Source organism: Gracilinanus agilis, chromosome 4 (genome assembly GCF_016433145.1).
Source record: "Gracilinanus agilis isolate LMUSP501 chromosome 4, AgileGrace, whole genome shotgun sequence".
NCBI lineage: Eukaryota > Metazoa > Chordata > Mammalia > Didelphimorphia > Didelphidae > Gracilinanus > Gracilinanus agilis.
The window spans coordinates 60,014,333-60,086,421 of NC_058133.1; the positions used below are offsets into that span (position 1 = coordinate 60,014,333).

A 72,089-nucleotide genomic window follows, 5' to 3' on the forward strand; every position below is an offset into this window, starting at 1 on the left:
AATAATGTAGGTCTTTGACCAAGGCAAGGGTATTATAATCTGAGGTTTACCACAACAATAGGGTGTTGCCATATGAAAATGCCCAAGAGGGACAGGGAGAGGACAAGTTTAAATACATTTCAACAGAAATGAGCCTCAAGGAAGGCACAGCCTAGAGAAGCAAATACATATGGTGTTGAGCATAACACCTGAAAGTTCATAGACAGGCTTGAGACATTTGGGAGTGGTCATATCTGGTCATTAAATCAGGCTTCAAGAATAATCAATTTTTTTTTCTTTCTTTCTCTTTTTAAACTGATTTTACTCTCAGGTAATTTTCAGAGCAAGACAATATCATAATCAGCTGAAATTACATTTATTTATTCTTCATAATTTTTTTCTGTAAGCAATTTATGAGTCCTTTCCATTGGTGACTTGTTTTCTATATTCATAAGTTCTTGGTAATTTTTTAATATTATTCTTTGGAGTATGATTTTGGGGTGTTTTTGAAATTTTAGTTCGTCATGTTTTTCTGCAAAACCTATGATCCTTAAGTTTCCTCTATATATGCTGGGTTTCGTGGTAAATATGTTTTGCTCATATGGTGATTACAAGTTATTTTAATATTGCTACTTCTGCTTCTCTTTCTCTGGACATACTTCCTTGTTTGAGACTTCCCAATCAGTTGTTCTCTCTTTTGCTTCTTTAGAAAGACTTGTTATTTTGGATGCAAGTTTTCCTATTCTGGAGTTACTTCTATTGTTTAAGCCATAAACTCTGCCATTTGTTCCCTTTTAACTTCTTAAAAGATTCTAATTTCTCTCTTTAACTCTTCAAGAATATTATACTGAGATTCTATGCTTTCTTGGGAACAGAGAGAGTTCTCTGCTTTATCTGGTGTTTCAAATTTTCTTTGTCATACAGTATTTATTTAGAGATACTTGAAGGCATTTAGATGTTTTAGTAGGCAGCTTCCCTTTCATTTTAATATCTTCCCTATACATTTCTCTGCTTGTGCTCTAAGTATTTTAATTTTATTTTCTTCCTTCTTTTTTTTCTTGGTAGCTTCTTTTCCCCCCTTTTCTTATTGTTCACTCTCTTGACTCCTTTTCCTTTGAAGACAATTTTACCTCTGGGGAATGGACCTTAAGAGTCTTAGTATCCTTCCACCATGAAGAACTCTTATTTTTTTTCTGCTCAATTTGGTCATTGTCCAAGGTGGCTCCTAGAAATGAGGAAGGGGACAAAACTAGATCCAGTTGTATAAAGCCCCTTTCCTTCAGGTTTGGTATACTGCCTTTCCCAAGTTCTCTTCACTCTACAGTTCTCTTGCTGACTGAGACTATACCAAGCAAAATCTGGTCCTCCCCTTTTATACATCCCCTCCTTTGTGAGTGACTGGCCAGAGTTGAGTTGACTACATGTTGCCATCGAATGATGAAATGAGGGCAGGGGCTAGATGTGTCGGAAGAAATTGCATCAGTTATAGGATTACTCAGTGAATTTTAATGCCCAAGTCAGTGGGTTGAGTTTTGTACCTTGCTAGATAAAACATAAAGGCTAGTGGGGGAAAGGGATGCTCTTTAAGGAGTAAGGGATTACTATTAAATGTAGCTAATTCATAGGACTGTTACCTTATTGACTTTCTAGTGTCTTGGCCTGTGCAGATAACTATAATTGCCATATCACTAGGATATAATTTTTCTTTCAAAGGAGTTTTAAAAATTATCAGGAACTGGAGAAAATGTCTATTCCTCTAGCTAGATGGTCATACAACCCAGAAGTCTATGAGTATTCTTATAACAACAACCACTGATGATAGAAAAATATTTGTTGTGAATGAGTTAGTTGTAACTCACAATATATACTCCATAAATCCTTAAGAAGGCTTCTATTAAACTTCAGAATTATGGGCCTTTTATAGCTATATCATTAGACTTCCAAAGATTTATATTTCAGTTACAGAAGTTTGAAAAATTCAGATTCTTTTCTGTATCCTACAAGATCAGTAATTCCTATCAGAAATTATTTAGAGACCTAGTTTTGTATAAATACCAGATTTCCATTAAAAGGGAGAAGAGGCAAAATATTTACATAAAAGGTTTTTATTCTTAGAATTTCTTTCCTTCTATAGTCTAAATTTCTGCCTGCTGTCTTATGATTTTCCATACTCTGTCATTTAAATCTATCATTTTTAAAAAAGGGGACCATAAACTTTTAAGATGTTGCTTTAATATTGTTTATGTCCTCTGAGTTTGTTTTGTTGCCTGCTTATACGAAGATTTCTTTTAAAGACAATTTTAGAGACCTTTCACCAAAAATAATCTTTCCTGGAATAAGTACGCATACACAGCTTACTCCAAGTAGGAAAGATATATGAAGAAAACAGCTGATTTGGTCATTTGAAAAAAAATGTTACTTTCAAGACAGCAAATAGAGACTCCAGCATTTTTCTCCTCCATTTCCATTTTATTCTGCTTTCCTAAGCCAACTAAAAGGATTTGGCTTTCAAGAACCTATGCATGCCAATTGATTATTATCATTATTAAAAAAAAGATTGCATACCCATAGCAGGGGTATTATGTAGAATATTCAATTAGACACAGTCTCTGACTAAAGAGCTCATGGCCATTTATTGAAACCAAGTTGAAAGAGTCATGGGGAGGGGTTGCATATTAACCATCTCTCCGCACTATTAGTATCCAGAAATTGTGGTGAGAAGGCTGTTTAGAAGCTGACTGAGACAGTGATAATCCACTTTCCTTCCCAGACTATCATTGAATCCAACATCTCTTCTTCCAGCAGCAGGTTGGTTTCATGACTTTATTTTTTTAAATGCCAAATGAATGGGAGGTGGAGTACTTTCTAATTTATTTTGTGAGCAGAGAATAGAATATCCCAAATAATGTTCTCATGATCCAAATTCATTTATCAAGATTGATAGATTAAATAATTAGTTTACTACATGTTTGATGAGATGTTAAACCCTGCAAGGAAACTTAAAGCAGAAAAGAAAAAAAGAAAAAAGACATCAGGGAGAAATAAGAAAGGGACTAAAAGCTTGGAACTTCTATGTAAAGGAGAACTGAAACTGTGGTTAGTTTACCAAATCTTTGTGTGGTTGAATTCTATGTTTCTATCAGAAGGTGATAATAATTCTTGGGAAAGGGACTACCTGTAGGCTTAAGTGAACATATGTCAAACTTGAAAGGGGAAAGTTTTTTAACCTTCCCAAAAGGTTGTCTACACATCTTAAACTACTGAAGATACAGTTGCTGCAGCTGATAAATGCGACTAGATTTCTTTTAAGATATCAATAGAAAATCTTTTTGTCAGAAAGGTAGGGATTTCCAGGGGCCATGAAACGAAGAAAGAAAAGAGTTAAAAAGCTAGTTTAAAATGAAGAGGAATTTTAATTTGAAAATAAAACTAGGACAAGAGAAAAGAATAGACTTCTCAGGGAGTCAGGCTAGAATCTCCAGCTGAGAAAGAACTGGGCTGAAGTCATTAACTGGAGACATCAGAGTTGTCTGAGTAAAGAAACATGAGCTGTCTCCATTAGATGAAGTCAAAATGGAACCTTTTTAGATACCATACCATGCCTTATTAATAATCTTGACCAACATCATCTTCACTGACTATGGTAAACTAAACTCATTACCATTTTGTTACATTGAATTTTTTTTAGAAATTAATATGAGTATATCCTGACATTCAAACAAATTTAGAACAAGGACACAAGAAGTTAGAAGTGTGATGAGCCCTACGAATCAATAAAAAGACATTATATTATTCCTTATATTTTAAAGATTACCCATTCCAATAGAATTGAGAACTCTTTAACAACCTCATTCTTCATTCTGTCAGTAGGTAATAAATGCATCATCATAACTTGAGACCTTTTCACCTCTGAAATTATATTAGAAGCTTTCTCAGGAATATCATTTTTCATGTATCTCATGTCTTTTTTTAATCCACAGTTTTAATAATTCTATTTTAAATAAATACTGGTTTTTTGGTTTCTTTATTTTGCCTATGTAATTATTATAGAGGTAAGCTCACATATATCTCATTTTAAGAGATTAATTAGCTATAATAGTTAATTTTTGTTATTTGAATTACTTTAATTTATGCAAGATAGATGCTTATGAAAAGCTACATGCAGATTCAATCATGTTAAATGTAGGGAAAGGGTTTTTAAAAGGAATTTTCAACTGAAATTTTTATAAAGGCAAATCCCCTTGCGTTATGAATTACCATTTAAAATTCACCTAATTTGTGTTATCTTTTTTCCCTTTTATAATCCAATGCCTAGCAAAAACTGTCTACATTTATCAATTCCTACTCACTTTTTCTCCTATCAAACATTCAATTCTCAACCCCTTTTACTCCAGCTTCTGTCCCTACCACTTGATTGAAACTCTTCCTCCAAGATCATTAATGATCCCTTTCCTCATCCACCCCTAAATCCAACTACCTTTTCCAACAAGTATTCAAACTTCTCAACTTCTTTTCAGAGTTTGATGCTCTCTATCTGGCCACTCACTTCTGAGGCTTTGAACACTGCTTTGCTCTGGTTTTCCTACCTGGGTACCTGAAATTTGTCAGTTTCCCCTGTGGCTGTGTTCCACATCAACTTTACCATTTTAAAACAATATAAGTAGGATGGAGGGCTGGCCTCCAAGTAAGGGAGCTTTAAAATGGTAATGGTTCAAGTCCCATTTCTGTTGAATACTGGCTGTTTGACAATGGGCAAGTCATTTAACTTTTGACATTCCAAGGGTAGCATTTTAAGACTCATAGAAGGTGCCAAAAGTTTCCCACCAGGATGTCCCAAGTACCTATGAAAGTGCAGAAAGATCCAAAGATAGACAGATAGACAGACTGAAAGATAGACAGATAGAGACATAAACATGGACACATAAACAGATAAAGAGATGGGGAGGAGAGAAAGAGGGGGAGAAGGGTGAGAGGAAAGAAGAGAGGGAGGGAGGGAGGAAGACAGTGACAGACAGATAGACAGATAGATAAAATAGTTAACAATTTATATAATATACAAAGTGCTTTCCTCACAACAATGCCATAAGGCAGATGGTGTACTCCAGGGTTCCATAGGATTCTTATTGTCTTTCTATATATACTATTTCCCCTAATGATATCATAAGCTCCAGGAATTTTATCTAATATCATTTCTATGCTGATAATTTTCAGATCTACCTTGAATTTTACTCCTGTATTACCAATTGACTCTTGAACAATTGTCTGTAGGTAACAGACCTCTCAAACTCAAACAAAAATATGATTCACTCTATTTGCCCCCAACCATTCTCTATTATTGGCAAGAATATCGCCACCTTTCCAGTAATCCAGACTTGTCAAATGGGTGTCATCCTCAACTCATCCCTCTCACGCCCATAAATCTAATCCATTAACAAATCTTTTCATTTCTACCTTCACTGCATCTTTTATATTAATCCCTTTCTCTCCATTCATACAGCTCGGGGCCTCATCTCTTCTTGCCTAGATTAAAGCAATTGACTTCTAATTGGATTCCCTTTTTCAAATCCCTCCCCAATTCCAATCCCTCCTCCACTCAACTGTATGCTCAGTGAACTCCCTACCATATCCAGGATCAAATAAATAAAATTCTTTGTTGCTTGAAACTCTCATAATTTGACCCCTCCTACTCTTCCAGTCTTCTTCTAGTCTTCCCCCATACCTGAATAAATTCTCTGATCCAGCTATCTCTATTCCCTTATACTAACTATCTCCTTGCCTGAAATATTGTCCTTGTTACCTCTGCTTTTGAGTTTCCCTAGTGTATTTCAAGATGGTTCAAAACTCATCTTCGGAAAATATTTTCCCCATCCCCTCTTCTGCTAGGAACTTCCTTTCAGATTACTTCAATCTAAGGAGAAGGAAATGCCAAACCACTCCAGTGTCTTTGCCAACAAAACCCCAAATAGGGTCACAAAGAGTCAGATTCAACTAAAAAATGATGAAACAAAAACAAAAAACCCTTCTTGAATTTTGACAATTAAATATTCTGTAAGAATTATTTAAAGTTGATATTGTGGCAAAACTTACAAATATTTGCCTCTGGATTAGCCCTAATAGTCAGACCTTTTTACTTCAACTATACATTTGCATCATTCTCGCTAGTCTAGGCAGATTCCAACCAGCTGCAAAAGCTGAAGACAATTCTATTCAAAAAACGAACCTTGTCCAGCCCAAGGCAAAATTGTGAAATAAGCAGAACCATAACATAGGCAAAATTATTCTTCCATAATTATTTCTCCATCCCGCCCATTCTCACCTTCCAAAGTAACCCCAAATACTTTCTCCTTAAAATACTCTATAACCTCATTGACTCTCTTTTTCACTTTATAAAATCTGCTTTGATAGTCTCCATTTATACTAAGATGTAAATGACTTAAAATCATTTAAAATATTTTTCTCTCATAAATATTTGCATTTTAAGAGGCAGCCAAGTTTAAAGTGAAAAAGAGGGAAGCCCTGAAGTGATATTCCAGACTTCATGTAGGGAGGCTAGATTCCCCAATCCAACTCCCCCAGTTTCAGAATAGGGAGTTGGGATGAGAAACCTGGATTTTTATACCCTACTTAAAATCATAAGATCCTAGATTTTGAGTTCCAAGAATCCTCAGAGGTCACCTATTCCAACAGTTGAATGTTACAAATGAAGAAACAAAAGCTAAAGGAGATTAAAGGACTTTGCCAAGGTCACACAGGTAAGCATCACAGGCTTATAGCCAACTTTTATATGACTTTAGAGACAGTGACTGTACTGCTCACTTTATCTCATGAGTCCCTATCACTTTGGTACTCACAACCAACCAACCAATAGACTCATTTACCTCTTAGAAAGTATATTTCTATTCAAATGGTATAGCAAGAAGAGTAGCTATAAAATGTATTGGGAGATATCCCCTAAGATAGCCTTGTCCTATACATGTCTTATAGATGTCTGCATACTTACCACCCTGAACTAGATGTAAAACTAAGGAGACATTTATAAATTGGTCTGACTTGAAAGAATTTCATTATATCAAGTCATTTTTCAGAATATCCATTCAAAATTGGTTCCTGTCATGTCTCCTCAGATAAAGCAACCTAGCTCTTAAGGTAATTACCTTAAAAATGTAAGTAATTCTTATTTATGACTGATTTTATCTAAGTAATGGAGTCAGAGGAAGATTTGGTGACTCATTTATAACATCTCTATGATTTGCCTTGACTACACTGGTTTTATGACCTTAGGCAAGTCATTTGAGCCCTATGAACCTTAGCTTTTTTATGCTTAAAAATGAGGATATAATATCTTACCCAGTATTGCCCAATTTCCAGATATGTTGTTAAAAAGAATATTCTCTGAACCTAAAAGCATTATATGAGCATAGGTTTTTATTGTGTTCTCATCTTTTCCAATGACATTTAGATGGAAATGGACTTTCTTTTATATTTCATGTTCTGTGTACTATTAGACAGGTGGATAAGATCATCACATTTTGTAATTGAATAAAATATTGGGATACAGCTCATCTTATATTAACTCACAAAAATATTTGATGTAACTGTTAATAGGATGGCATGGGAGATAGTTACTTCATCCTGATTCCGTGGTTTTGATTTCTTCTATCAGTTTTTCATCCCATGATGTTTAGTATGGTGATATTCATTAAAAACATTATGTTTAACTTTTTATGGATCAGTTATGCTTGAAGCACTCTCTATGGTAATTATCTGGTTCTACGTCAATTTATTGGGTAAGATCTTTAGGATAATTTTGGATTGGTATTTATAATACTGGGACTGATGGAAGGTTTATAAAAAGAAAATAAACTCATGAATAATCCTTGCTACCATGCTGTGTTTCATTTGTGCCATAGCTCCTCTAGTCTCATTCCATTGACTCATACTTGTATTGACATATTGGTTCTGCAAAGAGGAAAACACTACCCCAGGTTCTAAGATGGGTGTTTCTCATCAGTCCCCACCACTGTGGTTCTCAGTAACCATCAACCAGGAGACCCAATTGCTTCTTAGAAAAGATATTTATTCAAGTTGCATGACAAGATAAGGAGTTATAGAACATTGATCAAAAACTTGGGGTGTACTCTTCCTTAACAACATCTAGAATACATGAAATGGCGATGGAAAATGGGCACAAACTTTAAGTGCAAATGGAGGTAATGCATATATATAGGCAACACATATGGTCAAGGCAATTTACAACTTCAGAATTGCAGGGACTTATTGTTATTCTTCTCTTCAGAGATTTCATCAAGTTCACTGCTGGGCAGACTTTCAGTGTGTGATAGACAAATCATTCTGCTGCCAAGCTAGATTAGTTTCCCATAGGGCATGGTGTCTCTGCTGGATTAGGAGGATTACTTGGCTTCTGGCTTGGCATTATACTGGGTGAGGCATCTCTGCTGAGTAGGGCAATCTGCTGAACTCCCTAGGTTCACTTTTTGATGGGCAGCTGTGGTATCCACCCGCACAGTTAACTGGATTCTACTGTGCTTTTTCATAAAGGGCAGAAAACTTTGGCTGAGGATTTTCTGAAGCCTCTCAGTCTGCTCCCTCAGAGACTAAACTATGATGTGTCATCTCCCAAGCAAGAGATTAGAGATCATACCCAACAATTATTCCTAGTTCAAAGCTAGGATTCCTCTCTGAGAGACATACAGTTACATCTCCCTGTTTCTTTTGGGTTTATGAAAAATTGAATGGCTATGTACATCTCTATACATCTGTGTCATCTCATGCCTATCAGGTTTGCTAAAATGATAAAGGGAAAAATGAAATATGTTGGAGGTGACATGGAAAAATAGGGACACTGATACACTGTTGGTAGAATTGTGAACTGGTCCAATCATTTTGAAGAGCAATTTGGAATTATGCCCAAAGAGTTATAAAACTGTGTGTTCCTTTGAACCAGCAATATCAATATTAGGTTTGTTTCCTAAAGAGATCAAGGGAAAAGGAAAAGAACCCATATGTTCTAAAATATGCATAACAGTTCTTTTTGTGGTGATAAGGAACTGGAAATTGAATGGATGCCCTTCAATTGAGGAATGACTAAACAAGTTGTGGCATATGTTTGTGATGGAATACTCCTGCATTATAAAAAATAAATAGGTTAATTTTGGAAAAACTTAGAAAGACCTATATGAAATTATGAGTAGAACCAAAAAAAACAAAAAAAACATTATATACAGCAATAGAAATATTATTTGAAGAATTACTTATAGATACAGAGAAAGATCTAATAAATAGAAATGACATAGCTTTATATATGCATATATCTTTTGTCAAATGATGCCTTCTCGAATGGGAGAAGGGAAGGAGGAAGGGAAAAGAGGAGGAAGATAAGTGGACATTTTAATATAACAAACATATATATTTTTTAAAGATGGAGGCAGCTACATGGCCCAGTGGATTGAAAGCCAGGTCTAGAGATGGGAGGTCCTTGGTTCAAATCTGACTTCAAACACTTTCTAGCTATGTGACCCTGAGCAAGTTACTTAACCCCCATTGCTTAGCCCTCACTGCTCTTCTGTCTTGGAACCAATACACAGTATTGATTCTAAAATGGAAGGTACAGATTTTTAAAATAAAGATAGGGGCAGGGGAATGAGTAGCTAAATACCAAGATACTGAAGCTGTCTGTGTCCTGGGATAGAACTATTGTATCTGCTGGCCTTTACCAACTCAGTCAAGATATTCAAAGCCTGCTTCCAATGGGTAGTATGCCTCATTTACACCAGAAAGGACTTTGTTCTTATATTTCCTTGTTTCTTCCCCCTTACAACTTGGCTGAAGTTTAAATGGAGCATATTCTTAATAAATTTTGCTGCCTACAGTGATGTGTTACACAGTTTCTTCATTTCCTTGCATAATCTACATTAATCAGTGAGGTGGGACACCCTAAGTGTTACCTATCTATAATTTTCTAATATCTGTGATCTGGTTCTAAATTACCATCATAAATTTTTCTGTTTCTGTAAATAAATCTATTGAACTTAGTTGTTGATTCTCTCCACACCACCTCCATGGAAATTACTTTATATATACTTTGCATATATTTTCTAGAAAGGCAGGCTGGCATATTGAATAAAGTGCTGGCTACAGGCTAAGACATTGGCTATCCCATGTCAGGAGATAGATAGATAGATAGATAGATAGATAGATAGATAGATAGATAGATGGATGGATGGATGGAAGGAAAGAGAGAGGGAGGATACATAGATGGATGGATAGATAGATAGATAGATAGATAGTTGGATAGAAGGAAGGAAAGAGAGAGAGAGGATACATGGATGGATGGATGGATGATAGATAGATAGATAGATAGATAGATAGATAGATAGTTAGATAGTTGGATGGAAGGAAGGAAACAAGTGAACAAGTGATGCTGGGAAAGTTTCAATACCTTAGGTAATTTGCTAGTTGCAAAGTATTTTCCAATCTGCATCATTAGAGCAGTTCTTAACCTGGGGGTTGTGCCCAGATATCAGGGGACCATAAACATACATGGGAGAAAAGTTACATCTTTACTTTCTCCTAACCTCTAATTGAAATTTAGCATGTCCTGGGATTATTTTATTTTATTTTTAAGTTTGTTTACCTGGAATTATTTTAAAACATTAATTTGAGAAAAGGCCCCCAGGTTTCCACAGATTGCCAAAAGAGATATGCCACATTCATAGTTAAGAATTCTGGTTGTTCTGGTTGTATGTTATTAGTCCTCCCCATTCCCCCATTCGACTTATTTCACTCTCGATGCCAGAATTCCCAGTTAAGTTCTGCCCAGGATTTCTGGCCCCCATAGATTAGAGAATGGAACAGGCTCCGTAGCAACTTCCAGAAGTTGAGGATCCCCCTCTTTTAGCAAGTTAATTTAACAAAGTAGGTGGAAACATGTAGCATGCATTGGATTATGAAGTTGAAATGGAAAAATATATATGAAAGAGTTTAAGAATGATACATTTTTCAGTGTTGTCCCAACTGTCAAGAGAAAGAATATTTCACTGAAGGGAAAGGAAATTTTTAACTTAATAGAATGTCAATCAGCCAGTCTTATAGTATTCCTGAACATCTGGCTTCTGTTTTAAAGAGTCATTGGTGATCTCAACTCCCTTTTTTTCCATCTAGTCAGGGAAGGGACCATGACCAAGAAGAGGATTGCTGTGATTGGAGCTGGAGTCTGTGGCTTAGGGGCTATCAAGTGCTGCTTGGATGAAGACCTGGAGCCCACTTGCTTTGAAAGGAATGATGACATTGGAGGACTCTGGAAATTTCAAGTGAGCTTGATTTCTCAATATTTTTAAAGTTGTTTCCATTCTGTACAAGGGAAAAAAACTCTGTTTCCTGTGCCTTTTAGGTTTTGATTTGCCAGGCTAGTAAGGTGTAGTGGAAAGAGTATTCAGTTTGGATTGAAAGGATCTGGGATCAAATCCCACCTCTTCAAATTGGTACCTAAATGACATTAAACAGGCCTCTTCATCTCTATGGTTGTGAGTTTCCTAATCTTTGAGACAAAGAATTTAAGCTAGATGTCCTCTAAGATCCATTCAAGAATGAAATCTATAACTCTACAATCTTTAGCTATTTGTTTCTTCAAAGTCAGGTCAGCTGCCATAAGCAGTGATTGCAATAGTCAAGTTTTCCCTAGGTATATGCCAGAGTTTACAATGTCAGAACTACATTTCCAAGTCCATATAAGAGGAAACATAATCAATATTAAAGTGATCAGAGGTCATTAAAGAGGATAACAACAAAACAAAAGTAGCATGCCGCTGTGGAAAGTGCTGGATTTGGAATCAGAGGACCATGGGTCCAAATTTTTGACTTTGCTACACTCTAGATCACAGTTCTCTCTAAAGTGTGAAAGCATTTGGATTTCACAGCCTCACTTGGACTTCTTCCAATAAGAGATTTGGTATAACCTTGAATTTTAAAAAGTTTCATTGGTTAAAAAAAATCAACTTTTTTTCCTATCTTCAATCCTCTGATCTTTGTCCATTTTTGCCCATGTATTATTGATGTTCTTCCAACCTACAGAAATTTGGACAAGTCAATATCTCTAGGCCTTAGTTTCTTAATCTCCATAAGAAAGGGGTCAGACTGGATGACTACTAAGATCTCTTCCAGTTCTAAATCTATAATCTTATGAAAGTAATGAAACCAATGAGAAGAGTCAGAACCAAAGAGACCCTAAAGTCTAGGTTTCTTAATCTATTTTGTGTCATAGACCTCTTTGGTGGTCTGGTAAATTCTGTAGATCCCTTCTTAAAATAATGTTTAAATGCATAAATGAACCACATAGATTTACAAAGGAAACCAATTATATTGAAATATAATTATTAAAAAAAATTTCAGTTAAGTTCACAAACCTCAGGTTCATACTGAATAGGAGTAAAGTAGAGATGTAAATTCAAGGTTAGCAAAAAGAGCGAAGGTCCCCTATCTGGAGATTTGACTGGAATCAGGAAAAAAAATAATAGATTTTGCAATTCAGGCTTAAAAAGAGTTGCTCATTCTGGACCCCAAGATCTCATTCTGGACTTTATTTGCTCATACCATGCAAATGCAGTATTCAAAGAGCAGTATGGAAGGACCTGGATGAGTGAAGATAACGGGAACCATAAGAAAGAACTAGCCACACTTTTCCACTCAATTATATTTTTTAAGAATGAAAAATACAATTTCTGACAACCAAAATAACTGTTAACTAGTGTAACTAAAAATTCATTTATAATGATGATGGAAAATTAGGGAGAGAATTTAATCAGTCTACAATCTAATAATTTAAATTAATTTATTATTATAAAGTATTTATTATTAATTTGTTATTTTAAATAATTTAAATCTACTGCTATTCATTACTTAGCTTGGACAATGATTTCCCTCTGACTGCACTCTCCAAAGTGTGAAAGCATCTGGATTTTAAAGGCTCATCTGGACTTCTTCTGATAAGAAATTTGATATAGCCTTGAATAAAAACAAGAGTTCATTGAAATTACCTTTTTCCAGGCTTCAGTACATCAATATTTGTGTGGTCTCACCCATGTATTTTTCTTCTCAGAAAGGACTAACAGCTTTATCTTACTGGTATATTTGCTATTCTTCCAATATTAATAAGCTTACACTGAACTATAGGGCAAACAACAGCAAACCTTCCAACCACAAGATCTTTCAAGAGACTTTCCTTTTCTGAGGATTAATTAGTGTGAGTGTGAAATTCTTTAACCCCTTTTATCATTATAATAGTATTAGCCTTTGTGATTATAACACAAATAATTTAATTTGCTTTATAGGAATTATAAACATTAGTTTAGAAAATACAGTTTAAGGATGGTATCAAATCTTGCTGACAAGCATTTTGTTTGACCTTAATCCTGTAACCCAAAAGTGTCAACCAAGTCCACCACACCCTGTTGCAAAGTCATAAGATAGGAGGAAGATGGTCACTCTCGGGTACAAATGCCATCCGTAAATATCATCCATCTAATTGCTGACTCCTGGTTGTCAGAAGAAAAAAATTAGATCCTAACCCTTTAATGAAAAGGTTTTGGAAAGGTCAGTAATAATAAATATAAAGTTACCACCCATAGTGATTTTTTTTGCACTTTCCAGCTTATTCAGCACTTGTGTGATCTGTCCATGTGAAAAATTTTGTATTCATTCTGTCTTTTTTTTTTTTTAAACCCTTACCTTCCATCTTGGAGTCAATACTGTGTATTGGCTCCAAGGCAGAAGAGTGGTAAAGGTAGGCAATGGGGGTCAAGTGACTTGCCCAGGGTTACACAGCTGGGAAGTGTCTGAGGCCAGATTTGAACCTAGGACCTCCCATCTCTGGACCTGGCTCTCAATCCACTGAGCTACCCAGCTGCCCCCTCATTCTTCTTTTATGACAATATGTCATAAGATGTGTGTGTGTGTGTGTGTGTGTGTGTGTGTGTGTGTGTGTGTGTGTGTATAAAAGGGCTATCTCCTGAGGCTGGGGGGTCTTTGGTCTTGACATTGACCAAAGTCCAACTTTATTGTGAGCCGACCACCTCTCAAAAAACCTATTTATCATTAGCTTTGATACCTTTTTATTGATGTTTATAATTAATTCTGACCTTGTTTCCCTTATTGGTGTTTCTACTAATAAATTTTCACCACATTAGGCTATATTTCAGAAACTGTTAAGTTCCTAGCAGTTGTTTTTTTGTTTTTATTTGTTTGTTTGTTTGTTTGCTTTTTACTCTTGACCACACTCTCCTTTGAGCTTTAGTGGAATTAATCCTATTTCAATTCTGGCTTGAATGATCCTTGAAACACTTGACTTCTCCACACCAACAGTCACTATAATATCTCTAACTACCAATGAAATGTATATATTATGAGCTATAACTTTTCCTTACTTCCCTAATGAAATATCCATGGACTGGAGGCTGGGGCAAGGTGGAGGAATGGCTAGGTAGGGCTGGGGGGAATAAGGTTTCCCATGGGGGATCAAGTATAATTTCATAGATCTTCCAACGTTCCTAAAGCCAAGTTGGTTCTGGGGGCCCAACCTCTGGGAATTCTAGGCATGATCTTTTAAACGTCTGGATACTCCTAGAATAACAAGTTATATGACATTGCTAGAATTAGAACTATGGTGAGCCCACCAAGACTTGCCTGGAGTAGGCAATATTCCAGATAAAAAGTTTAGACCTAAAAGCTATATAAATGCCAATTGCTATTATTATTGTCTGAAGAAAAAGGTGTTGGTGAGCTTCCTAGACTCATAGTACTTCTTGCTCCTTGGGGGAAAGAGACATCTAGGGACCAGCACCAATCTGGGACAGGTTCTCCACCCTTTCCATTACCCTCTGCCAGTTCATTGAGAAAGAAGCCATGAAGATAAGGGAAGTGACTTCTGGTTGTAGGGATGTGTCTTCCTTTTCCCAGTGGAACTTTTCTTTCACTTACAATTTTGCCTTTTATTGCTTCTTAGACTTTACTATGGCCCCGAGAGTTTTAAAGGGTTGGGTGTTGGTATCAAGATGAAAATATGGCAGTTCTCTCTTTCAGGGAGGGAAGAGAAGTCACTTCAGATATCACAAGTCCCTGAGGGAGATAGAGAAGATGAAATTCTTCCCCCAGACTGGATATTCTCTCCTCTCAGCAGCCTCATCAGAGGAGAGGAGTTAGTGTTACCATTAGGAAAGTGAAATAATCATCCCTGAATCTTTGAGACTTTTCTGTATGCCCTCCCAAGCTGTTTATATTCTCTAGGCACAAAGAATGGGTAAAGTGGTGCCCTTGGGGCCAGAATGACTCTGGAAGACCTAAGAACTTCTCTCCCAGCTTAGAAAATAGTCCTAAGTAAAGGTGGGGGTGGGAGCCACTGTTCTAGATGGACTGTTGACCCCACACTCTCAAAAGAACTATAAGACAATTTTGGAATTTTTCTCATTGGTGATAAAAATTGATCCAAATATTAGCTCAGCTACTGTTGAGCTATATAACCTCAAAGGGCCTAAATTTCAAAAATCTACCCAAAACATAGGAATGAGAGTCAGGGAGATAGCATTCCAGTCCCTGCTCTGATATTAAATTTCAGTCACTGTTACCTCACTTCATGCTAAGTCTATGAGATTTGCATTCCATTTGTCCCCCCTCAGCTGCTACTCAATTTCAATAAAGAAGAGGATGAGCCTTACTTTGTGACTTTCACATATTATTACCTCTCTATGGGACTTGGTTTACTTCTATGTAAAATCAAAGACTTACATTGATCCCCAGATGTGAATGATTCCTAAGTTCCCTTTTGGATCTAAAAATAGTACTCTAAAATTTGGGGTGGGGGGTTGGTTGTTTGACATCTTTCAGGATAAATGAGCTCTATATAAAAGTTAACATTATTACTAATTATTATTATTATTATTATTATTATTATTTTAGCACCTTTCCCAAAGCACCTATCAATCAGTTTTCTAAATGGGTTACCACTCCACCCACTACCTTCACCCAGTAATTAGGCTTCTTGAAAGTCAAATGAAAGGAGAGAGGGATAGGAGGTATACTTACCCTAGGTTATACTTACTACTTAATCTTCAAGAATAATTCCTTTAACTTGGAGGCTATCAAACACCCATTTCCTGTGGGAGTAGGTAGGCAGGCAGCTTAATGATATCTTGGGATTTGTTTCTCCCCTCAAGAATTACAACCACCGTTTCCCCCAAACCCACCTTTGGTGTCTCCTTTGCAATGCTTTTCCTGTTGCAAAAATTCCTAGTTCTGGTTCCACTCCCTGAAGATGGTCCCAGAGTCCCTTACACTTCTCTCATAAGCCTCTGCTTCCCATCTATAAAATGAGACGGTTGTACTATGTGTCTCCCAGGGTGCTTCCAGGTCTAGAATTCGGTGATCCAGGCAAAGTACAGAATAGAGAATATACTTGGGCAATTTAAGTACTATAAAGAAAAAATGATGACAAAATGTAAGAGAATTCCTGAGCACTCACCCAGTAGACATTCACTAAATATTTTCACTACTGACCAAAAATAAACTATGCTAGAAGCTAGGAAACATAAAGCGGGAGGCCATTCCTTCCCTAGAAAAGTTTAGTCTAGCTGGGGAGATAGAACATAACTATAGGAACAGCCAGAGAATAATTTTAAGGCAGCACATAAATATGTTTGTGACAGAATAGTAAAGGCTGCTATCTCTTAGGATGGAATACACTTTATTGGGGAGAAATAAACTTGGGAAAGTTTTCATGCAAGAGAAAGTACGAGAGTAAAAAAATTAATCTTTTTTCTTACCATTAATTATTCTTGTCATTCATTCTTACTATTAATTAAATAGTATTCTAGACAATAAAGGTATTGGGAAGCTTTTTTAATATACTGAAATGCTTAGAACTATAAGACAATTTTGCAATTTTTTTCATTGGATGATAAGATTGATCCAAATAATAGCTCAGTTATTGTTGAGCTATATAATCTCGGACAACCCTTCCCCTGATGAAATGCTAATTGGCCAATAATTTTAAACTACCCTTACTAAAATTCTAGGAAGCAGTAATATTTATAGACTCCTAATCTTAACCTGGAGCTTCTTGGTTACCCCTCAATTTAAATTCATTTTTTTCTGGGGGAACAGTTGGACCAGCCTCTTATGGGAAATACTAACTCTATATTAAGCAAAGTCTTCAACTCAGTATAAAGAGGGATCCAATTAGAAGATGATAGATATGATCTAGAATTTGTTCATGGTCTAGGAATTTTTGAAAAATACCAGTCCTGACGGCATCTCCCAAGAGAATGGAAAAATGAAGATCTATAGTAGTAGTAGTAGTAGTAGTAGTAGTAGTAGTAGTAGTAGTAGTAGTAGTAGTAGTAGTAAACTAAGTGGCACAGTGGGTAGAACTCTGGATCTAATGCCAAAAAAATTATTCAGTGGTCTTCAGTCTTGTCCAATCTTTATGACCCTATTTGGGGTTTTCTTGGCAAATATACTAGAGTATCTTTTTTGGAGTTTTTTACCATTTCCTTCTCCAACTCATTTTACAAATGAGGAAACTGAAACGAAATGAGTTTAACAACTTGCCCAGCCTCACACATCTAGTAAATGTCTAAAGGAGGATTTGAACTCAGGAAGATGAATCTTCCTGCTTCCAGGCCAATACTTTATCCACTGTGCCACCTAGTGGCATCCCTGGACATATAGTAAGTATTCTATAAATGTCAGCTATTGTTATTAAAAAATAGCATTATTATTATTAAAATGAGAAGGGGGTGCTACACCCTTCAATTATAACTAAAATTCCTCATGTGTCCCATATGAATGTGGTTTAGTTTGGCTTCTATATTAATCATAAAGTAGACTAACTAGGGAATTTCTTTCAGAAAAATACTGCCGAGAAACTGCCCAGTATCTACAGGTCTTTGACCATTAATACATCCAAGGAGATGATGTGTTACAGTGACTTTCCCATCCCAGATCATTTTCCCAACTACATGCACAACTCCAAAGTCATGGAATACTTCCGGATGTATGCTAGACACTTTGACCTCCTGAAATATATCCGCTTTAAGGTAAAACAGAATTTTTTTTTTTTTTTACTGGATGAAATGAAAGAATGTACTTGAAAGTTTTGTTGAATAGCCTTGGGGAGGATCAGTGCAGTTTAATGAGGAGGTAACTTTGTTTCCCTCCCTTCTGTCATGGCCAACTAGGGTTGTGGAGGAATGTAAGAAAAAAGTGGATTTCACTAAGTACTTTTGCCTCAAACCTGCCTAAAAGCAAGGAATCCAAATCTGGATATTTGAAATCCTCTATAAATACACGACAAGTTGTGATTTATTTACCAAACTCTATAACAATTTTCTCATTCTGCCCAGGCATTCTTTGGCATATTCCAAAAATAATATCATTTCTATTTCTGCTTCTGTTTTTCTTCACTCAAATATTCTCCATCATGTTTCCCTCTTGCCACTCCAATCCACAGTTTTGATTACTGGATTTCTTTCCATGAACATATCTTCTTTTAAATTTATCTTTTTTTATTCTGGAATTAAATATAAAATAAAGTGAAGCTTTTCTTATTCAAAGTAGAACATAAAATGAGAATTGTACATGAAACCATTAATCTCTATCATAAGTAGCTTATTTTTAGTTTTAAGTACATAATAAATTTAAGATGTAACTTTTTTCATTTGTTACTTTTTCAATTACATGAAATAAATTATAACCTTTATTTTTTTACCATTTTGGGTTACAAATTCTCTCCCACCTTCCCCTCTAACCAAGAAAGCAAGCAAAGTTATACATGTGTTATAACATGTAACTTTCAAGACTATCCTCCTTGTCTATCTTTCTGCTTTCCTTCTTCTCTTCTGTACATTTTTTTAAATGCTTCGATGACTCTTCTAATTTTTTGACAACCCTATTTCCAGCACTTCTCTACTTCTTAACTTCCTCTACCCCAAACTAAAAAGAAAAAAAGAAATGCTTTGTGACAAATATGCATAGTCAAACAAAAAAAATTCCCACATTGATGGTATCCAAAAAAAGTCCATGTAGGGCATTCTACATTATTCCTGAACCCGTGGTTGGTTATTTCATGAAACACAGTCTTAAGTCTTTCAAAGTTCCTTCTCTTGAGAATATTATTGTTTTGTAATAAATTATATTTGGAGTTCTTCTCACTTCACTTAGGATTAATTCATAGAAGTCTTCCCAGGGTTGTCTGAAACTATCCTTTTAGTCATTTCTTAATGGCACAATAATATTATATTACATGCATATACAGCAACTTGTCAGGGACTCTCCAATTTATGAGTACTCCCTTAATTTCCAGTTCTTTGCTATAAAAATAGACAAAAAACCCAGCCATATGTTTGTTTGTTTTTAATATGGATCTATTTGATCACTTTCTTGTGTAGGTTTAGTTGTGTTATCACTGGATCTAAGGAAAAAATTTAGTAACATTTGGAGCATAAATCCAAATTGTTATTCAAAATGGCTAGACCACTCCACTAAGTGAATAAATGTTCCTGTTTTCCCACAGTCCTTTCAACAATTGTAGCTGGTGTGAGGGATGAGCTTTATAAAACTTAAAACTCTAGAAATGAGAATTATTATTTTCATTCACAACTGTTCCTATAGCCTAACTCATTCATCAAGGATTTCACACTAATCTCTTCTAGAGAACACTTTAGTTTAGAGTTAATTAGAATTTTGTTGGCTTTTTCCTATTGAGCCTGCAGAATATTTTAAAAATAAATCCATTGAAAGTCTCTATTGGGAATTTAGACTGAAGTTTTGTTTCAGATATGAGCTGTGAGTTATTAGATGGAACCAGTAATCCAAATTCAGGATTCTGGGGAAAGGTTGTATAGTTATTGTACTTGGTTTGCTAGACCTCCAACTCCAACATATAATATAACTACGAACTTATAAAATAAAGTTAAATGAGTTTTATTTCATCTCTTTTGGCTTCCTTAAGTGTTTTTTTCTTTTTTAATTAAAATTGATTTCATTTTCAGTTATGAATTCTCTTTTTCCCCTTCCCCGAATGAGAAAACAAGAAAAACAAAACCCCTCACAAAAGTGTATAGTCAAGCAAAACAAATTCTCACATTAGGTCTGTGTGTGTGTGTGTGTGTGTGTGTGTGTGTGTGTGTGTGTGTGCATGTACCTGTGTTTCAGCCTGCACTCTGAATCTATCACCTCTCTACCTGAAGGGAAATACAATAAAAGTGTTAAAGAAGAACAGTAAAGTGGGCAAATGACAAACAAGAGAATAAACCAACAATATATAGATTCTGAAAATAGGAAGCCACATTTTAAGCAAGCAAGATGGATTTGCAAAAACCAACATTGAAAGAGATTTATTGACCCATGTTTTTCCCAATTCAGTTATAAATACACTTAGAAAGCAGTATAGAATGAGCAAGTACCAAGAGTACCAAGCCTAGAGTCAGGACAACCTGAGTTTAAAACTGGTTTACTGATTGTGTGACCCAGGGCAAGTCATTTAACTGCCTCCATTTCTTCATCTATAAAATGAGCTAAGGAAAGAAATGGCAAGTCACTACAGTATCTTTGCCAAGAAAACTCCAAATGGGATCATGGAGAGTCAGATATGACTAAAACAACTGAACAACAACCATGGTGCAGAAGAAAGTGTTAATTTTGGCACTGATTGTTAAAGACTCATGTCCATCATGTCTTACACTCTGATCTTAGGCAAATCACTTTTCTCATCCACAAAATGAAGGAGTGGACTAGCTGGTCTCTAAGATTCCTTCAACTATGTACTTCTTCCTTTATTCTCAGTCCAAGGTGCAAAGTGTAAAGAAGCGTCCAGATTTTTCTTCTTCTGGTCAATGGGATGTGGTTGTGGAGGCTGATGAAAAACAGGAGTCCTTTGTCTTCGATGGGATTCTGATTTGCAGTGGTCATCATACTGACCCCAACTTCCCTCTTGAGTCTTTCCCAGGTGCGTCTCTAAGAAAGTGAAGGTAAAAAAGAAAAGAACTTTCCAATTAACTAAAGGCATCTATTTGGTGTAATGGATAAGATATTGGGCTTGAAGTCAAGAAGACTCCTTGTATAATTTGTGTATGTTCTCCAGAGAGGTTGAGGATATGGCATATATACATTAATTAAAGAGCAAATAGGGAAGGAAAGAGAGATTAAAGAGGGTATAGAAATATTTGAGGAAAGAGAAAACTCATTACAAAATTAATATTCATTTTAAGGAAATTTCAAACCTCCAGGGATCCCTTCTCCCCTATCCCCGCCAAACACAGACACTAACCCTTGTCAGCTTCCAGTCTCATCTCTCCCCTTCTTATTAAAGACTCATATTCTCTCAAAGTATAATCCCAGTCCTGACTTTTTCATTTTCAGTAACAACTCTAGTCACTCCATAACAAAAACACCCAGGTTTTATATTCCTACCTATAAAACTACCAGTTTTATTTTCTTACCTACTCCAGTTTATCAGAAGCAGGACCTCAGAAGTGATTGGTTTAGAGAGCTGCCCAGTACAATGAGAAATTTTTATTCCCCAAATTCACAAAGCCCTGTATGTGTCAGATGTAGAACTTGAAAACAGATGTTTGTGACCACAAAACTATTCTTCTAACAACAACATGGTGGCTCTCTAGTTACCTTGGCATAAGTAGGTCTCTCAGATCCTTTGTAACCTTTTGGCTGGCTGGGAATAGCTCCCTGAAAAAAAGATACCTAATAGGTAATGTTTAAGAAATGAAAACAAGAAGAGAGGGACAGGATAGGCTCTGTTTGGGGAAAACCTGGGGAATGTTGTTTTGGGAAACTCTGGGCTGCTAGGGACAAACAGGGTAGTTGTTACATAGGAAAAGAGGGAGATACCTTGGCAAGGGAAGATGATCCTAGAACAGGGAATAGGAAAACATTAAGTCTAACTTATGATACTTTATGAATTTGTTCAGTCCTGGTCCTTTGCAAGACAGTAATGACTAAAGTGGCTTTGAAGTGAGATCATTCTACTCTTTCCATAATTAATATTCTTGGATGACATTCAAGGAAGATCCGTGTTTGACAGGCTGTTATTGGGAGTACCTTTTAGATGAACAGATATTCCTCTTCAGCCCATCCAATCTCTTTCCTTTGCCTAGATGAGGTGTGAAGTCACAGCATGTACCCTGGCACTGTTTATCTCCTAGGACAAATAGTGCAAATGAAGGTCCTCACCCACCCTGTGTCTTTTCCCTGCCTCGAATTCCTAGAATGAGGTTGCCTTCCCTACACTGAATCAACAGTATGGAAATTATTCCACAATCCTGATCTCTGTTCTCTTCTTATAGGCATTGAAAAGTTCAAAGGTTACTATTTCCACAGCCGGGAGTACAAAAGCCCAGAAGAATTTTTAGGAAAGAAAATCATCGTGATTGGTATTGGGAATTCTGGAGCAGATATTGCAGTGGAACTCAGTCGTGGAGCAAAACAGGTTTGTACACTAGAAAATTAGATTCAAATCACCCCAACATTTTTTCCAAAGGGGTGTCCTTTATGTGTTAGACATAAGTGTTCACAATGAACCAAATGTCTGGATAAAAAACCAAAATATCAATGACCTAGATTTTCCAAATATCTGGATATTTCTTTTTTGCATTGTGTAGACACAGCCTCTGTTTCAGATGTAAATTTTTGCAGTTCTTAATCACTTTTAGAAATCTGGTGAAGTCTACAGACTCCCTTCTCAGAGTAAAGTTCTTCAGTGAATAAAATAAAATAGAAAAGATTACAAAGGAAATCAATTATATTGAAATACAGTTATCCAAATACAGGATTTCCCAAAAGTTTTAGTACAATTTTATTGCACTAAGATTTTGAGGATGCCCTGCTTTAAAAAGACAAATACACAAACAAAAGAAGTTCAAAGACTGGTTAAGAATCCCTCATATTCTACCATACAAGTCTACTTTCCCCTAGACATCTAAAGTTAACTAGAATGCCAGAATTAAAACTAGAATGGAGTGGTTCTGGCTAGTCCAATAGTTAACAAAAGCAAGAAACCTTGTTTTCCCTTGTTTCCATCCTTGTGGAATTTTTTTTTCAAAGTCAATTCTTCACTCTTCTGCCTTAATAAACTAAGTGTATAATGAACAGAATAAATCTTTTTCTGGTGACTTGGTACCTTGTGGGGAAGTCCTTCAAGGTTCCCATTCTGCACATAAATTTCCATTCTACTCCAGATCTCTATATGTACAAAGTGAGGGAGGTTCGGCTGAATCTGTTCTCCTCTTAGTTCCTATTCAGAATTTTTAGATTTAATAAACCTAAATTCTCTTCTGTTTTGTTTTCATTTGCTTCTTTTTCCTCAAAAAAGGCAAAAAAAGGCAAAATATAATTTGTAGGCTGTAGTTATTTGAGTGTTTGTTAAGTGAGATCTCATTGGATTGATCTGGAAATGCTGAATATAAGAATCTACTTTATTCTTTAATTTTGAATATCCATCATTCATTATTTCTTGGAAATACAAATATTAAATCTTAAAACAAGCTCACTCAAAGCCACCAGAGGGCTGCATTAGTTCTTTACTTTGGATAGCTTATTGGTGGTTTGTACTCTAGGTTCCAATTAATGTGATTAAAAATCCCTTGAAGTGGTCACATTATTTGAATTTTCACTGCCTATTTCTACTGGACCGGAGCCAATTATTGTACTTTACATAACTATAACTTCATATTGTGCAAATTTGAATGCATGCAACCAAATCAATACATGCATTGGATTAATTAACTAAATATGCCCTTTGAATCCATACAGTGTCCTAATCAGTGGTGTGGAGGTGACTCAAGGTTTTCTAAGGCATAGTATCCCATAGATATGGCAAGTCCTGTCAAAAGGAAAGACTTTGATTATGAGACTAATATTTATTATTAGCTGAATCAAAAGTCAATTCTACATCCAACAAGTCAAAATCTCCCAGTGATTCCGGCAACTCTAAAAGATAGTCAATTCAGAGGTCCTGCATCAAGGGGAAGAGTTTCTACAATAGAAGTACTGATACTAGTATAATACCTGGTACATACTAGACACTTAACAAATGTTTACTGAATGAGTGATCTAAAATGATCTGCCAGTATATATCTAGTATTTGATGACCAATTTAGGGAAATTTAGAAAGGCTCATGAATAGAAAATAGACATCAGGCTTTATTTTTTTAACCAGAAAAAATCATGGTGACCATCTACTAGAGCACAGATCTTTCTCAATCTATTATCAGTGAAGATGGTAGCCTGAAGAACCCTGAAGTGAAGATGGTAGTAGCCTGAAGAACACTGAAGAAATCCCATATCTTTCAAGTGCAAACATATAACTCTAGAAATTTACTAAAACAGAGCCCTCCACTATTGTTGGCACTCAGCAAATCTCATAACTGGTCGTATTTAGCAGGTGTGATGTTTGCAATTGATAACTCCACCTACTCCTTTGTGTCTCTCTCAAGAAAACCTGAAAAAAAGAATTTTTAAAAGAAAATAAGGAAAATCAGAGAGATCCATCCATTTCTCATCCTCTTTTTTTTTCCTTCTCTTTCCATCTATCCTTAGAATGTCAAGACTGATATGACTCAGTTCCCCCAGGAGTATGTTAACTTGCTGCTTACTAGATATAGACCTTACAGTTAGACTACCAAGAGTTAAATGAACTCTCATAGGTGATAAAGAAACTGTTTTTAGAAGCCTTGTTCACCCCCTTTTCCACCACTGTGCCAGTGGCACTGAGGAATGCCCAGAAATAAGGAATGCTATAATTTTTATTTATTTCATATTTTGTTAAATTCACTACCGAGTAGCCAATCTAGTAACAATGAGCCACTCTATTCTTAGAAAAGGCAAGATGCTCAAATACCTAAAGGAATCTTTGCTATCATCCTCATGTTTTTTCTCTCTACTAAAACAAACTGCAACTCAACCACAAGTACATCGTGTGTTACTCTTGTCCATCTCTTATAAAAAACAGTGGCGGCACATTGATCAAATTTACAGAAATACAAAGCTGGAAGAGAAACAAGAATGGCTGACAAGGAAATCAGGATTTTAAAAGATTTTGATAGGCTAGAAAATTGGGCTGAATCTAATAAAATGAAATTCAAGAAATCTACATGTAAAGTCTTGCCCTTGGGTACAAAAAAAATTAACCTTTATCAGTACAAGATGGTGGAAGCATGGTAAAATATCAGCTGCTTTTAAAAAGATTTGAAGAATTTAATGAACTGCAAACTCATGATGTGTCAGCACTGTAAAGTGGCAGATAAAAAAGGTAATTTAGTTTGGGGTTACATTGAAAGTTATAGCTCCTCAAAGGAAGGTGAAAGTTCCATTTTTCTCTGTTTTTATCAGTTCTCATTTGGATTATTGTGCCCAACTCTGGACAATATAATTTAAGAAAGACATTGATCAGCTGGAAAGTTTCCAGAGGAGAGCAACTTGAATTGTGAAGGGCCTTAAGTTCATGTCAAACAATCAGCTGAAATAGCTTGGAAGAGAAGAGTTAGTGGGGGGTGGGGGTAGGAGAGGCTGAATTCAAGTATTTGAAGGGCTTTCATGTGGAAGAAGCATTAGACTTGATCTGTTTGCCCCCAGAGGGCAGGATCAGAGGCAATATATGAACTTGCAGAGGCAAATTTAGGCAAGATGCCAGGAATGTCTTCCTAAGAATGAGTAATATCCAAAAGTAGAATGAACTTCCTTGAGAGATGGTGGGTTCCCTCGCCTTGGAGGTTTTTAAATAGAGGGTTTTACTTAAGATCTTGTCAAGCATGTTACAGTTGGGGCTCCTTCTATGTGGATGTGTCAGACGAAATGTCTGCTGAAGCCTTCTCTCAGATTCTGTGATTTTGTGATTCCTCCCATGAATTCTCCACTAGAGGGGAGGTGTGTTTCCAACACACTAATAGATTTCCACAATTTGGCTGACCAGTTCATCTTTTTATGTAGGACTTCTTTTCTTGAAGACTTCTTTTGCTCTGTTACTTTATCATTTCCTGTACTGCAGCCTATTCAGACTTACCATGCACCTTTCCATTGTCATCTGGGTGATATCCATTTTTCTTTGAAGTTTAAAATGTCCCATGTATTCTGGCCATTCAGCAACTCCAGAAGAACACTAGTAGAAATATCAGTCTTATAGAGAAGACTTATCAGTTTTATATCTTATAGAGAAAACTTATCAATTTTATAGAGAAGCTTAAGAGTCACTAAATGAAATTTCTGATTTCCCAAAGGCAATCTTGCCTGTGCTTCCTCTTCTGTTCACCTCTGGCCCCAACTCATTGTCCATTTGCAGTATCTGCCTAAGATATATATTTTTATCTGTACATATGTATATTATATATCTATGTACTTATACATATAACAGAGAGAGAGAAGAGCTCTAAAGGCTGGCCTTACAGCTGCTAAATATCAGAGTCTGGGCAATATTTTTCTTCTGTTTGGTTTCTCCTACATGAATAATTAGGCTAAAATTTTTTGGATGGTTGATTTTAAGGAACTCATCTGGAATGATCTTCTGGACCATGGGTCAATCAGCATCGCGTTTTTAACAAGTGGAAGAAAGATGTGAATGAAAAACACTCAATTTCTCTCTCTTCTCCACCCACTTCTCTTAGGTCTTCCTTAGTACTAGACATGGATCGTGGATATTACATCGTGTTTGGGACAATGGGTACCCACTGGACACTTCATTCTTCACTCGGTTCAACAGCCTGATTCGGAAAATAGCAAGTATTAGAATAATCAACAGTTATCTGGAGAAGACATTGAATTCAAGATTTAACCATGCCCACTATGGGCTGCAACCTCAGCATAGGTACATAGGGTTTATGTGTAGATGCATATAGGCAGGTGTGGTTATGTCTATACTTGCTTGTGTGTGTGTGTGTGTGTGTGTGTGTGTGTAGATAGATAGATAGATATATGCGGAATATATATTTGTGTTTATATGTTTAAAGACTAATAATTGGAATTTATATAGCACTTTAAAGTTTATAAAGTATTCTATACGTGTCAACTCAAGTATATATATATACACACACACATATGTGTATATGTATTGGGCAGCTAGGTGGTACAGTGAATGGAGCACTAGTTCTGGTATCAGGAAGATCTGAGTTCAGATCCAGCATCAGACACTTACTACCTGAGTGACTTTGGACAAGTCACTTAACCCCTATTTGCCTCAGTTCTTTCATCTATAAAATGGGGACACCTTGAAGAAAGAAATGGCAAACTACTCCAGTATCTTTACCAAGAAAACCCCAAGGATGGGGTTAAGTAAAGTTGGGCACAACTGAATGAACAGCATTAACATGTACATGAATGTATGCATGTGCACTTTTTTAGTTAATGCACAGTACATAATTTATAGCATATTGAACTCTAGCTTTCATTTACTCTTTTTTCCAACACTATCCATTTTCAACTAATTGCATTTATAAAAATAAGGTCGCACATAAATAAACTTCAGTTTGTCAACCCGCTTCTTTTGTCCTTCACTCACAAGGATCCCCTGGGTCTCATCACTAAACTCTACTTTTCTTTAGTCCAGTAGATATATTTCCTCTGTCTTCACTTCCTCCCTACTTTTGTAGTTTATTTCTGTGCCTTTCCTTCCTTCTCCTTATCCAATTGATCCAGTTAGGCAGAGACATGAGAGACCCAAGGAACCTAGGACATTCCCTTTAGGAATGCTCACATTTAAGAATCAGGAGTCAGATTAGTCAATAAAAGAGAGAAGAAAAAAGCAACCAACTTGCTACCTAATATCTATGTTTACTATGGGTAAATTTGTTATGATGGGAGGAAAAGTTCATGGAACAAACATCCCCAGCTCGATTTCTCAAAAAGTTAAAGTTTCCTCAAAGATATTTCTAAATTTTATATTTTTTCACCTTTTGATTGGTCTCAACTAAAATAAGGCAAAATTAGATAATACATTTGATGTTATACGAAATTCCATTTTATGTGGCTAGACATAGTCTATTCAATGTATTCATACATAAGAAAGCTGTACAGAGAGACAAATTCTACTTGATTAGATGTGGTAAGATTGTTTCTGCAAAAAATTGGACATCCAGGTTTTGGTCAATAGCATAACTTAACCTGTAATAAAACAAAATATATTATGCCATTATTTCTATAGATTTAATAACATCATTGTAACTCATGGAATCATAGAATGTCAGAATTGGAAGAGAATTCAGTAGCCATTTAGTATAATCATAACCAAAACAAAATCACCATAATACACCCAACAAATAATCCAGCTTTTTCTTCAAGAGCTTCAATGAAGGGGAACCTACAGTTCATCCTCTTTTTGATGTATCTAGGTGTTAGGAAAGTTTCCTTTACTAAGCCAGCCTAAATTTGCTTCTTCACAATTCCTGCCCTAATTCTATTCCCTTGGGGCAACCAGAGCAAGTCAATTCCCTTTTCCACGTGAGATTCTTGCAAATACTTAAAAGATAGCTTTCATGTCCCTTTTAAGTCTTATTTTCCTCCCAGTTCCTTTGAACAGTCTTTGTAGGGCATATACTCAAGACCCTGTACCATCCCAGTATGGATAGGTCAGACTATGCCCATCTCTAGAAGTTCACCAGGTTACTTATGTTCTTATTAAATTATGATGCCCAGAACTGAATGCAACATTCTGGATATGGACTGACAAGGACAGAATATTATGAGAATAGCATTCCTGAACTAGAACTCACAATGTAGCTCAAAATCACAATAGCCTTTTTCACTGCCATATCACCTGTTAATTCTTACTGAATTAGAAATTCATTAATTTTTATCAGGCAAAATTACACCTACACATTCTTTCTCCATCTTGTGCTTGTAAAGCTGTTTTCTTGAACTCAAAAGTAAGACTCTACATGTATCCTTATTAAATTTTATCTTATAGCCCAACACTGGTACCTGTCCTCAAAGAGTTCTAAGAGAGATAGCTACCTTCCACCTCTAAAGTTATATTTCTTTGAGGAATTAATAGACAAAGTTCTTACAAAACTTGCAGATAACATAAAACTATGAAAGATCACTAACACATTAATATCCAAAAAGATCTTGAACTCTCCTAAGTCTGCTTCCATTTTCTCATTTGTAAACTGGAAATAAAATGGCATCCCAGGGTTTTTGTGAGAATAAAATGAGATAATGTTTATAAAGCATTTTGAAAACTGTAAGCTTAAAAATTAATATACAATAACTCCAAGTATTATATTTAATAAGATTTATTAATAACTTGAAGTAAAAGGAATAAAAAGACAAAAGTAAGAGCCTGAGTAAAACCAGCTTCCCCAGCCATTCACATGGGAAAAGAGAGTGAGGGGAGGGCTACACCCACATTTATCTATATAACATAAGCACGCAACTTGGGGACGAAAAGAAAAGGGATGCTGGGTAATGTAGTTCAAGGGTTCAAGATTTCTAATTATACAAAACTTTAAAACACTATTATTATTACTATTATTATGTTGTTCTCTTGGTTGGTTGTTGAATAGAAGAAAAATACTCAGACATTTGATATTAAAGGATGAAGACTTGAGTGACAATACAAAGTACTTGCATCCATTCCATTCTTTAGAAACTTATATTTAAAAATAAGAAACATGAACAAATGGATTCATCAAGTATGTGACCTACTTATTTTCATATGTGATTTTGGTAAAGCTGTGTTTGTGTCATTTGGAAATTATTGGCACATGGGCAATGATATCCACAGTAATAATATGTTGGGAGAGGAAAGGGAAGAGATACAAATTATAGTTTAGGGAAAAGTAAAACCAACTTGTCAACTTACTGTGTTTTCCATATACTTTACACATTCCTTTACATATTGTTTTGATCCTTATGTACACTTTTTGGACTTTTATTTCATCTGCAGATTTTTAAGCCAGCATCCAACTGTCAGTGATGACCTGCCAAATCACATCATTTCTGGTAAAGTCTTGGTGAAACCAAACATAAAGGAATTCACTGAGACAGGTGCCATTTTTGAGGATGACACCAAAGAAGAGGACATCGATGTGATCATTTTTGCTACAGGATACAATATTAGTTTTCCTTTCCTTGAAGATCTCATCAGAGTCACCAATAATGAGGTGTCCCTCTATAAGCTTATGTTTCCACCTGACCTGGAGCAGCCAACACTAGCAGTCATTGGCCTCATCCAACCCCTAGGAATTGTCCTACCCATTGCAGAGCTCCAGAGTCGCTGGGCTACACGAGTGTTCAAAGGTACGAGGATGAACCTTGGAGAGAGCGTGACTATGTCTACCATATTAAATCCTCAGGCTCTTCCTGGGAGCACTTTGTCCTCTTTAATAAGATATATTCTATCATATCCTTGGCCACTTGCTAAAATCTAGTTTTTATTTCCCAGGGCTGAACAAATTACCCTCGGTGAAGAATATGATGGCTGACATCACACAGAGAAAGACAGCTATGGCAAAACGGTACGAAACTTTACCCAAAGAAAAAAACCAGTTATATGTGGTAATGGGATTCCCAAGCATAGAATTTTGAGCTATCTACTCATCTCTATTCATTTCTTATAAGAATAGTAGCTAGCATTTATATAGTACTTTGAAGTTTACAAAGTACTTTGCAAATTTTCATTTTAACCTCACAGAAACCTGGAAGGTAGGCACTATTGTCACTCCCATTTTATAAATGAGGAAACCGAAACAGACAGAGGCTAAGTGACTTGTGCAAAATCATATAATTAGTGTCTGTAGCAAACTCAGATCTTTCTTACTAAAAGTCTGTAATTCAATCTACTGCACCATTTAGCTGCCATATTGCTTTTTCACATTTCTCTTTGTCTAAACTTTAGACTCAAAAAAGGAATTATATACTTTCTTTCCCCAATGCTACTGTTAGGTTTCCAACTTCTAGGAGTTTATTGTTACAATTATTGGTGAAAATTAACATGGTCTAAAAAAAAGAAGTCACTTGAGTAAAGAAGTCAAGTCATGCTAAGTGATTATTTTTAACAGAACTATATTCTCTTGCTAAATAGTAGTAAAATCTTTTGGGGGGGGGGGGCAAAACGGTATGTTCAATCATTTTGTTGTCATTTTGTAATCTTCATTGTCACTTTTAATATTCCAGCCAAAAGGTTTAAGGCTCTTTCTTGAGTTCTTGGTATGTTCCTCCTCAAGAATGTATCATCAACAATAATAAATCACTGAATATTAGAGCTGAGTATAACTGGTGAGGTACCTTTTCTTACTGAAGTGTGGTTTTTGGAAGGAGAGAAAGGGAAATTATAGGGACGTAATTCTGGACGTGAGTCTAATCTGATATCATCGTTTGTTTAGGTGTCTTAATCAATTTAAAACTCTCATTCTTTTCAACTACTCCTAGTGAATTATAGACCAACTAAGAACTCCATTAACTTTGTCCAATCTCCCAAAATCAGATAGATGTTCTACCTTAGATTCATAGAATCATGAAGTTGAAAGTTATCTCAGAGACCGCAAAGTCAAGATTCCTTAAGAGGACATTTCTCAGAACAACAAAATTATCCTCAAGAAGCTTCCAGTAGTAACTATATATTTTCTATGTTTGGCAATTTATATGCAAATTAGTCTGCCATTTACAAGTTATGTAACTTTGGAGAAGATATTTCTCATCTCAGCCACAGTGTATGTGATATGAAGGTATTAAATGAGATATTCTCCAAGATCTTTTCAAGATATAACAGTATAGTATTCTGTTATACACGAATCTATGATTTCATCAATCTGAGTATTTATCCACATGTAAACTTCTAAACAGTTGGCTTCCATATATATATATATATAAGTTAAGAGACTTTCCTAGGATCACAAAATGCTTCTATGATCAAATATGCCATGCCATCTCCATACCTTTGCACTGGCCATCTCCAAAGTAGGATTCAACTGAAATCCCAAATTATTCAGAAAGCCTTTCTTGTTCCATTCAGTTGCTTATTCCTTCCTCTCTTAGATTACCTTCCATCAATTCTGCATAGATTGTGTATATTCTTAGTTTTTTATAGGTTGCCTCATCCATTAGAATTTAAGATGACTAAGGGCAAGGACTGTTTTTGTCTAACTTTACGTCTCTATCATTTTGCACACAGAAATGTACAAATGTATCCCATACTCTTATAATATTCAAGTTATAATATTGACGCTATCAATGAGGAACAGAATTTATTTCAGAAACAAAAAGTTTTGGAGCATTTCTTGTTCAGCCCAGGTCTTGTTCTCCAGAAAAATGGACTGAGATTAACCCACACTTTTTCTTCTTGCTTCAGGTATGTGAAGAGTCCCCGCCATACAATCCAAGTGGATCATATTGAGTACATGGATGAAATTGCCACCCAAGTTGGTGTGAAACCCAACCTTCTCTGGCTCTTCCTCCGGGATCCCAAACTAGCCTGGAAGGTTTTCTTTGGCCCCTGCACCCCCTACCAGTACCGTCTGCAGGGACCTAGGAAATGGGTTGGGGCAAGAAGAGCCATACTGACTCAGATGGAGAGAATACTTAAACCCATGAGAACCCGCATTGTCAATGCTGAGAGAAATTCATCTTCAGACCTTTCTTGGGTTAAGATGGTACCTACTGGCTTTGCAGTTTTGGCCAGTATCTTATCTTACTATTGTTATATCTATCAGCCTAAAAGGAAGTAAATGAATGTGATAACAAATAGTAAAACATAAAATCACTTCTATACCTCCTAATTTTTAAATTTTTAAATTTAAATTCAATCACCTTGGGTCAATTTCATTTACAGGTATCACAACTGCTATGGACAATGGTAGATAGTTTTGCTTTATTTAATGTGGTGGATTTTTCCAGAAAGGGGGTGTAAAAATATAATTTTAGCATGTTAAATCAAAATGTCAAAGGTAAATCTTCTATTTAAAAAATTGTCTAGTGAATCTCTTTATAAAATGAATAACCATACCTTAACTGGTTCTGTCAAGGTATGCTTTTATAATTCTTTTAACTTTTTTATAACCCTTTTCTCTGATTCTAATCATTTGATGATGTTTCCATTTAGAAAGTTTTAGTTTACCAGATGGGAAATGGGAGGTAACATGAAAAAGTCTTTTAATCACTTATATTTGTCAGAAGATAGGAAATTGTTTATTTGTTAAGTACATTTTTAAGTAGTGAAACAACTGATTTTTAAAGTTTAAAAATATTTATTTGTAAATCTCACCTTTTTAAATATTTAAATTTGTTTTTAAATATGTAAATCCAGGGTTTTCAGATGAAATTTTGTGTATAACCAAACTTTGGAATGGACAATGACTTTAGATGTGGACAAGAAAATCTAATGTCTTCTAAAAGACTCTACCTTATAACCGATACCTCAAAATCTACCAGGAGAATGTGTGAATCAAATGAGATATTTGTGAAGCACTTAACAGAGTGACTGGATCATACTACTAGGCTTTTAATAAATGTTTATTCCCAGTACCTGTGACTTTCAATAATTTTAATATTCTTTCCATTGTATTATGTTCCCTTGAACAACAAACACAGTTTGGCAACTTCAGTATTCATTCCCGTTAATGGTTTTTCTAATACCCTGGTATCATTACTTGATTTCCCCAAATCCTGTGACTTCCATCTGCACATCCCTTCAATCCTTCACAGGCGTGGTCATGCATTAGTTATTGCTTGAAAATGTTCCAGCTTTGAGATAATGGGGGCATTTACATAAAGGTTTGAATGTTTGCTAAGTACATTAGACTTAGGCACCCTGCCATGGGCCTATGATAAGCAAAACTCCTGAGTACTACAGAAACAAATCAAAATGCAATCAGGAAATTGACAAAAGAAAGAAAAAATACAATAGAACATAGACAATGCTAACATGAATTTTTCTAGTTATCCCACAGGCACCTTAGTATGGGTTAGCAGGTTCAGTACAGTTGGTGGCACAGATTTGATAGAGTGCTGGGGCTGGAGTCAGGAATATGCCTCTTCCTCAGTTCAAATCCAGCTTCAGACATTTAAAAGATGGATAACCCTGGGGAAGTCACTTAGCCCTGTTTGTCTCAGTCTCCTCATCTATAAAATAAACTGAAGAAGGAAATGGCAAACTATACCAGCTTGTTTTCCAAGAAAACCCCAAAAAGGGTGACAAAGAGTCAGCCACAAAGAAGCAACAACAGCAAGGACACTTCTTTTTTTATTTGAAATCACTTCTTTACATTGATGATCTCCTTTGATCCTGGCAATGGTTATTGGAGGTAACTTGTCCAGTGTCATATAGATGAGGTTAAATGAAGAATTTGGGGGCAGGTATTCCTTATTCCAAGTCCAAAATTCTATCAACAATGCCACCTAGTAGAACTCTGGAATTGCACACTCTTAACACAAATTCCTGTCTTACATCTATGCAACACCTTTACCCTTTTTAAACTTGTTCATCACAGTACTCACACACAGTAATAAATGCTTACAGATCCACTGATTGATGATTCATCCTCATTTGGATACCTCCCAATTGTACCAGTCCTCTGTTTTGACTTTATTTCCTTCCTTTACCCAGTCCTAATCCTATGGCAAGCTTTATAATCTTCTCCAACACTGAAAGACCCTACTATCTTGGCATTATTTTAATCCCTAACTTTCTATAACCTCTCACAATTTAACTTCTCTATTGCATTTCAAGAAAGTGAGTATTTCTGGTGTGTTGGAGCAATCTTTTTGTTCTTCTCTCACTGACCTCCTTCCCAACCCACACTTTATTTCTTTAATATTAATATTTGCCTCAAAAAATAAGGAAGCACTCCAAAGTGCCGGGACAGCTAGGTGGAAAAGTGAATAGATCACTGGACCTGGAGTCAGAAAGATCCAGGTCAAATCCTGCCTGAGACACTTCCAAGCCATATGACCCTGGGTAAGCCAATTAACCCTTATTTATTTCCTACTCTGTAAAATGGGAACATACTGGAGGAAAAAAATGACAACTCCAGTTTCTTTATCCAAAAAATCCAATGGACAAAGCAATGGGCAAAGTGTATGGGTTCGAGTAGTGTTGGATGCATCTCAATGACTGAACAACAACCAAAGTATTGAAAAAAATCTGTCACTGATCTCATGACTCAGAGTTATCAATTATTTCCCTTTGCTGTAGCTCAGACCATAAGCAGCATGGGCAGCCCAATACACAGAACCTTTCTAAGGGACACTCATGACATAGGATACTCCAAATACAATTGTAATGGAAATTATATCTATGATCCAGCAGATAAGTCAATGGCTTTGATTCTTCCATCTGCCCCATCCTCCTCTTCCTCCCTCTTGCCAATAAATTTGAGACAATAAAAAATGAATACAATTAGAAGACTGTTGTCATAGTCCAGGGAAGAGACAATAAAGGCCTGAACTCCAGTGGCATCTATGTGATTGAAGAATAAGGAATATTAAAGAGATATGTTGTAAAGCTAGAAATGACAAGATTTGACAAAGAATTCAATATGTGGGGTGAGGGATTTAATATGGCACCAAGGTTACAGTTCTGAATGATTGCTCTTGACTGTAATAGCAAAGTTCAGAGAAGGAAAAAATTTGAGAGAAAAGACAATGAGTTTTGTTTTAGACAGTTTGAGTTTGAGGTTCACATGGGACACCCAGTTCTAGCTAACCAAAAGTCCATTTGTGGTGTAGGACTTTAATTCAGGAAAAAGACTAGAGCTAGATACGTAAATCTAGAAATTATCTATGCAGAGGTGATCGTCAAATGCAGTGATTAATGGGGAGAAGTGATCAAACTCAAACAGAAATGACAGTCATGAAACCATAGATAAGGACCCCTGCAGCTGAATATTGACTTAGAAAACTACATTAAACATTCCTAGGTTCTGCTGCATTTTTATTTTTTTATTAGAAATTTCTGAATTATATTTTAATGTAACCTGTGTTTGATACTTCTGACCTAAAGAGATGGAATAGAGAGAAAAGAAAATAGATTCCAGAGCAGATTCCTAGATCCCAGCAGTTAGTGGACATGATATGGATGAAGATCCAGCAAAGTAGGTAAATAGAATAGGAAGCAAGAGAAAGAAGTGCCATGGAAACCAAAAAAGGAAAGATTATCCAGGTGAAAAAGGTGATCAACAATGTCAAATACTGCAAAAAGATCAAGGAAGATGAGGGTTGAAAAAGGCCATCAGAATAGGCAATTAAGAGATCATCAGTAACTTTGGAGAGAGCTGTTTCAGTTGAATAACGAGATTAGGAGCCAGATTACAAAGGGCTGTACTCTCTCAGGTCCATACTTCCTGTACATTCTAGGTGATGAATAAGCTTTATTTGGGCTGTCCTGGGAACCTAGCCAGCCTTTTGGATGTTTTTGGTGTTTGAATATTTATTTTATGTTACAAATATCCAGCTTAACAAACAGGTTTTTAGACTAGGACAGTCAGATCATAAATGGGGCACCTCCTAGAGTTGTAGTCATGTAGTCATGTAGTCATGTAGTCATAAAGAACAGATGACTGAAGTAGTTTTTACTTAGGATATCTCTGAGCTACATTCTTAAGCGTTGCAGTGGATATTTACCCAAAGAGGTCTTAGTAATCAAATCCTCTAATGGCTCTATGAAAGTTCTTCCCACCAAAGCAGATTGCAAATCACCCTTGCCTACCAATATGGTGGTGTTGTGGTCCCACAGTTTTGCCATAATTCTTGCCATTTTTTGAAAAGCAAACAACTCTTATTTTTATTGAAAAACAAGTACATTATGCTCTGTCCTATGTACAACTTTTCCTCCAACACCTTTGGATCTTTCCTGGATTGAGTCTCAGCTAAAAGTGAAGGGAAAATGATTAGTCCCAACTGAATAGCTCCAAACTCAGGTATGGTTTACAGCCATGGCTATAGCATCTTCTCAGGTAGTGACCCCCATGACCTCCAGGAGCCATATGATAAGGGAAGGGAATATGAGAAATATCAGGATCCAACTGTTTCATAGCTGGGCTTCTGGGCAGTAAGATTTCTTAGAAATCTGGTCCATTTTGCTCATAGAAAGACTTGATCCAGTGGCATATGCATGGCTCAGGAAAACTTGACCAGATAGTCCAGACTCTCTACAGCTTTGATCCTCACTGTGGGTGCTGGTTCCTTCAGTAGTTGCTGGAAAGCAGAGAAAGTAGTTCAGATCTACCTGTTCACGAGCCACTTTATCTGCATGGAGCATTAAGAAACCAATTAACATGGCGGCAGCTGCCCAGATTTCCTTCCAGTAGCTCTTGAAGTAGAAGAAACTGGTACTGACAAAACAGTCCAGTGTGTCAGGGAAATTCTGCATCAGGCATTTTCTGGTATCATTCATGAACTCCCCAAAGTGTAGCACATACCTACTGTGCAGCTGCTTCTTAAAAAGGCTGTTAGCTCTTCACATTCCATATTAGAACCACCCATGCACAGGGCAAAGTTACAAGTGCTGATGACAGAGGGCTTGGAGTCTTGCAGTTATAGTAACAGGCTCACCAATCCATTGATGATCTGTCCAAAGAAGATATCCTCACAGTTTCCCTGGCAGAACTTATTCAGATGTTCAAAGAGGTTGATGGATGAACTCCAGGATTCATCCCACTTGTTGTCAAATGCAGATGATAATATGCAGCAGGATGGAGCAAACATCCCATTTTTCTGCCAAATCCAGCAGGCAAGAGAGCCTCAGCATGGCCTTCAGGACCACCAATTTTGCCATAGGGATGTTGGAGTCCACCCAACAACCTAGAGGCCTTCTTCAATTTCTTCTGACACTACAAGTGTCCTAAGGAAAGTTCTTTGTCTGTCTACTTTTCTACTGTCCCTGGAACATTATTCAATTTTAACCTACCAGATTTTTAAAAAGCCTTAATGTTTACCTACTGGCATGTAGCTTAAAAGACTTCAGCACCCTATAATCATTACTAATCCCTTCTTGACATTGTCAATGACTATATTGTCATTTAATAGTTTCAGTCATGTCCAATTCTCCATAACTCCATTTTGAATTTTCTTAGCAAAGATACTAGAGTAATTTGCATTCTCTCTCTCTCTCTCTCTCTCTCTCTCTCTCTCTCTACCTCTCTCTCCACCTTCTTCCCTCCCTCCCTCCCTCCCTCGTGTAGTAAGGGTAGTATTTGAATTGAGTATTGAAGAGAACTAGAAAAGTTCCAAAAGATGAAGGGGGAGAGCATTCCAGACACGAGGCATAGAGATAGGAGATGGAATGACACATCTAGGGAATGGCCAAGAAATTAGTTTGAATAATAACAAATTTCAGCAGCAAGAGATAAAAAGGGACATTCCATTTAAAATAATTCTAGACAATATAAAACATGTAATAAACTTGGCAAGACAAACTCAGGAATTATATGAACATAATTACAAAACACTTTTCACACAAAAAAGACAGATCTAAACAACTGGAAAAATATTAATTGTTCATGCATAGGCTGAGCTAATATAATAAAAGTGTAGATTCTACCTAAATTAATTTATTTATTCATTGCCATGCCAATTAAACTACTAAATAAGTATTTCTACAACTAGAAATAATAATAACAAAATTTATCTGTAAGAACAAAAGGTCAAGAATATCTAGGGAATTCACAAAAAGAAAAGGCAAAAGAAAGTGGCCTAGCAGTACCAGATCTCAAACTATACTATAAAGCAGTAATCATCAAAACAATCTGGTACTGGCTAAGAAATAGAATGATAGATCAATGGAATAGACTAGATACACAATATACAGAGGTAAATGACCTTAGCAAAGAAGTGTTTGATAAACCTAAAGACTCCAGCTTTTAGAATAAGAACTCACTTTAACAAAAACTGCTGAGAAAATTGGAAAATAGTATGACAGAAACTCAATACCTCACACCCTATACCAAGATAAGGTCAAAATGGGAGTATGATTTAGATATAAAAAATAATACCATAACTAAATTAGAGGAATATAGAAGAGTTTACCTGGCAAATCTTTGGAGAAGGGAAGAATTTATGACCAAACAAGAGATAGAGAGTATTATAAGATGTAAAAGGAACAATTTGAAAACTTTTGTACAAACAAAACTAACTACAATTAGAAAGGAAGCAAGAAACTAGGAAAAAATTTATAACAAATTTCTCTAATAAAGATTTTTATTTTTATTTTATTTTTAAAGATCTAGTTCCTCAAATCTATGGAGAAAAAAGTCAAATTTATAAGTATACAAGCCATTCTCCAATTAACAAATGGTCAAAGGATATAAAGGATATGAACAAGCAATTTCCAGATGAAGAAATCAAAGGTATCAATAATCATATGGAAAAATATTCTAAATTCTTCTGAATTAGAGAAATGCAATTTCAAATACCTCTGAGGTTCCACCTCGCACCTATAAGATCAGCCAATATGACAGTAAAGGAAAGCAGTAAATGTTGGAGAGGATGTGACAAAATAGGGACACTGATGCAGTGTTGGTGGAGTTGTAAACTGATCTAACCATTCAGGAGGGCAGTTTGGAACTATGCACAAAGGGCTATAAAACTGTGCGTACTCTTTGACTATGTAATACTACTTACTACTGGGTCTGTATCCCAAAGATATAATAAAAAGGGGAAAGTACCTACTTGTACAAAAAATATTTATAGTAACCCTTTTTGTGGTGTCAAAGCATTGGGAACTGAGAGGGGGTCCATCAATTGGGGAATGGCTGAACAAATTGTGGTACATGTTAGTGATGAAATACTATTTTGCTATAAGAAATAATAAGCAAGATGATTTCAGAAAGAGCTGGAAAGATCTACATGAACTGATACAAATCGAAATAAGCAGATCCAGGAGAACATTATACTCAGTAACTACAATATTATATAATGATCAACTGTGAAAATGTGGCTACTCTAAGCAATGCAATGATCTGGGACAATTCTGGAAGACTTATGATGGGGAATGCTATCACCTCCAGAGAAAGAACAGTTGAAGTTGGATGGATGTGGATCAAAACATACTATCTTTCACGTCAATTATTTATGGTTTTATTTTGCAGTTTTGGTTTAGTATGAGTGTGCTCTTACAACAATGACCAATATGAGTATGTTTTTGCATAATAATAAAGATTAAATCAAATTTTTAAAAAGAAATTAGTTTGGGGAAATATAGAGTATGTAAGGAGCAATAATATGAATAAATATAGGAAGAAGTTTAGAGGCGGAAGGTAAAGAGCTTTAAATACCTAGTAGGCTTAAATGTTTGTATTATATTTTGGAGGCAATAGTGAGCCACTTAAACTACTTGGTCAGGAGAATGCCATAGTCAGACCTTTTCTTTAAGAATATCACTATGGGAATTGGATGTAGAAAGGCCTGGAGAAAAGACAGGCTGTGCCAACATGGATAGAAAATGGGAAACTCTGCAATAGTCCAAAATAAAGATGACAAAAACCGGAATAAGAGTTGGAAATGGGTGAATAGATAAAAAGACAATGATAGTAAAAGAGATAATGAAGGTATACTCAATGAGAGGTTCTGTTGGAGAAATTTGGACCTTGGAAATAGTCTGACCTGTAAGTACTTCTGTCCAATTATAGCCAAGGAGGAAAGATGAGGCAAGGGGGAAGAAAGACAGAGAGAGAGAAGGGGGGGAGGAAGGGAGAAAGGGAGGGAGGGAGGAGAAGAAGAAGGAGGAGGAGGAGGAGGAGGAGGAAGGAAGAGGAGGAAGGAAGAGGAGGAGGAGGAAGATGGAGAAAGAGAAGGAGAAGGAGAAGGAGAAGGAGGAGCAGAGGAGGGGGAGGAGGAGAGGGGATAGATGAATAGATAGACAGATAGAAACACCATAACCATGATATGCATGAATCTTGTAACTAAATCTTGAACTTTTGCCTCAAGCTATCTTCTGCCACTCTGTTCTTTCTGCTACTCTTGCTTTCAGCTACTGGTCTACTAAAGGTTTTGTTTGCCAGCTCTTTTGTGATGTAAACTCCAATCAGCATCTCCAAAACCTACCCAGCACCAAAACTACCTATTATTCATTTGCAAGTTGTTTGGAATTTCTAATAAGCCATAGAGCAAGAGTGATGGAGGGGTTGGAAAGCAAGCCCCAAGAAATCCCTGCAAATTGTTTCTAGACCATTGAATCTGAATAATAGCTCAAAAGTGGCTAACTAGATAGTATGATATAGTAGATAAACTTTTGAACTTGGATTTAAGATCTGAGTTCAAAATCTGCTTCAGCTACTTACAAGTTATGTGACTAGTGAGTGGTCCAGTAAATTGGATTCAATTGCTTCTAAGGTCTCTTACAATGCTCAGTGTATGATCCTGTGATTTCAAGGCAATGAGTCAAATGAGGAAGAAGCTGTACTGGCACTCACCAGACATACAAGGAATTCAATTAAGACTGGCATGGCATGAGAAAGACCTTAGTCCAGATTTGGTAAAACTGACTTAAGATGCCACCCATTTTCTGTCAAATTCTGCCAGTATTCCAAATGAGAACTCTAGGGAACAAAGGCCATCCATCATGACTAGATGTAGCAACAGTCAGCCTATGCCTTTCTCTATTTCCCTAGATGCTAATGTCTTCTCTGTTTTGTAAGCTTCAGTTTATTTATGTGTCCCACAAAGCATATACTTTAATGTTTTAATTGGTTAAATTATTTTACAGAACTAGAAAAAATAATGAAAGTCATCCAAAAGAACAAAAAGTCAACAATATCAAAGGAATCACTGAAAAATGAAAGTCAAGGCAGAGGCTTAGTAGTACCACATTTCAAACTAAAGCACAAAGTGGTAATCAAAAAAAAAAATAGAGTGATTGATCACTGGAATAGATTAAATACACAGTATGTAGCAATAAATGACCCTAGTAATCTAGTGTTTGATAAACCCAGATATTCAAGCTTGGTAACAGTGTGGACTGAATTTTGCAAAGGACAGCAAGCAATTGGAGTTGAAGCTGACCTCAAGGAACCTAGAGGAGGTTCCATTTGGGAGGGGCCAGTGAAGGAGGGAGTTTGGTGAAGATTCTGAAGATTTTAAACAGCCAATGGCCAATTATGGGAGAAGACATGCAAGCTCTCAGGTGGGCTTGAGGTGAATGGTTGTGGGTGGCCAGGAGGATCTGGACAGGAATTTAGCTCTTCTGAACCCAAAATTCAGGGGCAATCTGAAGATTTCAACAGCAAAATCTTTTTACTGACTTCATTGCTAACGAAGAAGATATTGAAAGAATTGTGCTCCATAACTGGCCTTAGTGCCCGGACTCTGGTGGAAGCGGGCACTTGGGGGACTCTTCCTTGATCCATCTTGTACCCCTTCCTTTCAGTTATTCCCCAATTTGTTATCTAGTGTTAAGGATAGAATATGGTGAGGAGAGGGGGAGTCAGTTTCTGGGTCCAAACTACAGAAGATATCAAAACTGCTCTCTTGTTGTGGGGTTCATAGTTAATAAAGAAGTTATCCCAGTTCCCTCCTTCCTCAAAATCCACAAATAACCCTTGCCCTGTTATCCTGAATTCCCTCATCCTTATAATAAATCTTTATTAGTTTATTAGTGGTAGTTTGGGGCTGTTACTTTGAGGGGTGGAAGGCTGATCTTGTAGCTGAGGGGAAGATGATTACCAAACACCATCTTGAAGGGCTTTATTCCTTCATAGGTCTTCCCTGGGGTGGGGGGGGTGGGGGTTGAGTGGTTAGCTGCTCTGGCCCACTGATAACTATCAGGTGGGACCTGATAAACACATCCCACACCATCAATACTCACCCCCATACAGCTTGGAGGACAAGAATTTACTATTCAACAAAAACTACTGGGAAAACTGGAAAGCAGTTTGGCAGAAACTAGCCATAGACCATCACCTCATACCATACACCAAGATAAGTTCAATATGGAAACATGATTTAGACATAACAGGTAATACCATTAGCAAATTAGGTGATCTTGGATAGTTTACCTGTCAGATGTATGGATAAAGGAAGAGTTTATGATCAAACAAAAGACAGGAGGTTGACAGAAGTTAAAGTGGATAATTTTGGCTTCATAAAATTTTGAAGTCTTTTATAAACAAATCTAATACGGTCAAGATTCAAAGGGGAAAAGGAAATTGGAAGAATTTTTTCATATCAAGTTTCACTGATAAAGGTCTCATTTCTCAAATACATAGGGAACTTAGCCAAATTTATAAAAATAAATCATTTCCAATTGATAAATGGTCAAAGGATATAAAGCATTTTTCAGAAGAAACCAAAGTTGAAAAAAGTCATAAGAAAAAATGTTCTTAATCACTAATAATTATAGAAATGCAAATTAAAACAACTCTGAGGTACTTCACATGTCTCAGATTGACAGATATGACAGATAAGGAAAATGACAAATGCTGGAGGGGATATGGGAAAACAGGTACACTCATGCATTGGTGGCATTGTGAATTGGTCCAAACATTCTGGAAAATAATTTGGAACTATACCCAGAGGCCCATAAATCTGTGACCCTTTGATCCAATAATACCACTATTAGGTCTATATCCCAAATAGATCAAAGAACATGGAAAAGGACTATATACAAAAGTTATAGCCACTTTCTATGGTGGCAAAAAAATTGGAAATTGAAGGGATCAGAAATCAATTAGAAAATGGCTGAACAAGTTGTGATGTATCATTGTGCTGAATACATAAGAAATGATAAATGGATTGGTTTGAGAAAAGCCTAGGAAGTCTTATATGAAGTGATACAAAGTAAAGTGAGCAGAATCAAAAGAAAAATATATACAGTAGTAGTAATATTGTAAGGATGATGAACTGTGAAAAACTTAGCTACTGTGATCAAGACAATTCTTGCAAGTGGAAGACAATTCTAAGGGACCCATAACAAAAAATAGCATCCAACTCCAGAGAGAGAAATGACAAATTCTGAGTAGAGTTTGAAGCATGCATTTTTACTTTTCTTATTTTTCTTGGTTTTGTGTTTTTCTTTTACAATATGACTAATATGGAAATATATTTTGCATTACTCTACATATGTGATCAATACCATATTGCTTGACTTCTCCAGGGCTGGGAGAGGGGAGGGAGGGAGAATGAGAATTTAGAGTTCAAAATTTTTTAAATAAATGTCTTAAAATTTCTTACTTATAATTGGGAAATATTTACCAAAATTAACAAAAATATATCTTAAAATAATCCAAGTGTGAAAATCAGCTACTCTGATCAATATCATGATCCATATCAATTCCAAGAGACTCGTGATAAAAAATGATTCTCTACATTCAGAGAAAGAACTAATGAACTATGAATACAGGTAGAAACATATTTTTTCACTTTATTTTTCTTCCCTTTTTTGCAACATGGCTAATTTGGAAATATTTTGCGTGACTTCATGTGTAATACTATTACACATACTATTACACATGAAGTCATGCAATGCAGTGGTTCCCAAACTTTTTTGGCCTACTGTCCCCTTTACAGAAAAAATATTACTTATCCCCCTGGAAATTAATTTTTTTAATTTTAATAGCAATTAATAGGAAAGATAAATGCACCTCTGGCCATCACCACTCTCCTGGATCGCTACAGCACACACCGGGGGTGGTAGCACCCACTTTGGGAATCACTGGATTATAATGGATATCATATTGTTTGCCTTTTTCAATGAATGAGGGAGGGACTAGATCAGTGGTTCCCAAACTTTTTTGACCTATCGCCCCCTTTCCAGAAAAAATATTACTTAGCCCCCTGGAAATTAATTTTTTTTAATTTTAATAGCAATTAATAGGAAAGATAAATGCACTTGTGGCCATCACTGCCCCCCTGGATCACTGCAGCACACACTGGGGGCAGAGGCACCCACTTTGGGAATCACTGGACTAGCTGGAAAGAATTTCTAACTCAAATTTTTTAAATGAATACTTTTTTAAAAGAGAGTAGTGAGGATAGAGAGAAGTCAAAATCAGATTAATGAAGTATTGTTTTTCATGCTCTTTACATATTTAATTTTGGCATAAGGAAAATGAGTTTTTAATTGATTCTGCTATCATCTATAATAATTTTTAAATAATGGATTTTTAATTTGTTATATATGATCTCTCCATACTAATTTTCACAAAAGGTTACCCTTAAATCGATCTGCCTATTAAACCCAAATATCACTATTTGTCATTAAAAATTAAAAGTCCTATAATTTTTACCATTTAATATTGTAATGAAAGTAGTGGGAATTACCTAACATTCTAACTCTGCATACAAAGTTCTTTGAAGTTCTGGGGAAATGTTTCTCTTCTAAATTATGATCAAAGAACATTTTGAATCCCAAACAATTTTGGATGATGAACAAAGGATTCCATTCAAAAGTAGTAATATATCAAAGAAGAATTGCCTGACATCACTCAAGGAAATGTAATTTGAGCAAAGCCTTTAAGTCCCTGAAATGGTGATCACTAGCATCCTAGGCGTGTTTTTCCTCAGCTTTGATTAACAATTGTAGCTTCATTTATTGAGTCAGTCTTGGCAGTGTCAAGTTATCTAATCCGACCTCACTTCCTACAACATCCTTGAAAGGAGCTCATTTAAACTTATGTTCTAACAGTTCTATTCCTGGTAAGCTACTAACTTTCCAAAGCTATTTCATTCCATTTCAGATCAGGGAGCTAGATGAAAAGCTGGCATTGAAATCTGGAAGATATAGGTTCCAATTGCACCTCTGACTCTTACTATTTGTGTGGGCTTGGGCAAATCATTTAACCTCTCTAGATTTCAGTTTCCTCATTTGCAAAATAAATGAAGGGGTTGGCCATTCAATCAATCAAAAACATCTAAGTGCCTATTATGAGCCAGGAACTGTGCTAAGCTCTGAAGATATAAAAAGGCCAAAGACAGCCCCTACCCTCAAGGAGCATATAATCAAATGGGAGAGAAATCAAATAGATTTACAAAAATAAGCTATAGATAGGATAAATAGAAAATAATTAACAGAGTTAAGGCACTAGAAATAGGGATTGAGAAAAGTTTCCTGGAGAAGATGGAGTTTTAGTTTGACTTAAAGGAAATGAGGGAAGCCAGCAAGTAGAGATGAAAAGTGAGAGAGCTTTCTAGACATGAGGGATAGCCAAAGAAAATATTCAGAACCAACAGATGATGGCCAGTATCACTGGATGGAACATTATCTTGACAAGGAATAAAGGAGTAAGTTAGCATTAAGTTATGAAGGGTCTTGAACACCAAGCAGAGCATTTTATATTTTATCCTGGAGATAATGGGGCATCACTGGCATTTATTGAGTAGGCAAGTATTATGATCAGTCCTTTTCTTCTGACTATTCCTCTAGGATACTCCATATCCTACTTTTTTGCCAAAGAGGAGTACACACTGTTCCTTTAACACACCCTGTATGCTGATGGATTTCTACCTTTGTACGTTCTGTTCCTTTGGCTTGGAATGTTCCCTCTACCACGTGGAATTGTCCTTATCTCCCACTGTTCTTTCTCAATCTGTCATAACCCTCCCTATACTTAAAGTCTGGCTGAAACAATTGAAATGTCACATCCCTTGTGAAGCTTCCCAGATTCCTTCAACGGGATGTAATTTTTTTCTCTTCCAAATGCACACACACAATATTATAAGCATCCCTCTCATTGGTGTTGTTGAATTTTTTTTTCACTTGTTTCCAACTCTTTCTGACTCCATTTGGAGTTTTCTTGACAAAGCTATAGGAGTGATCTGCCATTCCCTTCTTTGGCTCATTTTATAGGTGAGCTCCTGAGTCAAACAGGGTTAAGTCACTTTCTCAGAGACACACAACTAGGAAATGTCTAAGGCTAGATTTGAACTCATGAAGGTGAGTTTTCCCAATTCCAAGCCTAGTGCTTTATCTGCAGTGTCCCTAACTACCTTCTTATAGTACTTATTAAATATTGTTTTATATTTCCATCATTTGTATGCCTGTATGGGGGAAGCAGCAAAGTGCTGAAGATGCTTTATGATATTGATATTAGGTGTAAAGTCATGTTGCTATGTTACCACCAACTATCCAAGTCACTTACTTTATCTCTCTGAGCCTCAGTTTGCTCCTTCATCAAATGGGTATTGTAATCATGAAACTACCTACCTCATAAGGTTATTGTGGGGAATCCAAATATATGTATAATATTTTATAAAGTTTAAAGTACCCCAAAATATGAAATCTTATTAGTTGTATGTTACTTGAAGGCAGGGAGTATGTATTGTTCATTTTTGCATTTCTTGCAGTAATTAGCCCAGTGTCTTCCACTCCTCTTTCCTCCCACTGTACTTCCATATTATATAAATTTTAAAGTTAATTAAACTAGAATGCAGATTATTTAGTAAATTTCAAGCACAAGTACCATTAATATGTGGTAGAAAACACTTTCCTTTTCTTCACCTTATTCTAGCCAGGCAATTGTACTCCTGACTTCCTTTACAGATTTGGTCATTCCCTGCTACTCTCTCTTCTTTTACTCCTCTATCCTACAGGGCAAGAGTCATTTGGGGGTTTGTAAATAGGTTTCAAGGGATCCATTAGCTTGGATAAGAAACAAAGACATCTTTCTTTTTGCTTACCTTTAGCTGAAATCTCTTGCCTTCAATTATGAATGTAGGCAATAAAGATTATTCTGTGAAGTCTGTAGGCTTCCCTAAACTGCCAAAGGTAGTCTATGACTGACACATACTCACACATGATTTTTCATGGTGTTTTGCCTAGAAATATCATTTTCTGATTATTACATTTTACTCTGTCACACTTATTTATTGTATCAGTCAACAAATACTTATTAAGTGCTTATTCTATACTAGACACTTGGGATTCAAAACCAAAAATGAAATTGTCCCTGCTTCCAGGAGCTTGTATTCTAATATGTATATGTAAATGTACACAAAGACATGTTCAAAATAAATATGAAATGTTGTAACTTTAGCTATAAACTCCTTGAAAAGAGGGTCCCAGCCCTGCCACTTACTACCTGCACAACTTTGAGTGAGATCCTCAGTCTCTCTAGGCTTCAGCTTCCTCCTTTGTAAAATGCGAAAGTTGTACTATATGATCTTTAAGGTTCCTTTCAGCTCTACACCTATGAACCTGTGGTCCCTAATGCCTAGTATAGTGTTCACATGTAGAAAATGTCTAATTAATATCTACTGAATTGCATCTGTAGTCACCAAAAACATCCCTGCCGGACACTATTATTCTATCCCATTCTATCCTTCTTCCCAACTGGTGTCAGGAGTATTTGAATAAAGCTGAGCTTGAGATAAGGAGATGGTCCTTGGATAAATCATCTTGCTTGCTTTCTTATTTTATTTAAAAGCAAAATTCTATAATCTCAAAATGCAGCCTCTTTGCATATCTTTGCTTATATGTTGTCTCCATTATATCACAAGTTCCTTGAAAGCAGAGACTATCTTTTTGCCTCTTTGTATTTCCAGAGCTTAGTACAGTGTCTGGCAAATTGTGGGCTCTTAATAAATGTTTATTGAATTGAATTGACTATCTTGCCTCTCCTGAAAAGAGTAATATGCTTATCACATTGCCTAGGTTCCTTTGACATCATGTCTATGTGACGCTCTTCCCTGGCATGTGCCTTTGATTTAGTTCTCTTTAATGAGTCAATAGAAATTACTATGTTTAGAAAAATTTGACAACATGCCAATCTCCATATCTGCACCCCAATTTCTGAAGCCAAGGGAAAGGAGTATTTGCATATTAGCCATCATATAAAGTGCAAAAACACTAGGAATATTTGCATATTAGCCATCATATAAAGGGAAACTTGATGGGCTGGCTCAGTGAGGGAGGAAGCAGAGGAGCCAATACATCCTTTCCCTACGAAGCAACTATTTCAAAGTTCATTTCATTGACCATATCTAAATATCCTTTTTTCTTCAGGTTAATCTAATAAGTTTTCATTTCTAAAAATTTCTGATGTACTATTAAAGGTTGAATTTTTATGACTTTTGTAATTATATTGCTTTAAAACTTGCTTTCTGCTATGTCTGAGAAATAAATGTTTATTTACTCTCCTGTAGTGTGAAAAATTCATTAAGGAAGAAAAAAGATCCAAGCCTTAAAATTGGAGCCACTGATGGAAAGAGACCTGTTAACTTTTTCAACTGCCTTGGAGAAAAGACTCAAAAGTGGTATGGAAATCATCTTTTTATTAACTATTACCTTTTTTTCCTAAAACCCTTACCTTCTGCCTTAGAATCAATACTATGTATTGGTTCTAAAATAGAAGAGCAGTACTAGCTAGGAAATGGGGGTTAAGTGACTTGTCCAGGGTCACACTGCTAGAAAGTGTTTGAAACCAGATTTGAATTGTCAGCCTTCCAACTCTAGGTTTGGCTCTCAAACTCTCTCAGCTACCTAACTGCCCCCTAATCACCTTTTTTTAATGGGATGTCAAAACGCCTCATTGACTAGAAAATAGAGGAAGCTGTAAAAAATCAACAAAAAGAATAATAGAGAAGGATTGAGCAAGAATGGACTAATATTGAAACTAGCAATAAATTGACTACATTTCTCTACTCCTTAAAAAAGTCTTTGATAGCAGAAAAACCTTAAATACCTGTAACGCAAGGATGCAACAGAGACTTTTGCTCTGGCAAGAGTCAACTGTAAACAGCCCTGGCAGTTAAGTCTTAGAATCTTCACAGAAAGTCAGTTGGAGTCTGAGGCTTAAAGAGAGCTGACGTTCCACCTGGGGCTCTGCTTTGGCTTTCGGTTTTGCCTTGGCCTGTGCTTTTGTCTCTGGACAATTTGAACCTAGGTGATTTCTCTGGACCTCTCCCTGACGTCTCCATATTATACCCCTGTTATCTTTCCTGAATTTCCCTTTGGGCTCTGGGAGGAAGGGTGGTTTTGGTTTTGGTTTTGGTTTTGGACATTGTGGGTTTTAGTTTTCTGTAGGCAAGTAGAACATCCTTAAATCAAGCTTTCCCTTATTTTATTGATCTAGTAAATACTTTACTTTAAGGCAACCAAATCTTCCTGACTGGGAGAGCAGGCTCTCTCTCAGTCTGACCCTCCTGTGACCCTTCCCCCACCTTTAGCTTCTCCCTATCGGCTATTACAAAACCCTAAACCCCCCCTCTCCTTCTGATTAATCCTGATATTAATAAATCCCCTTTGTTACCTACTCAAACCCTCTGGTGAATCATTGTGTCGAAGATTGAGGCAAAGGCTGAAGGGGGAAGGTGTTATTTTCTTTTATTTCTTGAGGGTACTGCGGGTATCCATCTTGGCAGGAAGTCTTACCCAAGACTTCCTGCCATCAATTTCACTGACAGGGAGGAGCCCTTCGACTCCTCCCACAAGGGACTTGAGAAACTAACAAGAGAATCCCTCAAGGCAGATGTAAACATTTCTGACTGGCCCAACTCCTTTGTATCTATAGAGATACCTTTCCTTGCCTTGCAGGGTTCAGCCTATCTCCCCCAGTATCCTCTGTCTCTAGCCTCAGTGTCTAGCCTGTTTTAAGCTGCCTCTCTTGAATACCCCATCTATTCCCTTACCGTCCAATATATCACCTCATTCTTTCCTTTCCTATATTCAGCCATCCCCTATCATTCCTCCTCCTAATACCTACCTCACCTTTATCCCTCCATTTAACCAAAGATAAAGATTGACTTCATTTCTCTATAACATACCCCACCAAATTATCCAAACTAAGTATTTTCTACAGTAAGTACTGATTTTAGCATGAAATTTTTGTATAAAATATCCTCTTTTAATCAATAAACATTTATTGTGTCTATTGTGTACCAGACAGAGAAAAACCTTGAAGTTATCAAAAGAAGCAAAAGGCAAACCCTGCCTTCAAAGATCTCACTATCTATTGGATGAGATAGCAAGCAAATAAGTATATATATATATACATACACACACACACACACACACACACACACACACACACACACACACACAAGCTATATATAGGATACAGAGAAAATGATTAACAGAGAGAAGATCCTTTGTGCCTCAGGCTCCATTTTCTCTAGTGTAGTTTGTTTCAAAAGAAAATTCTATAAGGTAATTCTATGACTTTTCTTCCCTTTAATGCAGTTTCTTTCTGAGGAGAAGGGAGTGTTGATTGACAAGTATATCACAGTTACAATCTATTGCTACACATCTCCTGCAACCTGTAAATTCATAGGTACAAAGAAAGTATTCATCTAATCACTTGTTCTTACTATGCATGCTAATTGCTTATTAGCCTCTGGGCACATTTCCAGGCAACAAAAATCAAAGTAACAGTGGTGCACAGTAATCCTAATTTCTATTATTGAAAAGAAGTCAGCAGAAAGAAGGGGGTCCCAAAAACCCCATCAGGTGATCCCATGACACCCACTCTAGGAGAATCCATAGTGAAATATTCATTTGGTTGAATTTGGAGCTTATAGGATTTTACCTGCCAGGAAAGGCAAAAATCCTGCACTTTTCTTTTGTTTCTAACAAGATCCTTGAGTTGGGCTTTGTTTGAACTGCTCTCTACTCCTGGGTACTCTCTTCTCTGTATGTTTTCAAGGTTTTCATGACTTTGCTTATTCTCAGTCTCCCTCCTTCCTACCTATCTGACTTCCTCCTTCTTGGTCCTTATTGATGGATCTTTTTCTATGTCATGCCTACTCACCATGAGTATCCCTCAATGTTCTGGCCATGAAAGAAAAAGACTGCAAATAGATTTCCTGAATAAACTGACTTTATTGGGAGCGCACAAATCACAAGCATTTGGATCTGCAGACCCACCCAGCTTGGTCTGAGACTCTCATTATTACGGCTGACAGATATTTATACTTTATGCAAAGGAGTTCAATATTGAGATACCTGCTCTGAAGGGCAAGAAAAAAAAAAGAGAAAGAGTTGGTCTTATGGTCAAATGCCCTTCTACCAGGTTGGTGGTCAGGTGCCCTTGTACCAGGTCTTTTCCTGTGATATGTTCCCAGATAAATGAGACAAAAGGCTCTTAGTCAAAGAATGATGGTTGTTTGCCAGTAGATTAATCTTATTCCTATGATTCGTACTATGATTACTGATTGCTAATTCTTAGTTATTCAGTGAACTAATAACTGAGATTATTACTATTAAACTAACAATTATAATTTAACAGATTAAAAAGATTAATTAACAAGAATGATTAGAAGCCAAGTAATTATCATTTTGCTTTACATGGCCTGAACCCTCTTCTCTCTGCTCTTTCACTTGGTGAAATCATCAATGCCTATGATTCCAGTTATTATTCTCCCTCCATACCCAGCCTATATACCATTGGCTCCTTCTGAGACCTCCATTTTGGAGGTAGAACAAGGTCAACTAGGTTTGAATCCTCTCCTACTTGTGCTTCCAACTCTACAGACTTCGCCACCATACTCTGCTTTTCAGTTCCCCTTTACGTGTTATCTTTTCACTTTAGGATGTAAGCTCCTTGAAGTCAAGACTTGTCTATTTTTTGCTTGATTTTGCTTGATTACTTTCTTGATCCACAGTGCTTAGCATAGTGCCTGACACATAATAATAAAAACACTTAATAAATACTTGTTATCTATTGCCTATGTGACTATGCAAAGGATTTCGACAGCTATTTATCTAGTCCTGCTCTCTCTTCTAAACTCTATTTCCATATCACTGACTGACTTTTGGATATTTTGAACTAAATGGCTTACATGTATTCCAAACTCAACATATCCAAAACAATATTCATTATCTTTCTTTTGAAATTCAGCCTTCTTTTGAATTTCCTTATTACTCTCTGGAGCACAACCATTCTTATATTTTTATATCATCCTCAATTCTTCTTTCTCACCCCATATAACCAATCCATTGCAAAATATTGTTATTTCTTTCTCTACAAAATCTCTCTAATATGTCTGCTATGCCTTACACACAGCCACTACTCTAGTTCAAGAAGGATCTCCTCATCTCTCTCCTAGCAATAGCTTTCTAATTGTATTCCCTGTCTCAAATCTCTCTCCATTCTAAAACATCCTCCACACTGCTGCCATGGTTATTTTCCTAAAGCATAGATCTGGACACATCATCCTATTACTTAAAAAACTCTAATGGTTTCCCATTGCCTCTAGGATCCAATACAAATTCTTCTATGTGGCATTTTAAAGACCTTTAAAATGTGACCTTTTCCCCAATTTTCTATTTTTTTTTCATGTATTTCTCCCCTCCACAAACTCTCCAATGTCACCATATTATCTTGATTTGCTATTTCTCCCACATAAGACCCCAATATATCTCTGAGCACTGGAAATGTTCTTCTTCAACACAGATTTTTAGAAATCTAGTCTTCCTCCAAGCCCAAGCACCACATCCTCTAAGAGGTCTCTCCTGAAATCTATAGCCACTAGTGCTTGTGCCTTTGTGGCCACCTCCAGCTTCTCTGCATTTATCTTGTATGCATGCATTCATTTACTGTCTCTCCCCTTTAGAATGTAAGCTTCTTGAGGACAAGAATTGTTTTTTGGTTTTTCTTTATATCTTTAGTAATTAGATTGTCTAGCAAGGAACAATTGCTAAAAAAAAAATTATCATTTGGTTGACTTCTTTATCAAAGCTCATTTTTAGGAGGATTTTGCAATTTATTGAGTGATAGCTGAGCTTAGGACTTTGATCCTCGGGTTATGGAATACAGAGGGAAGGATCCCAAAGGGAAAAGGGTGAGATGTCACCCCACTGGGGCATTGGGTCCTGAGGACTGGAGAACCAAAACACTGGTGCCCACAGGGCAGGACTGCCTAGAGCAGGAATTGCCAGTTATCATCAGTAGAGGAAGTTTTGACCCTCCAGGACTCTAGAGGTCCAGACCAAGAAAAAAATAGCATTGCTCCAGATTTAAAATTAATCAGAAACTTGGATAAATTATTTTTAAAAAATCATAAATCGTATAATAATAATAATAATAAGGTATTGTGCTAACTTGAATGGTTGCTGCAATAACATGACAATCATAAACTTATCTAGATGCATCAGTTGTCTAAAAAAGAAATATACAACTTTTATGAACTATGTAATCTAAGGTAATGAAATAAGAGTAATGAAATTAGGTATAAAGCATTTTTTGCTTCTTATATTATAAAGTGTCTCGTAGCACAAATAATTTTTCTTAACAATAATTTATCTTCTCTCCTTTCCTCCCTCACCCTTTGAAAAAAGGAACAAAAAAAATCAAGACCCCCAAATTTGGCTTTAGACACTTCTTAGTTATGTGACCCTAAGCAATTAATTTAACCCCAATTGCCTGGCCCTTACCACTCTCCTGCCTTGGAACCAATATTTAGTAGCAATTCTAAGACAAAAGCTAAGGATTTTAAAAGGAAAAATGTAAAAGAAAATCAACACTCTAGCATTAGGTATAAGTAGTCAAACAAAATAAATTTGCATATTGACCATACCAAAAATGTATTTCTCATTCTACATCCTGATTCCATCATCACTGTGTCAGATGTGTATTATACTTCATTATCATAACCTGAAATTATATTTGATGATTGAATTGATTGTTCTTACCTCTTAAATATATGTTGTCTTTACAATGTTGTTTTTCAGTGGTCCTCCTGATTCTGCTCATCTCACTCTGAATCAGTTCATAGAGTCTTTCAAGTTTCCCTGAAACTACTGTTTTTATCAATTCCTTTTGCACAATTCCATTGCACTAATATAATAGAATTTCTGCACATATTTGCCTGTTGTGAGGTACCTCCTTAGTTTCCAAGGTCTTTATCACTCCTAAAAGAGCTGTTGTGTTTTGTACATATGGATTTTTTTCTTTCTTTGTATTAGACTTTCTTTGGAATATAGATCTCAGAATATCACTGGATATTACATCCAAGATATGCACAGCTTTGTAACAACTGGAGGATAACTTTAAATTGCTTTCCAGAATGACCGATTCACATTTGCATCAGCAATGTATTAATGTATCTGTTTTCCTACAGATATCATTTCCCTATATTATAAACTTTGCCCATCTGAAGGATGTGATGTAGAAGCTCAGTTTGCTTTAATTTCATTATTTATTTGGATCATTTTTTTCATATAGAATTGATAGCTAGGATTTCTTCCTTTGAAAACTGTTTTTTTATATCTTTTGACCACTTATCAATTAGGAAATTACCTTTATCAGAGAATTTTGGTACAAAGATTTTTTTAACCAATTAACTATTTCCCTCTTGATCTTTTTTCAATATATTTATTTCATTAACTTAGAATATTTTCCCTTGATTACATGACACATGTTCTTTCCCTCCTCTCATCCCTCCCCCTTCCCATAACCAACAAGCAATTCAACTGGGTTTTACATATATCATTGATCAAGACCTATTTTCATATTATTAATATTTATAATAGAGTGATCATTTAGAGTCTACATCCCCAGTCATATCCTCATTGAACCATGTGATCAATGAAATGTTTTTTTTCTTCTGTTTCTACTCCCACAGTTCTTTCTCTAGAAGTGGATAGCATTCTTTCTCATAAGTCTCTCAGAACTGTCCTGGATCATTACATTGTTGCTAGTAGAGAAGTCCATTACATTCAATTGTGCCATAATGTATCAATATCTGTGTACAATGTTCTCCTGGCTCTCCTCCTTTCACTCTGCATCAATTCCTGGAGATTGTTCCAGTTCACATGGAATTCCTCCAGTTCATTATTCCACTGACTGACCTCTATTTTTCAACCAATATCAAAGCATTTTGATGATAATTGCTTTGCAGTATATTCTGAGATCTGGTATTAGTAGGTCTCATTAAGATTCTTGGATTTTTGTGCATACAATATGGATTTTATTATTTTTTCTAGCACTATAAAATACTCTTTTGATGGTTCAATTGGTATGGTAATGAACAAGCAAGGTGTTTGGGGTAGTATTAATTTTTTACTCTATTGGTTTGGCTTACCTAAACACAATAAACATATCTCTACTTATTTAAGTCTGTATTTCCATTTAAAATATTTTATAATTTTATTTATGAAAATTCTATGTCTACATGGTAAGTAGAGTTCCAAAAATTTTATATACTTAGAGCCCCAAATAATTTGTATATTCTGTATCTTAAATAGAATTTTTATTTATGTATCTTCATGCTGGATTTTGTTAGCTACATACAGAAATACTAATGATTTAAATAGGTTTATTTTATATCTTGATACTTTGGTGAAATCATTGATTGTTTCCATTTTTAGTTGATTCTTTGGGTTTTTCTAAGTAAACTATCATATCATCTCTGAAAAGGCAGTTATTTGATTTCTTCATTCTGCAAGCTTATTTTCTCAATTTCATTTTCTAGTGTTATTGCTATAACTAACATTTCTAGCATTACATCAAGTAACAGGCATGTAAACGGTTAGCATTGCTCTGTTTCTGATCTTATTAGAAAAACCTCAGTATTCCTATTTCTTACATTCCTGGATCTTGGTGGTGGTGGTGATTATTTTTAAAAAAAAATGTATGCTATATCTTTTTGTAAGACTTTTCTGCATCTATTTATATAATCATATCATTTTTGTTTTTCCTTTTCTTGTTCTTGATATTAACTTGGCATGTTATATTAGAAATATACTTGTTTCAAAGACCTGGACATTTTAAGAAATTATAACATTAAAACGTACTTAGGAAAAATATTTCATTTCACTCCCAAGAACAGAAGTGAAAAATTTCTCTGACAATCTTCTTGTTGCAAAAGAAGATGACGGTGAAAAAAAATTGCCATAATTGGAGCTGGGGTCAGTGGTCTAGGTGCCATAAAGAGCTGTCTGGAGGAAGGATTGGAACCTATTTGCTTTGAAAGAAGTTTTGACATTGGAGGAATCTGGAAATATGAAGTAAGTTTAAATTTTTTCTAAAGTCTAATTATCTTGATTTGCTTGATGATGTTATGGTTGGTTTTTTTTCTATATCAAGGAAACTGAGATATAATTGGGATCATTTTAGACTTACTCCATTGATTCACAATGTCTTTCATTTTTATTATATGTTGGGCTATTTAGAGTACTGTCACATACATTACAATATTTGATCCTGTTGGCCTTGAAAAGCAGCAATTTATATATTAAGAAAACATTTATTAAATGATTTCTCTTTGCCAGACACTGTGCTAGGCACTGTGATGCAAAGATAAAAATGAAACCACAGTTTGTTGTTATCTTCTGCATAAAACATAAAAATTAACATTCAAGTTGGTAAAGATCATCCAAATAATTGGTGGTAAAACTCTGGTCTTCCAGGGATTCAGGGATTCTTCTACCACAACCATATCAGCACCTCTTATTTAAATGTGCCATTCAGTGTTGCTGAGGAATAATAATAAAATAATAGTTGTACATGTACATGTGGTATCTGTATTTGTCTAGGTATATGCATGGATTGAAAACCATAAGTACCAAAAAAGGGGGGTTTAAGATCTCTTAGGGCATAATCATCTGGTTTCAAATCTTCTTTTTAGCCATATCTCATCTTAGTACTTTTCCCACAGTCTGTTCCAGCTAACCTACACTACAATACTATACCCCTAAATGCTATTTCCTATGTGTACATATTTACCCTTTACCTTAAATGCATTCTACCCTAATTTCCAAATTTCAGAACCTTTCTCTTCTGAAGCTCAAATGACATAGAATTGGGAAGAATTTCAGAAGCCAGATAAGAAAAATTCAGGAAATAATGAATAAAGTAGGTAAAATAAAGAAGATATATATGGAGAAATAGAAGATGGGAATAGTATATAACCTTCTGAAACATAAAATTTGTCATTTCCCCCCAGCCATCTCCCTAAATTGTAGTGGACATCCCTCTCAAAGATATACTAGATGGGGCAGCTATATGCCTCAATGGGAGCCAACCCTAGAGACAGGAGGTCCTGGGTTCAAATATGGCCTCAGATACTTCCTGGCTGTGTGACCCTGAGCAAGTCATTTATAATCCCCATTGCCTAACTATTATACCTCTTCTACCTTAGAATTAATCCATAGTATTGATTCCAAGATGGAAGGTAAATGTTTTTAAAAAGAAAAAAAATACTAGAAAGAGCTATAAATTCTTTAGCTATACCAGTGCCAGGAGCAACAGATCCCTAGGGTTAACTAGCCCCAAGAGTGGGGCTAGAGATGGCAAAGAACTCCTCCAGGGACATAGAAATTATTCTAGGAACAAAGCTCCATCCATACTTTACACTTGAGCAGGTTAGGAGCCACAGCTGAAGATAGTTTAGTAATGACAAGAACACTGAACCTCAAGTAGAGAAGATCTGAGTTCAAATCCTGCCTCAAATATTTACTAGTTGTATGAACCTGGGAAAGTCACTTATCCTCTCTAAACCTCAGCTTCCCCATCTGTAAAAGGTGTAAAATAATAGTACCTGTCTCATCAAGTTATTGTAAGGGTTAAATAACATATTTAAAAATGATTTATAAATGTTAAAGAATAATATAAATGTTAATTCTTATTCTTCTTCCTGTATGTTCCCTAATACTGGGCAGTGAAACCCAAATCTCAAAATAGTTAAGCAAAATTTTTGGATTTTTAAAATTATTTGCCCTTAGCTTTAAAGGAAGAGAAAGATTCTGAAAATCAGGAAGGAATGTATTTCAGGTAAATGCATGTAGGTAGAAAATGACATTTAGAGCTTCAATTATAATCCAAGTTGTCTGTATCATAGAGTATGGGAAAAGGAGGAAGATGAGAGAAATCCAGAAAAGAAATCTGGACACACACACACACACACACACACACACACACACATACATACACAGATAATACAATTCCTATATTAGTACTAATAATCCAGAGGAAAGCAAAGTGGTAAATCCAGAAAGTAGATTTAATCTTTATCATATCTGGAGCTTTCTTCATTTTCCATGATTACATTTTTCTCACTGAGAATTATTTTGTTCTCTTTAGGAAAAACCAGAAGCTGGAAAGCCTGGTATCTACCAATCTGTGACCACTAACACCTCTAAGGAGATGACATCATATAGTGATTATCCATTTCCTGACCATTTTCCCAACTTTTTGCATAATTCCAAAATCATGGATTATGTTAGGATGTATGCCAAGCATTTTGACCTCCTGAAATATATTCACTTCTCGGTAAGTAAAGAAGAACATGAAAGATGGGTGCTGGTTATTCGTGGCAGAAGTGGACCAGAACAACATGAGGCATTATTCAGTTCACTACTGGAAGTCATCACAATTTCTATGAAAAGATAAAATGATATTAATGAATTAATATTAATGAATTTAAAAATTCTTACAGAAAATATACTGTCATGCATCAGCATCATCATATCTAGCAGTCATATAGCACTTTGTGGGGTATCTAGTTGGCACAGTGGACAGAATGCCAATTCTGAAGAGTCTAAAGTCAGGAAGATGTTTTTCCTGAGTTCAAATTCAGCTTCAGACACTTACTGGCTATGTGATCCTGGGCAAGTCACTTAACCTTGTTTGCCTCTGTTTCCTCATATGTAAAATAAGCTAAAGAAGAAAATGGACAATTAGTACAGTTTCTCTGCTAAGGAAACTCCCAATGAGATCACAAGGAGTTTGACATTAAACAAACGAATGACAACAAAAATATAACAGTTCAAATTGTTTAAAATTGGGAACAGCTAAGTAGCTCAATGGATTGAGAGCCCATCCCAGAAATTGGAGTTTCTGGGTTCAAATCTGGCTTCAAAGAGCTGTGGACCCCAGGCAAGTCATTTAACCTCTATTACCTAGCCCTTACCATTCTTCTGCCTTGGAGCTAATATTCCAAGACAGAAGGTAAAGGTTTAAAAATAATAATTTACATGTTATTTCATTTTCGTTTCACAATGTTGGGATGTAGTTGTTATCATTATGTTCATTTTGTAGCTGACAGCTAGTCACATAGCTAGCAAGTATCTGAGGCAAAATATAAACTCAGATCTTCCAACATCAGTAGTCTGTACACTGTCCCATTTAACTCTAGACTAGGAAACATGGATACTAGTTATTTCCTGTTAACTAAATGTTGGGCCATGGGGACTAGTGAAGTAAGCACTTTTCAGGTCTGGGGCATTCTCGGTCTCTTTGCCAGATGACAATTATAAACATCCCCTACAAATGAACTGTCTAAGAATCTTCTTCAGTCTAAAGAGCATGAGCTTGTCAGGGGATGGGAGCTGTGAAGTAATATGTACATTGGGGTCTGGACTTCTGGGAAAGAATGAAATAACAGAGTGACTTATCTTTGACCCTTTGTTCCCAGTCAAAGGTGATCAGTATAAAGAAGTCCCCTGATTTCTCTTCCAATGGCCAGTGGAATGTTGTGGTAGAGGCTGATGGGAAACAGGAATCCTATGTCTTTGATGGAATCATGGTTTGCAGTGGTCATTATAGTGACCCCTATTTGCCACTGGAGTATTTTCCAGGTATGTCATCCAGAAAGATGAGAATACTCTTCATTCTTCAAGAGAAATTTTGTAAATTTCTAGAATAATCTCTAAATTTCTAAACTTTCTAATTTCTAAAATTTCTAAACTAATCTCAGAAAGGGAGAAATGAGTAACCTTTGTTTTTATAGTATTTTTTTAAATCTGTGCATTCCCAAGGAAGACTGGATCTCCACTTTCATTATAAAACCTCTTTGGTTTCTTCCTCTTAGTGATATGACATTTTGTTGTGGATGTAGAAAAAATGGTAAAAGTAATGGTGGCCATAGCAGTAGTCGTAGGTCCTCTAGAGTAATGTGTTGAGAGAGCAGTTAAAACCTCTAGCAGTCTTTTGAGAGGAAATACAATTTAAGAGTTTATTATATCTTTTCTAGGAAAAGATTATTTGTTGTTGGTACCACAAATTGAAACCACTGCCTCCTAGGTTTTTCATAGGAATATGTGCTGCTTTGCTCATGAGAGTAGAGCCAAAGATTTGGTCCCTTGTTATTCATCAAATACTTGTTAAGCACGTTCTGTGTCTAGAGTGTTAAGCTAGGCACCAGGAGAAATAAAAAGATGAAACAATTTAATTCAACAAGCATTGATGAGATACCTGGTATGTCTGAGGCACTGTGCAAGGTGAAAGAAATAAAGACAGAACAAAAAATGGACTCTACCCTCAAGGAGCTTACATTTTACTGGGAGGTGTGACAGTTAATAGTTACAGATAAGCAAACGCAGAATAATTTTGAGGAAGGGGAGAGAGTAACTAAACAAGACATTGATCCTATCTTCATGGCATTTATAATCTAGTCATGGGATAAGAGACTTACACAGATAACTAGAATACACAAAAATATTACAAAACTGCATTAGAGAGATATGAACTAAAGGACTATGTAAAATTTTAAGGGAAAGACATTTATAATGGCAGAGATTATAGAAGGTTTTATGGAATAAATGAATGAATGAATGGAAATGCATTTATTAGGTACTTGCTATATGCAAGGCACTATGCTAAATGTTAGGGATACAAATAGAAAAGAAAGTCCCTTTTCTTAAAGAATTCACATTTAAATAGGGGAGACAGCACCTACCAGATGTTTCAAGTCAGATGGGAAGTCCCATGGTCCTTAGAATATAGCAGCAAAGTAGATAGTAATGCATCTTCTTTGACAAAATCATATTAATTTCTGATATTAATCCATTTGACAATGCCAATGATTTTAATGGGGAGAATCATGTTTTCTGAGTCTTCACTAGTTTGTGACAGTATTACCCTCAGAAGCTGGTGGGCTGCATCTCCACAGGGCTGGGCTACATAAGGATAAGATGGAGGAAGAAAGAAATTCTCCTACTTCCACAGCTCTTGGACAAACCTGCCCAGCAGCAGCAATTGATGGTGGTAGCAAAGAAGATAGATCCCTTCTCTATAGTGATTTCTCTCCTTAATAATGGCAGTGGGTTCCCCAGCTAGAAGCAGGAACAGTAGTCCTTGAGGATACCATTGTCCCCAAGGCTCTTTGTCCTAAACTATTTCAATCTGGCTTTCAGTGGAGGTGGTGGTAGTTGTTACCTAACATACTTGATACATTCTGTCTCAGTGTGCCCTACTGCTTTTTCTAAGCTGGCTTGCCTGCCCATTACATATAGTAATATTTAGCAATTGATGGGGATGGTTGACCTTTCTCTATATGAATTGCTTTGCCAATATTGGCTTCATGGAGCTGAGATGGAACAGGACTGATAGTCTTGAGGGCTCTCCTATTCCCATGGTCCTTGAGTTCAGGATCTGGGCTATTTTCATCCAGGCAACAGGGAAGGTGGCAATCTAGGCAGTTGTGGGAGTCTGACTCCTTTCATACAAGCTTCCTTCCTCCCCTGCAGGGTACCCTACTATCTCAGTGAGATGGCTTTTTGACAGGCTTTAAAGTAGGGACAAAGTCAAAAGGATGAGAGAGGACATTTTGGACAGAGGGAACAGAGTAAGCGAAGGCATTGTATTGAAAAATGACAATCTTTTGAAGAACAGAAAACAGCCTCCTTAAGCTGAAGCATAGAAAGCAAGGAGAGAAACAATTGGAGATATAGAAAAGGCAGAAGGGCACCAGGCTTTGGGCACACCCCACATCATCCATTGGAAAAATGCCATCAAAGCTCCCACCACCATGAAGGCTCCCTGCCTGAAGCCTCATCGAACTGATCAGGAAACCCTTTTGTCAACCCTCAACCCCTTGCTTGCTGCACTTAAAAAAACAAATTTTCTGTGACATTGTCAGCCTCTCAAGACATCACTGTCAATCTTTCCTCCCTTATAACTCCAAATTATTCCAAAGAATCCTCTAAATTTGCCACTTTGTTACCACTATTCAACTATACTGCTGTAACCACTGTCACGAAGGTCAAAAAGATGGATGCTCTCTATTTGTAGAAATTATCTACCTTGGTAGGAATTTGTCTTGTTTTCTCCATCTCCTAATAGTGTTTGAGCATTGACTAAATGCCTTTAGTTGTTAGATTGTATAATGGTCTTTTCCCTGAGCAGACAGACTCACCAGTATTGATGTTGAAAGATCAGCAAAGGTGAGATTTATACATTTAAGAAACATTTAATTAAGAAATTTATTTCAGAAAATATTTAACAAAAAAATACCAAAAAGATTACAAAACAGTTATAAGATTATATCTTTTCTGCCCACGTTTTTGTCCTGGATTTGAACAACCATTTGATCTTTACTTCTAGGTATCAAGAAATTCACAGGCCTCTATTTTCACCGTCATGAGTATAAAATTCCAGAGAAATTTAAAGGGAAGAGAATCCTTGTAGTTGGCATTGGAAATACTGGAGCAGATGTGGCCAGTGAGCTCAGTTGCATAGCTAAACAGGTTTGCTTTTTTTATTATTCTGTTTTTTAATCCTGCATATGTGATACATGCATCATATGGAACCTTTTGCACCAGATTTTTTAGTCAATGCTTTGGCTACCTGAACAAAGATCACCATTTTTCCTCAGACCACATTGGCACCAAAAAAGAGGCATATCACTGATGGAAATAATATTAGCCTTCAATTATGTTTTACCTCTCAAGCTAGAATAGATAAAAGAGACCACAAAGCTTTATCATATGAGTTTAGTAATTTGGTTCAGGATTAAAGGGAATGGAATTGTTTCCAAAGAGTAACATTGCCACACAGGGACAATTTGTTGTTCTGTTCTTTTCAGTTGCCTCTGTCTATTTGCAGCTCCTTTTGGGGGTGCGGTTCTTGGCAAAGTTTGTCATTTCCTTAGTTTCCATAATTTGTCATTTTCTTCTCTAGTTCCTTTTACAGTGGAGGAAGCCAAGGCAAACAAGGTTAGGTGACTTGCCCAGAGTCATACAGCTAATAAGTGTCTGAAGCCAAATTTTAGCTCAAGTCTTCCTGACTTCAGCATTCTATCCACTGCAATGGGGACGGTAGCCATCTAATGGAGAACAAATGTAAATAAGGAACAGTACAAGAGGGCACCCCAGAGAGGAGATATGTAGAGATAAATACATGCTTAGACAAATGTTTATATGTATAGATGTATATACATAAAGGGGGGCTTTGATAAATATGCATACATACATACCTACAGATATACACACACCTCTTGTTCTAGTATTACTCTTCAGCAACAAAGACTGGCACATTTAAAGTAAGGGATGTTGGCATAGCTTTGGGAGAAGAAATCCTGGACTAACATCCACAAGACCTGAATTCTGCCACCAATTTTGTGTAGGACCTTTACCTCTCTGAATCTTGGTTTTTACATCTTGTATAGGGGAGATGATAATAAGCTGAGGTTTCATTTTTGTCCTTGTACCCACAGTGCCTAGTAGTGCCTGGCACATAGCAAGTGCTGAATAAATACTTTTAAAATATATTAATGGCTGCTTTTGAGAGTCAATGGGGAAGCAAGGTGGCTCAGTGGATAGCATAATAATTCTGTAGTCAGGAAGTCTCATTTTCTGAGTTCAAATCGGGTCTCAGGTACTGTTTGCTTCAGTTTTCTCGTCTGTGAAATGAGCTAGAGAAGAAAATGACAAACCACTCCAGTATCTTTGCCAAGAAAACCCCAAATTGGGTCACAAAGAATTGAACACAACTAAAAAACAAGTGAACTTTAGTGCCAATAGGAGCAAATGAAATAATGCATGCATCTTAATCTCAGTTAAAGCCAGCTGAGACACCAAGCTAGAGCTATCTCATAAGAGAATTCTTTCTTAACTTTTCTGTCTTGCAGGTATTCCTCAGCACAAGATGAGGATCATGGATATTGCACCGTGTTTGGGATAATGGGAATCCCCTAGATATTGCACTGTTCACACGCTTCAAGAATATCCTCAAAAAATGTTTAGGCAACTCCATTATCAACAGATGGGCAGAGGGCAAATTAAATGCAAGGTTTGACCATGCCACATATGGTCTGCAGCCTTATCATAGGTATGTTTTAGAATTGTTTTAAATGTGTTCGTACCATGTCAACTTTTTGTCTCTATTCTTTTTTAAAAAAACTTGTTTGTTATGTTAAAATACCATTAAACTCCCTCCATTCCCTCCTTCCCTGCATTAAAGAAGGCATCATTTGACAAAAAAAAAAATAGCTACAGATAGCGTTATAAAACTATGTCTTCCTTATTTCTGTTTAATTCACTTTTTGGCCAAGTCTATTACAAAATGCAGAAGTGGATAGCAGATGGTCCAGGCCCAACTGCAGTTAACCCAGGAGAGGGAGAAGTCTTCCCTGCTCTATCCTCCATGACTAATGACTTATGAACATAAATTTATAGCTGAAAGCAATCTCTGAGGTCATCTAGTCCAATTCCTTCATTATACAAATAAGTAGGAAATAGCTAAGAGAAGAACTAGCAGTTGTCACCCTACCAAGAGTTTTGAAATTACTGATTGATGTTATTGATGTTTTTAATACTAATATGTTATTGATGTTAGCCATTGGAGAAGTATATAGAGCATTGGGCCTGGAGTAAGGAAGACCTGAGTTTAAAACTAATCTCAGACATTTACTAGCTACATAGCTCAGGGAAAGTCACAATCCATCCCTGCCTCAGTTTCCTCAACTGTAAAATGGTGATAATAATAATAATAATAATCCTCCCACCTGACAAGTTCTCTGTGAGATTCAAATGAGAATTTGTAAAAAATTTATCATAGAGATTGAGGCATAGTTGGCATTTAATTAATACTCATTCTTTCCCCCTGCCCTTCCCCTTCTAGTCAACAATATGGGAAAGTTCACAGAGAGTAAAATGAGGATGCTATTGTTCTAACTGTCAAAAATGATGTAGAGGGGCATAATGGATAAAGGGGCAAGTGGATAAAGCACCAGGCCTGGAGTCAGGAGAATCTGGACTCAAATCTGTCCTGAGAAGTTTCCTAGCTCTGTGACCCTGGGCAAGTCACTTACCCCTAATTGACTAGCCCTTGCTGCTCTTCTCTCTAAGAATACTTTTACAAGATAACCTTATCTCAAAGCCTTAGCCGTCTATGAGATCAAGACACATGCACCATTTCATTTTCTCCTATTGGTCCTGAATTCTGTCTTAGAATAAAATTATGTAGAATCTAAAAGCTGTAGGCCAATTATCTCTATTTCAGTTCCTGGCAATATTCTAAAAAGTATTCAGAGTACGGTTTGCTATGACAACAAAGAGGTTTATCCAAGAACACTTATGTCAAAGTAATCTCATTTCTTTAACTAATTGTTTATTAAATGGGTAGATCAAGGGAATGATGCTTTTGCCAAATACTTTGCCAAATTTGACATTTGGCAAAGTATTTGGCAAAAGCCCTGTTAGCAGTGCTTCTAGACAAGATGGAGAGATGTGATCTAGATAACAGTAAAGTCAAGGACCTTCAAAACTAGTTGAATGTCTAGATTAATGTCAAGGTCTTGTGTAGATGCCCAGGGATTTGTGTTTAGTCCTATGCTATTTAACATTTTTAACCAATGCCTTACATAAAAGCATGAATGGCATGCATCAAATTTTCAAAAGACAAAAATCTAGGAAACTGAATGGAAGAGGCAAAGTTGAAGAGAAATTAATATTGGTCTAAATTAAACCAAAGTTAATTTAATAGGCATAAGCATTAAGGTTTCTATTCGAGACAAAAAGTTACCTTTACAAGTACAAGATGAGGCATATAACTGGACAACAATTCTTTCTACACTTAAAAAATGTTTGTTGCAATATATCATGTAGAATTGCATCCAATGTTGTATTAGTATGTCCTGGAAATGAAGTGCACGGGCCACTGCTTGGACTAAGTTTAGTGAATCTTAATTTCTTCTGAGGAAAAAGATCTCACAAGCAGATCCGATCTGAATTTTATATCTTCACCACTGCCTGACTCCTTCATGCCTATATAGATATTTATGCATAACAAGTGGATAGCTAGATATCTCCAGGTACAAATTACAAAATTTTAGAGTTGGAGGGGCCTCATGGGCCATTTGGTCAAATCCATACTGAAGAATCATTCCCCTATTCCTTATAATGACAAATGGTCAGGCATTCTTTTCTTAAACTCGTAAACTTTTCTTAAACTTAAAGCCAGCTCCAGGAGAGAGAACCAACTGCTTTCATTCCCTCTAAAGGCATTCTATTCTGCTGTTGGACAGCTCCAATTGCTAGAAATGTTTTGGGAATTTGCCTCTTTGTATCTTCCCTCTGTTGTTCTTAGTTCTGCCCTCTTGGGTCAAGCAGGACAAGACTAACCTATCTTCCCAGTAACAACCTTCCAAATAGAGGGGACTCCCTCTATTTGAAGAAAAGTATCATAAAACGCTTTAATTTTCTTTTCTCTACTCAAAGAAATGGATCCCAAATGTCAAGTCAGCTCCCAGCTCTGATCTCCAAGTCAATTCCTTCCACATTAAAAAGTAGCCCTTGTGAGAGCAGGTAGGGGGCTCAGTGGATAGAGAGTCAGGTCTGGAAGTAGGAGGTCCTGGGTTCAAATCTAGCCTAGCTGTGTGACCTGGGCAAATCACTTAACTCCAACCGTTGTGAATCTGTTCTGCCCATAACAGACATTCAGAATCAGATAACATTAATGTCTTTATATTTCATTCTTTATCTTTCAGATTCCTAAGTCATCAACCAACTTTCAGCAATGACTTGCCTGGGCATATTATTGCCGGAAGATTACTAGTAAAAGCAAATGTGAAAGAATTTACTGAAACAACTGCTGTTTTTGAGGATGGTACTGAAGAATATGTTGATGTTGTTATCTTTGCCACTGGATACACCCTCTCTTTTCCTTTCTTGGATAATAATTCAGCAGTGTTAGACAGCGAGCACTCCCTGTATAAATACGTCTTCCCTCCTCAACTGGAAAAACCAACACTGGCATTCATTGGTATTATCCAAACAGTAGGAGCTACTATTCCAACATCAGAAATCCAAAGTTGATGGGCCACCCGTGTGTTCAAAGGTATGTGATGGACTGGACTTCAAACAAAGACAGAAAACAATATTCAATGGTGGTGTTCTTCGGATGATTCTGGGAAAGTCTATCATATTCAAAATCTAATCCCAAATATACTCATTGACCTGTTATAGTACTCCAAATTCCATCATCAGAGGTCTGTCCTTTTGAGTTATTAAGGATTTCAAAATTTTTCCTGGACTTCTCTATTTGAATGAAAATATTCCTGAGAGAGATAATACGAGTAGCTAACATCATAGAAGAGGTGAATTTGCTAGATTTCTTCAAATTGTGAGTGCAAAAGTAAGAACAAGACCCAGAAAAGAGAACCCAGAGTAGATGTCTGAAGAGAGTGGGATGTCAGCAAGGCTAAAAAGATCTGGGAAAGGGAAGCTAAGGGAGACAACAGGTGCCAATCTTTGCCATGAGTCTGACCAGAACCTGAAAAAAGAGGCATTCCACCAGGTGCCACAGATCCAAAGATACAAAAAGGTGCTTTTCTGACAGAACAGAAATATTTAAGCCAATCTAAATGACACAGGAACCATGTCTGACAGCATCACATATTCATAAATTTGCTCCTCTCTCAGGAGAGAAAAATGCTTCACCACCAGTTTTTTTATCAAGACTGGTGATAACATTAATCTGAATTCTGGTGTATTTTAGCATAATTTTCCTGTATATTATTGTGACTACTGTGAACTATTTTCTCATAGTTCTACCTTTTTTCCCTGGATCAGTACATACAAATTTCCCCGAGTTTCTCTGAATTCCCCACATTTCTCTTTTCTTATGATGCAATAATGAAAGGTTCCCCAAAAGTCTCAGTACTGGTTTAAGCTATTAAAATTTTACACTTATAAAGAATAATCAGTTCAGCCATTCATCAATCAATGGATACCTACATTGTTTCTAGTTTTCCTTTGTTTTGTTATCACAATACAGAAACAAAGTAAGGATCAAAAAATGGCTTCATCTATTAAAGAACTGTCTTTCTTGGAAACAGAGATGGACATCCAGTACATTCGTCATTATTTAGTGCCTTGGGAAGTCAAAGTGTGCTGAAAATTTACTACATTTTTGTCAGGGATTATGTTCTTTTATTTGTGCATTTCATGATTGCCATGAACTCAAAGGTTAGGTATGACAGAATCAGGTCACAACATATTGCATTAGAAGATTCTTTAAAAAATTATTCAGAGAAGCACAATCAGATCATAGAATGCATTCATTTTTTTTTAAATCCTTACCTTCTGTCTTAGAATTTACATTGTGCATTGGTTCCAAGATAGAAGAGCAATAACAAACAATGTGGGATAGGTAAGTTGCCCAGGGCCACACCGCTAGGAAGCATCTGAAGCCAGATTTAAACCCAAGAGTTCCCATCTCTAGACCTGGCTCTCAATCCCTGAGCCACTTAGCTACCCCACATAGAATGAATTCTTAAGATTTGGAAGTTATGAAAAAATATATGAAGAAGTAGTCTGTACCTCCCTCTCTCAAAAAAAATAATATTCTAAAGAAGGTAACTTATCCTGACATTAACAAGAAATCCAGTACACTGTTCTTAAAGATCTCTACTTTTGGACTCTGAACTTGATTTCCAAAGAGAACTATTATGGAGGTGATGATTTTCTCCTAAAACTACTTCCTTCCATTCAGTGGTTTCTCCAGAAAATCCTAATCACATTCTGGAAATTCTCTCCTAGGACTGAACAAATTACCTTCAGTGAGTGACATGACGGCTGAAAACAAACGGAAGAAAAATGTGCTGGGAAAACAGTAAGAAATTTGACTACTGGTGAAGGGCAATTAATTGCTTAGGTCATGTTTCTGTTGTTGGGTCTCCTTTACATTTTATTGATCATAGAAGTTGGATCTGGACAACAGTATAAAAGATGATCTGGATCTGTTTTCTGTAGCATCACTAATGATTGTATATTTCAGTTTCTATACTGAATGTGTCATTTCAGATGACTACATTAGAAAACACTTATTGCTGCTATTACTTAACTTTCATAGGATGCCAAGTACAAAGAATTTAGTACATGCCAATTCCCTAGGCAATCTTTGGTTTCATTAGTTAAGTGCAATACAGAAACAATACAGAAAGATGGCTCCATCTATTTAAAAAATTAAGACAAACAAAAGAGCAATACCTCTGGAGAAGAAGAAAGGAAATACCCTCCAAACAGTCTAAGACAGTGATGGGCAAACTTTTTAAAGAGGGGGCCAAAGGAAAGGAAATGCTCATGTGTCAGTCTGTTTCTAAGGCAACTCTTTTGAAGTTTCATTGAATCCTACTCATTGTATTTGTCAGATTAGGAATAATGTCACACAGCCAGATAGAACATTTCAGGGGGCTGCATCTGGCCCACCTGCCATAGCTTGCCCATCACTGGTCTAAGCAAATTCAAAACCAAATCAATCATACATATACATAGAACTGGGTAGGACATGGAGATATATATGTATACACACATATATCATTTATGCTATCTATGATTTTTGTTGTTTTGCATCATTTCAGTCATGTCCAACTCTTCATGACCACATTTAGGGTTTTCTTTGCAAAGATACTGGAGGAGTTTTCCACTTCCATCTCCTGCCAACATTTTACAGATGAGGAAACTTTGGCCAACAGGATTGAATAATTTGCCCAAGGTCACATAGTTAGTCAGTGTCTAAGGTCAGATTTGAACTCAGGAAAATAGATCTTCCTGACTCCAGAAATGACCCTCTATCCAATGCATCACCTAACTGCCTGCCATCTTTTATACTGTCCCTGAAATCCAAAGATCATAGAATAATCTGAATCCAGAAGGCATCTCAGAAGTCATCTACTCCCATTGTGCCATTTTTACAAATGAGAAAACTAAGGCCCAAGCTGGTAAATGGGCTTGCCCAAAGTCACACAGACCCTAAGTGCCAGAAGTAGTATTCATCTCTTAGTAGCTGATTCCAGAATAGTGTTCTATCCACTGATCCATTCTTATTCAAAAACTTTTTTTCTATCATGTACAACAGATAATCTGGAATAAACTGCCATGGTCTTCATCAGGAGCATTTCAAAGTCCACCATATTGGTAAACATGCAAAGTTTAAGTCAGACTTGACCCTTATTGAGCTTACAAGTTTACAAGAAGAGTAAAAACACATAAATGAATTACTCTAATGCCAAAATGACCATAAATTCATAAGACAGTTTCAAAGTGAAATAAAAGGAAGGACTTATGGGGTCTCTTTTTCTACAGAGGGAGTCCGGAAAGTAAGGAGGACTGCAAATAGTTCCAAATAGCAAGAGTATAGTGATTATAGAGACTGTTACAAGAGGTTCTAGGAGCTACACCTTCCTCTGCTAATACCTGAAAGACAGGGCCCACATCCCTAAGGGCTAAGGGAACCCTTCCACATTCACAGAGGTCCTGTAAGAAACTTGAACAGACTCAGAAAATACTCATTACTAGTCAGAGGAAGGAGAAAGTACAGGCAGACTCTTTTAAGGAACCATGAAGGGTTAGTCAATACTGGTAACTGTTAAAAATTGAGTTCTACAGGAGTTAGACAGAACAGTGGCAGTTCTTTGGTATAAATGCTTATTGACTTGGGACAAAGTCTGGAATTTAGCCTTGTGACCATAACCTAGAGTGTGGTACTGAGTTCCACTCAAGTCTCTTTGTATTATTGAAATAATGTCAGAATAAGCAGTTATTAATCTTATCTATGTGCTTTCTAGAGGGATTAAAGGTCTTAGGAGAGTCTACCCTTCCCTTTGTTTCATCTTTTTCTTGGTTGCAGGAATGAGCAATGATGAACAATGAACAAACATCTGCTAAAAGACAGAGTGTATGTGAAGAAGTACACTTAGACACAAGGGAAAGATTCAAAGATTAAATAAAGCACAAAAACATAATTTTAATAAAGGATGAACCATGGTAAATAAGTACACAAGAGAGGTGCAAATCAACTTCTGTCCAAGAGTCAGAGGGCCTTGGTTTATATCCCAAGCCTATCACTTACTACCTGTATAAGTAGATAAATGACTTATTTTCTCTGGATCTCAGTTTCCCATTCAATAGAATGTGAGCTCCTTGAAAACTGGGGCTGTTATTTTTTTTTTAATATATTAAAATGCCTAATAGGGAGATGATGTTCAAAATAAACAAGGATATAATAAAAGATAGCTTAGTT

At 36.2% G+C, this 72,089-nt stretch overlaps 1 protein-coding gene and 1 pseudogene across 1 annotated transcript; both read left to right on the plus strand.

Moving 5' to 3' along the window:
* Positions 1-11,174: 11,174 nt before the first annotated feature.
* Positions 11,175-32,711, plus strand: LOC123244953 (flavin-containing monooxygenase 5-like). The gene is made up of 8 exons (XM_044673625.1): positions 11,175-11,309; positions 17,895-18,083; positions 20,830-20,992; positions 22,347-22,489; positions 26,658-26,857; positions 29,933-30,285; positions 30,431-30,503; positions 32,336-32,711. Exons 1-8 carry the CDS (start codon positions 11,175-11,177, stop codon positions 32,709-32,711), a joined length of 1,632 nt encoding a protein of 543 aa, XP_044529560.1.
* A 24,023-nt stretch (positions 32,712-56,734) lies between these two features.
* LOC123245880 lies at positions 56,735-69,684 on the plus strand (annotated as a pseudogene).
* The last annotated feature ends 2,405 nt before the right edge of the window (positions 69,685-72,089 follow it).

Coding starts and splice junctions, on each gene's coding strand:
- LOC123244953 (XM_044673625.1), top strand. CDS start 11,175: ATGACCAAGAAGAGGATTGCTGTGATTGGAGCTGGAGTCTGTGGCTTA. Junction 11,310..17,894: donor GAGGACTCTGGAAATTTCAA/GTGAGCTTGATT, acceptor AATTTCTTTCAG/AAAAATACTGCCGAGAAACT. Junction 30,286..30,430: donor GGCTACACGAGTGTTCAAAG/GTACGAGGATGA, acceptor TTTATTTCCCAG/GGCTGAACAAATTACCCTCG.